General features: G+C 39.7%; 4 protein-coding genes across 11 annotated transcripts; 1 reads left to right on the top strand and 3 right to left on the bottom strand.

The window, feature by feature from the left end:
- Positions 1-16,239: 16,239 nt before the first annotated feature.
- Positions 16,240-21,180, bottom strand: MRPL30 (mitochondrial ribosomal protein L30). Of its 2 annotated transcripts, none has more exons than XM_069073000.1 (6): positions 21,041-21,180; positions 19,647-19,733; positions 18,782-18,862; positions 16,786-16,932; positions 16,539-16,612; positions 16,240-16,434 (listed from the first exon to the last, which is right to left on the bottom strand). In XM_069073000.1, the coding sequence occupies exons 2-6, from the start codon at positions 19,695-19,697 to the stop codon at positions 16,302-16,304; spliced, it is 486 nt and encodes a 161-aa protein (XP_068929101.1). In that variant the 5' UTR covers positions 19,698-19,733; positions 21,041-21,180; the 3' UTR covers positions 16,240-16,301. The 2 variants fall into 2 exon arrangements, with proteins under 2 accessions (XP_068929101.1, XP_068929102.1); XM_069073001.1 differs by lacking the exon at positions 21,041-21,180 and adding an exon at positions 20,614-20,831.
- Positions 21,181-21,273: 93 nt separating this feature from the next.
- MITD1 (microtubule interacting and trafficking domain containing 1) lies at positions 21,274-33,510 on the top strand. 4 transcript variants are annotated; one of them, XR_011165413.1, is made up of 8 exons: positions 21,274-21,434; positions 27,127-27,228; positions 30,417-30,553; positions 30,637-30,723; positions 31,594-31,709; positions 32,830-32,899; positions 32,994-33,054; positions 33,129-33,206. XR_011165413.1 is itself a non-coding variant. In XM_069072995.1 (7 exons), exons 1-7 carry the CDS (start codon positions 21,284-21,286, stop codon positions 33,222-33,224), a joined length of 750 nt encoding a protein of 249 aa, XP_068929096.1. In that variant the 5' UTR covers positions 21,274-21,283; the 3' UTR covers positions 33,225-33,510. The 4 variants fall into 4 exon arrangements, 3 of the variants coding, with proteins under 3 accessions (XP_068929096.1, XP_068929098.1, XP_068929097.1); XM_069072995.1 differs by lacking the exon at positions 32,830-32,899 and having other exon boundaries at positions 33,129-33,510; XM_069072997.1 differs by having other exon boundaries at positions 32,994-33,510.
- A 56-nt stretch (positions 33,511-33,566) lies between these two features.
- Positions 33,567-35,627, bottom strand: LIPT1 (lipoyltransferase 1). Its single transcript, XM_069072994.1, has 2 exons — positions 35,511-35,627; positions 33,567-34,760 (listed from the first exon to the last, which is right to left on the bottom strand). Exon 2 carries the CDS (start codon positions 34,754-34,756, stop codon positions 33,635-33,637), a length of 1,122 nt encoding a protein of 373 aa, XP_068929095.1. The 5' UTR covers positions 34,757-34,760; positions 35,511-35,627; the 3' UTR covers positions 33,567-33,634.
- Positions 35,628-40,644: 5,017 nt separating this feature from the next.
- On the bottom strand, positions 40,645-55,530 carry CUNH2orf15 (chromosome unknown C2orf15 homolog). Of its 4 annotated transcripts, XM_069072989.1 has the most exons (4): positions 55,284-55,530; positions 54,621-54,740; positions 49,301-49,336; positions 40,645-42,055 (listed from the first exon to the last, which is right to left on the bottom strand). In XM_069072989.1, exon 4 carries the CDS (start codon positions 42,031-42,033, stop codon positions 41,755-41,757), a length of 279 nt encoding a protein of 92 aa, XP_068929090.1. In that variant the 5' UTR covers positions 42,034-42,055; positions 49,301-49,336; positions 54,621-54,740; positions 55,284-55,530; the 3' UTR covers positions 40,645-41,754. The 4 variants fall into 4 exon arrangements, with proteins under 4 accessions (XP_068929090.1, XP_068929091.1, XP_068929094.1 ...); XM_069072990.1 differs by lacking the exon at positions 49,301-49,336; XM_069072993.1 differs by lacking the exons at positions 49,301-49,336; positions 54,621-54,740.
- Positions 55,531-71,152: the final 15,622 nt, after the last annotated feature.

Here is a 71,152-nt window from a genome sequence, read left to right as displayed (position 1 = left end):
ACTGACAGGCTGAAGATAGGAAGTGTGGCTTCTGGCCCAGTGGTTTTGTGGAACCCTGAGGAGATAAATGCTCTTCCCCTCTGCATCCACATTTACCACAGCAGCCACACTAGAGAGGCGTCTCCACAAAGCTCTGAGAATCCTGCTAAAGACACCAAGTCCTCATGGGTCAGGTGTTTTATTCTACAGGCAACAAGAAAGACAAACTAATGACAATCCAGAGAAGCGTTTCCCTGCTGTCTTAAAGGGGAACCAGTAAAGTCTATATAAATACTAAAGAATTTCATCTTTAAACTGAAATCGGCCTGCTCTTCATTTCTTTTGGAACTGCTCAACCATTTCTCAAATGATGGGCATCCCCTGAATTTCCAATTCTTTGCTATCACAAAAAGAGCTGCTATAAATATTTTTGTACATGTGGGTTCTTTTCCCATTTTTATGATCTCTTTGGGATACAGACCTAGAAGTGATCAAAGGATCTACACAGCTGTACTGCTGGATCAAAGAGTATGCACAGTTTTATAGTCCTTTGGACATAGCTCCAAATTGCTTTCCAGAATGGCTAGATCATATCACAACTCCACCAACAATGCATTAGTGTTTCAATTTTCCCACATCATCTCTGGCATTTATCATTTTCCTGTTTTATCATGTTAGCCAATCTGATAGATGTGATGTGGTACCTCAGAGTATTTTACTTTGCATTTCTCTAATCAATAGTGATTTAGAGTATTTTTTCATATGATTATAGATAGCTTTAATTTCTTCATCTGAAAGGTACCTGTTCATTTGATCATTTATCAATTGAAGAATGACTTAGATTCTTTTAAATTTGAATCAATTCTCTATATAGTTTAGAAATGAGGCCTTTATCAGAGACACTGGCTGTAAAAATTATTTCCCAGCTTCCCTTAAAATAGAGGACTTTCAAGCGTTCCTGATCAAAAAAACTAGAGCTGAACAGAAAAATCTGTTTTTCAAATACAAGACTCAAGAGAAACATAAAAAGGTTAATAGGAAAGAGAAGATATAAGGCATTAAGTAAAGTTAAATTGTTTATATTCCTACATGGGAAGTTGATACTTGTAACTCTAAAGAACTTGATCACAATTAGGGCAGAGTATACATAGACAGAAGGCACATGTGTGAATTGGCTATGATGAAATGATAGCCAAAAAGCCCCAAATCAAGAGGTGAGGAAGGAGGATGCAATGGAAAAAAGGGAAAGGAAAAGGTAGAATGAGGTAAATCATCTCCCATGAAAAGGCACAAAAGACCTAATACAGTGGAGGGGAAGATGGGGGGGGGCAGGGTGGCAGACAAAACTTGAACCTTACTCTCATTGGAACTGACTCAAAGTGTGTATAAATAACATACACATTCAGCTGGGTATAGAAATCTATCTTACCCTATAGAGAAGTTGGCAGGGAGGGGAAAATAAAAGCAGGGGGTGGGGATGAGGATGGGACTGATAGAAGAGAAGACAGATTGGGGGAGATGGTGGTCAGAAGCAAAACATTTGTAAGGAGGTGCAGGATGAAAAGAGAGAGGGAGAGGGGGAGGGGGAGAGGGAGGGAGGGAGGGAGAGAGAGAGAGAGAGAGAGAGAGAGAGAGAGAGAGAGAGAGAGAGAGAGAGAGAGAGAGAGAGAGAGAGAGAGAGAGAGAAAGAGAGAGAGAAATAGGATGGAGGGAAGCACACAGTTAGTAATCATAACTGTTAATGTGAATGGGATGAATTTACCCATAAAACAGAAACAAATAGTGGAGTGGATTAAAAACCAGAATCCATTGTTTACAAGAAACGCATTTGAAGCAGAGAGACACACACAGAGTTTAGAATCTATTATGTTTCAGCTGGAGTTAAATAAGTAGGGGTATTAATCATGATCTCAGACAAAGCAAAAATAGATTTAATTAAAAGAGATAAGGAAGGAAACTACATCTTTCTAAAAGGTACTAAAGACAGTGAAAGAATATCACTACTAAACATATGTGCACCAAATGGTATAGCATTCAATTTTTTTTTTTGCTTTTTTTGGAAGGGGGGAAGGCCCATGGTCACATGGCTAGTTTTTTGTGTATGTGTGTGTGTTAAGTGTCTGAGGCCAGATTTTAACTCAGGTCCTCCTGACTCCAGAGCCGGTACTCTATTCACTTTGCCACCTAGTCACCCCCTAGCATTCACATTTTTAAAGAAATTAAATTAGTTACAGGAGGAAACCATGCCAGTGGGGAGCCTCAATTTCCCCCTCAAACTGGATAAATCTCCACAAAATAAGCAAGAAAGATGTTAAGGAATTGAATAGAATTTTAGATATGATAGAAAGTTATAGACCTCTGGAGAAAATTGTATGGGAATAGAAGAAAATATACTTTTTTCTCAGCAGTAAATAGCACCTATACAAAAATTGCCATTAAGGCATAAAAACCTTATAATCAAATGCAGAAAAATATAAATATTAAGTGCATCCTTTTCAGAACATAATGTAACAAAAGTTACATTTTAAAAAGGGCATTGGAAGCATAGATTAAAAATTAATTGAAACTAAATAATCTAATCATAAAGAATGAATGGGTCAAAAACAAATCATAGAAACAATCAATAATTTCAGAAAAGAAAATGACAACAATGAGACTATATACCAAAATTTATGCAATACAGTCAAAGCAGTGCTTATGGGAAAATTTATATCTCTAAATACTTACACCAGCGAAATAAAGTGCAGATCAATTAATTGGGCATGCAACTAAAAAAATTAGAAAAAGAACAAATTTAAAATCCCCAATTAAGTACCAAATTGGAAATTCTGAAAACCAAAGGAGAGGTTTCTAAAATTGAAAGTAAGAAAACCATTAAACTAATAAATAAAAATAGTAGCTTATTTATGAAAAAACCCAATACAATAGATAAATCATTGGTTAATTTGATTTGTTTTAAAAGGAGAAAACAAGTACCAGTATAAAAAATGAAAAGGGTGAATTCACCACAAATTAAGAAGAAACTAAAGCAATTATTAGATACAATTTTGCCCGATTATATGAAAATTAATCTGACAATCAGAGAAATGGATGAATATTTACAAAAGTATAAATTGCCCAGATGAACAGAAGAGGAAATGGAATACTTAAATAACCTCATTTTAGAAAAAGAAATTGAACAAGCCAACAGTGAACTAAGGAAAAATCCCCAGGGTCAGATGGATTCACAAATGAATTCTACCAAACGTTTAAAGAACAATTAATTCCAATGTAATATAAACTATTTGGAAAAATAGGCAAAGAAGGAGTCCTACCAGTTTTTTTTTTTTATGACACAGATATGGTGCTGATGCCAAAACCAGAAAGAACAAAAGCAGAGAAAGAAAACCATAGACCAATTTCCTTAATGAATATTGATACAAAATTTTAAATAAATTACTAGCAAGAAGATTCCAGCAATATATCAAAAGGATCATATACTATGACCATGTGGGATGTATACTAATAATTCAGGGCTGGTTCAATATTAGGAAAACTATCACATAATTGGCCTTACCAAAAACAAAACCAACAGAAATCATATGATCATTTCAATAGATGCAGAAAATATAACATCTATTCTTATTAAAAAAAAAAACACTAGTGAGTATAAGGATAAATGGAGCTTTCCTTAAAATGATAAGCAACTTCTATCTAAAATCATCAGCAAGCATTATCTGTAATGGGGATAAGCTAGAAGCCTTCTAGAAGCAAGGATGCCCATTATCACCATTTTTAATCAATATTGTACTAAACATGTACTATAGAAATAAGAGATGAAAAAGAAATTAAAGGAATAGGCCACAAAGAGACAAAATATCACTCTTTGCAAATAATATAGGAATCAACTAAAAAACTACTTGAAATAATCAACAATTTTGGCATAGTTACAGGATATAAAAGAAACCCACATAAATCATTAGCATTTCAATATATTACAAAAAAAGTCCAGCAGCAAGAAATAGAAAGAGAAATTCTATTTAAAATAGTGGTAGACAATATAAAATACTGGGTAGTACATCTGCCAAGACAAACCCAGAAACTATATGAACACAATTACAAAGCACTTTTTACACAAATCAAATCAGATCTGAACAATTTGAAAAATATTAATTGCTCATAGGTAGGCTAAGCCAATATAATAAAAATGACAATTCTACCTAAACTAATCTAATTATTCAATTCCATACCAATTATATTACCAAAAAATTTATTGAGCTAGAAAAAATAATTATGAAATTCATCTGGAATGATAAAAGGTCAAGAATATCAAAGGAATGAATGTAAAAAAAAATGTGAATGAAGGTGGTTGAGCCATACCAGATCTCAAACTGTATTATAAAGCTGTAATCATCAAAACAATCTTGTACTGGCTTAGACATAGAGTGGTAGATCAATAAAATATATTAGGTACATAATACACAGTAGTAAATTACCATAGTAATCTAGTGTTTGATAAATCCAAAGATCCCAGCCTCTAGGATAAGAACTCACTATTGGATAAAAAAACTTTTGGGAAAACTAGAAAATAGCCTGGCAGAAACTGGGTATAGATCAATATCACACATCATATACCAAGATAAGGTCAAAATGGATACATAATTTAGACATAAGGAATAATACCATGGGCAAATTAGGGGAACATGGAATAGTTTATCTGCCTGATTTTTGGATAAGGGAAGAATTTATTACCAAACAAGAGGTAGAGAACATTATGAAACGTAAAATGGATAATTTTGATTTTATTACATCAAAATTTGTTTTGCACAAACAAAACCAATGCAAACAAGATTAAAAGGAAAGCAGAAAGCTGGGAATTTTTTTTTTTACAGCAAGTGTCTTTGATAAAGGCCTAATTTCTCAAATATATAGATAATTGAGTCTTACAAGAATACAAATAATTAAAAAAAGAAAAAATTTAAAAAATTAAAAAAAAAAAAACAATACAAATAATTCCCCAATTGACAAATGGCCAAAGGATATGAACAGTTTTCAGATGAAGAAATTAAAACCACCTATAGTAATAAGAAAAAATGTTCCAACTTACTACTGATTAGGGAAATTCAAATTAAAACAACTTTGAGGTACTATCTCACACCTATCAGATTGGTTAATAGAACAGAAAAGGAAAATGATAAATCTTGGAGAGGATGTGGGAAAATTGGGACACTAATGCATTGTTGGTGGAGTTGTGACCAATCCAATCATATTGGAGAGAAATTTGGGACTATAAAACTGTGCATACTGGCTAGGTGGCGCAATGAGTAAAGTGCCAGCCCTGGAGTCAGGAGGACCTGGGTTTGGATCTGGCCTCAGACACTTAACACACACACACAAAAAAAACCTAGCCGTGTAACCTTGGGCAAGTTACTTAACCCCAATTGCCCTCCAAAAGGCAAAAAAAAAAACCCAAAATAAACAAAACTGTGCATACCCTTTGACCCAACAATAATACTACTAGGTCTGTATCTCAAAGATACTTTTAAAGAAGGCAGGGAGGGGAGGGCCTATTTTACCACACCTCTTTGGTCAGATTGGCTAAGATGACAAAACAGGAAAATGATAAATGTTAGAGAGCATGAGGAAAAGTCGTAACACTAATGCATTGTTGGTGGATTGTGAACTGATCCGACCATTCTGGAGAGCAATCTGGAACTATGCCCAAAGAGTTATAAAAAAGTGCACACCCTTTGACCCAGCAATACCACTTCTAGGGCTGTATCCTAAAGAGATCACAGAAATGGGAAAAGGACCCATATGTACAAAAATATTTATAGTAGCTCTTTTTGTGGTGGCAAAGAATTGGAAATCAAGGGGATGCCCATCCATTGCGGAATGGCTAAACAAGTTGTGGTATATGAATGTAATGGAATACTATTGTGCAATAAGAAATGAGGAGCAGAGGGACTTCATAATAACCTGGAGAGACTCATATAAACTGATGCTGAGTAAGGAGAGCAGAACCAGGAGAACATTGTACACAATTACAGACACATCATATGTGCGATGACTAACACTGATACAATGGGCTCCTCTCAGCAATGCAAGGTTAGAAGACAACTCCCAAAGACTCCTGATGGAAAGGGATGTCCACATCCAGAGAAAGAACTATAGAGTCTGAACGCGGATTAAAGCAACTGCTTGCTCTCTCTCTTTTGTGTTTCATTTTGTTTTGTCCCTTCTTTCCTCACTGTTCACTCCATTGGTTACAATCCTTCTTTACAACTTGACTGTTTAATATGAAGGCATTTGTAGAAACCATATTTGATTGCATGCTGCCATTGGAGGGGGGAGAGGGAGGGAGAGAGAGAAAATTTGAAACCCTAGGGATTGTGGAACTGAATGTTGTAAACTAAAAGTAAATAAATAAAGTTTTTATAAAAGAAATGAGGAGCAGGATGAAAAGACTTACATGAACTGATGCAAAGTGAAGTGAGCAGAACTAGGAGAATATTGTACACAGTAACAGCAATATTATATGAGATCAACTGTGAGTGATCTAGCCATTTTCATCAATACAGGGATCCAAGACAATTCCAAAGGACTCATGATGAAGCATGCTATCCACCTCCAGAGACAGAACTAATGGAGTATGAATGCAGATGGAAGCATGCTATTTTTCACTTTATTTTTGGTCTGCATTTTCTTTAACAACATGACTAATAAGGAAATGTGTTTTGCATGATTGCACATGCATCATCCATGTAAAATTGCTTGCCTTCTCAAGTTGGGGAGAGAGGAGGGAGGGAGAGAGAGAATCTGGAACTCAAAATTAAAAAAAAAGAATGTTAAAAAAAGTTTACATGCAAATGGAAAAAATGAAATATTATTAGAAAACAAAAAATTCTAAATTGTTTTCAATGACCTGAATTTTCCAGCCTCTTTTTCTCATCACTGAATTATCTGTAGCCCACCTCTACTTCATCGAGAACTGACCATTTGCTTTATTGACTTGCTTTACAGCTGTGGTTCAAGTTGCTAAGTTTTGTCTCTATCCCTTGGTTATCCCCTTTCTGTATATCACAACAACAAACCCCAAGTGGATACAAGACTTAAATACTAAATATCACATTATGGAAAAATTAGTGGGGGCCAGGGGAACTTTAACTGAACTTATGAAGAACATAGTCAACATTGGATTACTGGAGAGTAAAGGACACTAAGAATAAACCTCTGGGGCCTAATTTAGGTTTAACTTTGTCAAAGTTACAAAATCCTAAAAATCAATACTCCAAAGCTTTGCTTTTTGTGACTACTGAGGACACATAATTCAGCTTTACTGAATAGTTGAGTATTTATTACAATAGTTGGCATTGTAATAAAAAAATTTATAACTACTAGTAAGAGATAACGATAAGTTGGATTATAGGAAATGTAAGCCTGATTGAAACAAAGGTATTCTTTACAATAACTTTAAGCTTTAATGCACGCAGTCTTTCCCTCTACTAGTAGAGGTTTCAAGAAAGAGGCCTGGAAGGATTTGTGAGGGATGGCATGGAGAAGGGCTACTGGGATGACGTACATGTGTAGCATGACACAGAAGGAATTAGAAATGATTAGCTTTGTTTCTTTTGTGGGGAAATTCTGGTCTAAGTTTAGGGCTTTGGTGGGGATGTTGTGGGCTATGGCCAGGTGAGGTTGGAAGTCACTAGACTAGGGTAAGGGTAGGAAGCCAGTAATAACGGACACATTCTTTTATTGGTTTTGGATGGAGTTTGATTTCCTTAGTGTAGGAAAACCCCAGTAAGGAATTTCCCTTTGTTGTAGACTTAGAAAGTTTCCTGGGGCACTTTTTGTGGATAATATAGTTTTACTTGAGAGTCCTAGAGAGACACTAAAAAAATTCATTGTAACAATGAATGACTTCAGCAAATATGCAGGATACAAAATAAACCCACAGAAATCACCAGCATTTCTATCTATTACCAACAAAATCCAGCAGGAAAGAAATAGAGGGAGTACAGACACTTGACACAATTACTAGCCATGTGACTTTGGGCAAGTCACTTAACCCCAACTGCCCTCCAAAAAAGAAAAAAAAAACAAAGCAAAAAACTGCAGACAGTATAAAATACTTGAATTGATTCAATGCAAGTATCTGACAAGACACAAAGGAACTATATGGTCAGAATTGCCAAATATTTCCCACATATAAACAAAAGATCTAAATAACTAGAGAAATATGCTCATGGGAAAGCCTCACCTATATAATAAAAATGACAATACTAAGTTAATTTACTTATTCGGTGCCATACCAATCAAACTACCAAAGAATTTATAGAGCTAGAAGTAACAACAACATTCATCTGGAGGAACAAAAGGTCAAGAATATTAAGAAAGGGGCGGCCAGGTGGTGCAGTGAGTAAGAACGCCGGCCCCGGAGTCAGGAGGACCTGGGATTGGTTCCAGCCTCAGACACTTAACATCCACACAAAAAATACCTGGCCATGTAACCTTGGGTAAGTTACTTAACCCCAATTGCTTAAAAAAAAAAAAAAAGAAGAATATTAAGAGAATCAAATGAAAAAAATGTGAAAGAAGGGGACCTTGCTAGGACTAGATCTCAAACTATACTAGAAAGTTATAATCATCAAAATGATTTGGTGCTGGATAAGAAATTGAGTGGTTAATCAGTGGAACACATCAGGTATACAATATACAGAATCAAATGAACATAGTAACCTACTGTTTGATAAACCCAAAGACCCCAGCTATTGAGTCAAGAACTCCCTATTTGACAAAAACTATTGAGAAAACTGGAAAATAGTCTGGCAGAAACTAGGTATAGACTAACATCTCACACTGTAAAAGATAAACTCAAATTGGGTACATGATTCAGATATAAAAGGTCATATCATAAGCAAATAAGTGGGAGCATAGAAGAAATTACCTGACAGATCTAAGGATAAGGGAAGAGTTTATGCCCAAATAACAGAGAGACTTATGGGAGGTCAGATGGATAATTTTGATTACACAAATTTGAAAAGATTTTACGTAAATAAAACCAATGCAGCTAAAATTAGGAGAAAAACAAAACTGGGGGTAAATCTTTGCAGCAGTTTTCTCTGATAAAGGTCTCATTTCCAAAATATATAGGAAGCTCAGCCATAATTATATGAATAAGAGCCATTCCTCAGTTGACAAAGGGACAAAGGATATGAACAGGCAGATTTTAGAGGAAGACATCTAAATTATCAATAGTCATATGAAAAAATACTCTAAATCACTAAGAATTAGAGAAATGCAAATTAAAACAACTCTGAGGTTCCACCTCGTACCTATAAGAAATGACAAATGTTAGAGGGGATGCGGGAAAAATAGGTACACTAATGAATTGTTAGTAGAGTTATGAATTGGTGCAACCTTTTTAGAAAGTAATTTGGAGCTATTCCCAAAGGGCTATAAAACTGTGCATACCCTTTGACTCAGAAATACCACTACAAGGACAAATGAAAAGGACCCATACGTATAAGCATATTCATAGCAGCTCTTTTTTATGTTGGCAAAGAGTGAGAAACAGAGGAGATGCTCATTAATTGAGAATGACTGAACAAGTTATAGAATATGAATAAGATACTATTTGGCTGTAACAAATGATGAAGGGGAGGACTTTAGAAAAAATCTGGGAAGATTTACACAAACCGATGCAAAGTGAAGTACACAGAAATAGCAATGCTATAATGACCAGCTATGAAAGATCTAGTAACTCGGATCAACACAATGACCCACCATAATTCCAAAAGATTCATGATGAAAAATGTTATCTACCCCCAAATGGAGAACAGAGTACAAATAGAAGCTTATTTTTTTCTTCTACAACAGAGCTGATGCAGAAGTTTGTTTGCATGACTTCATATTTGTAATGGGTTTTGTATTTTTTGTCTTCTCAAAGAGTAGGGAATGAGTAAGGGAGGGACTGAATTTGGAACTGAAAATAAAGTTAAAATTAATTAACAATAAAATTATGAGGTTAAGAGACTTGCCTGGGATTACATGGCCAGTATGTGTCAAGAGACTAGACTGTGAACCCAGATCTCTGATTAACACTTGCTACTTTTATAAATATACATTATTTTTAATGCCAGAAAATCCTACTCTGAGGTATTCATTTTGTGATATGAAGTTGCACGTTTTGTAATAAAGGTTTCATGTAAAATTCAGGGTTTTCAATCTTGCCTTGGGAACACAAATACCTTTATCTATCTCTAATCTCTAAAGGTAGGCCTCAAGAAGAATGGTGCTTTAAAAATCAGAATTTTGTCATGATTATGACCTTGTGGTGCTTCTGAGACAATAGCTCCTTTTAGGAGACAGAGCAAAGCCTGCCCTAGGCAAGTCTTGCCAGAATTCTTCAAATTCTATCCTTGGCATCCCCTCATTGAAGCCCTCTCCTCAACCCCCATAGAATCTTAGCACCCCTTCTATTTCTTCTCACTCCTCTCAGCCTGACTGTGTCTTTCTCTGAAAATCCCACTTTAAGTGACAAATCTTATAAAATAGCATTAAAGCAGGGGTTCTTAATCTGGATTTCACTGACCTCCTCTGCCCCCAAGGAGCCTGTGGATAAATTTTTGGGACTGAAAATGTCTCCTTTGATTAAAGAGGCTTGCTTCCTAGGAGAATAGAAATGTCTAAGATCTTGATGAAACTTCCATACCTGTTATGGCACAAACAAGACAACATCCTGCTTAGCAGTTAGCTGTTGGAACTATATTTTATGCAGTTGGTCTCTTTTCAGAGCAATGGACCTCAAAGTGTCAATGAATGTAATTGCATATTTATACAGTTACAAGTGTAAGAGAGGTAAGAAGCAGTTCAGTATAGGTTGTACATGTGTGGCTAATGCAAAACAATACCATAGTAGATACATTGTAAAAGACTGACTTTATTTCCCTCCCTCCTATCTCACCTCCCACTTGTTCTATTTTCTACTTTGATCCCAACCCTTTTCAAAAGTGGGTGCTTCCAACTTCCCTCCCCCCACCCAGCCTGTCCTCCCTTCTAACATCCGCCCTTTATCCCCTTCCCCCCTACTCTCCTGGAGGGTGAGATACCCTATATAGTGTGTATTTCATTTCCTCCTCAAGCCAAATTCAATGGGAATAAGGTTGACCCATTCCCTTTTGCCTTCCTATTCTTCCCCTCCATTGTAACCATTTTCCCTTGCCTCTTTTATATGAGATAGTTTACCCCATTCTGTCTCTCCCCATCTCCTCTCATTATATTCCTCTCTCACCTCTTAATTTCACCTTTTAAGTATCATCCCTTCCTATTAAATTGGTCCTGTGCCCTCCATCTATGTATACCTGTAAACATATATACACACATTCACATATGTATTCATATGCCCATATACCCTCATATATAGACATATGTATTTCTATTCCCTTCAACTACTGAGAAAAGTTTCATAAGTTACAATTATTGTTTTTCCATGTAGGAATGTAAATAGTTCAACTTTGTTAAGTTCCTTATGATTTCTTTTCCCTGTTTACCTTCTCATGTTTCTCTTGCTTCTTGTATCTGAATGTCAAATTTTCTATTCAACTCTGGTTTTTCCAGCAAGAATGCTTGAAAGTCCTCTATTCCACTGAAGGACCATATTTTCCCCTGAAGCATGATACTCAGTTTTGCTGGGTAGGAGATTCTGGGTTTTAATCCCAGCTCCTTTGACCTCCAGAATATCATATTCCAAGCCCTTTGATCCCTCAGTATAGAAGCTGCCAGATCCTGGGTTATCCTGATTGTTTTTCCACAATATTCAAATTGTTTCTTCCTGGCTGCTTGTAATATTCTCTCCTTAATCTGGGAATTCTGGAACCTGGCTATAACATTCCTAGGAGTTTTCTTTTTGGGATCTTTTTCAGGAGGTGATCGGTGGATTCTTTCAACCTCTAGTTTGCCCTCTGGTTCTAAAACATCAGGGCAGTTTTCTTTGAGAACTTCCTGGAGGATGATTTCTAGGTTTTTACTTTGATCATGGCTTTCAGGTAGTCCAAATAATTTTTAAATGATCTCTCCTGGATCTATTTTCCAGGCCGGTGGTTTTTCCCATGAGATATTTCACATTGCCTTCTTTCATTTGTTTGGATCTATTTAACAGCATCTTGATTTCTCATAAAGTCATTAGCTTCCATTTGCTCCAATATAATTCTGAAGCAATGATTCTCCTCAGTGAGCTTTTGAGATTCTTTTTCCATCTGGCAAATTTGGCTTTTTAAGGCATTCTTCTCCTCATTGCCTTTTTGAGCCTCTTTTGCCATTTGAGTTAGTCTATTTTTAAGGTGTTATTTTCCTCAGTCACACTGTTGACTCTCACTTCGTAATTTTCTTGCATCGTTCTCATTTCTCTTCCCAATTTTTCCTCCACTTCTCTTATCTATTTCTTAAAGTCCCTCTATGGCCTATAACCAGCTTTTCCTTTGAAACCATGTTTTATAACCATGTTTTCCTCTGAAGCTTTTGGTACGGGAGTTCTGACTTTACAGTCTTCCTCCTGTTTCATGCTTTGCTCCTTTTTGTCCCCAAAATAGGAGTCTAATGTTGGAATCTTCTGTCTGCTTTGTTTCCTTTGCCTGGTCATGTCACTGCTCAGTCACTTGACCCCTGGGCTTTTTGCCAGAGTAGGACTCTGCCACCAGATAGGGGAGCTTTTGTCCCAAACGCTGGGGTTTTCTCAGCTGCCAGAGTGTGCCCTCTCTGAGGTCTCCACACACTCTGGCAAGCTGGACACACACCCCAGGACCTCCACCCTAGACTGCAATCCAGATCCAAGAAGGTTAAAGCAAGAGCGATTATCCCTCGGACTGGTGCTTGTTCCCCCTACACTCTGCAGGCCAGGGGCTGAAGCTGCCACGTGGGTGCTGGCTGGCTGTGCCGGAGGCTCAGCGGCTTCTCACCCTGGGGGCAAAAGCCAGGCACTCCCACTTACTGGGTCCCAAAGTCCAGACTGCACTGACCTCTAACTTTGTCCTTAGCCTCTATGTGTTGATAAATCTGGAAACGGCTACAGCTGCTGCTTATCTGGAGTCCCTCCAGTTGGCAGCTGGTCAGGCCCGCCCAGGGGCTAAAGCCTTGGTGTGGGGCTGGGCTCGGCTCGGCTCTCAGAGCACTGCACTGGCTGATTCCTGCCAGCCTGCCAGGTGTTGTCCTCAGCAGGAGGTTAGCTTCTCTGTGGGTTCTGCAGCTCCAAAGTTTGTTTAGAGTCCCTTTTTTACATGGATTGGGGAAGGCGGAAGCCAGAGCCGCAGGGAGGTCATGTTTCTACTGAACACTCATATTTTCAAATGAGAAGAGTCCTTCCCAGTTTGACTATATTGTGAGATTGCTTTTGCAAACATCTTAAAAAACTTCCAAATACTCAACAAAAAAATTAAGACATACCCTATTAAGAAATACCCTGTAACATAAGGATAGGTATGATGGGGTGCTTAGGGGCCTGTGCTTGAATGCCAGTTCCGAAATCCTATCTCTCCCTAGTCTCAAGTCTCAGGCACTCTCTCTTGAGCTCAAGGGCAGCAGCCCTAGCAAAATACTCCCCTCTCTTCCTGCTACAGTAGCCAGCTGTACCTATAGGATTTACTCGTTTGAACCAGCTGTGTACTGGGTCATAGAGATATTTATTACTCACTGACTTATCACATGCATCCTAGACTTAGCCATATGTATGAATATTCCCTCAAGTTTATCTTGTCTAACAAGACATTGATGAGGACAGCCTGGGTATTTCTTAGTCAACTCTCACCATTAGTTGATTTAGTGACTTCTTCAATTGTGTGTCTAGGGAATTTAAGATGAATAGTACAAGTCACAGAAGACCTCTATTCTTCTGGAGGGAAGAAAAACTTTAATATACACATCAAGCATATCATAGAATTCAATGAAATTGAGACAAAACTATTGTTCAATAATGAAATTAATATTTTTGTGTCTTTGTGAACTTTTTTTGTTGGGAAGAATACTAGATCTGTGCATGAGATTAAATAGATTAGCAGGGATGCAACTTTAACCTAAGAAGCAAATTTATAACCTAGGCCTGATTATAAAGGTGTTTCTGAAATTAAGGAAGAAACTGCCACTTCTAAAAGCTCAGCTTACATTTAATCCCTTTCTCTTAACTAAAACACTCTCCAGATTAATAACCTGTCATTGTTATAAATATTCTGGAAAAAAATGCCGAGGAATTCCCCAATGGAATTGGTGTGATCAGTTGTTTTGCAAAAGCTTTCTGGGGGAAGACGAACCAACCAACCTACTTTAACCTAGATTTTAATTGTACTGCATGGGCAGGGATATAGTGGGAATTAGTTTGCATTTGGGAAGACCCCTTCTATAACCAGCATACCGAAGGTTGAAAAGACATTAAGATGGAAAATGGTATCCCTGCCCTCCCATACCACGGAAAGATAAACAATTATGATAGGAAGGAGGTGGCATAGTTCAGCAAAATGGGGAGGGGAAAGCACTGTTTTGGAGTCAGAAGGCCTGCATTCAAATCCCAACTCTGCCACTTCCTTACTACCTCAATGCCTTTGGACAATTTGCTTAACCTCCCGCAGTCTGTTTCCTTTATGGAAAATAAGGTGGAACTAAATATTTTGGCCATTGATCCTAGGTCTTAGCATATATGTTACATAATTAAAAATCTAAGCTTGAAATTTTCAATGATTTCAATCATTAATGGAGTATTTGATAATGGCCTCTAAAAATATGGTTACATTTGCTTTCAAATTGGCTATCAATTATTGCTTTGTTTTTATTGCAGGTAGCATTTATGCCTATAACATAGAGCCTAACATCTTCCAGATGATGACAAGCACAACAAAGAGCGACTATGCCAATGATGTTGCTTGAGTCAAGTTTTTTAAAAAGACATAGCACTGAATAGGACCTAAAAAAGGGGGTTGCCAGAATTAGCAAGCTAATTATTAACAGAAAGCTTTCCTGGGGGCAGCCAGGTGGCTCAGCGAGTAAGAGCACCAGCCCCAGAGTCAGGATGATCTGGGATCAAATCTGGGCTCAGATACTCAGCACCACACTCAGAAATAACTGGCCATGTAACCTTGAGCAAGTTACTTAACCCCGATTGCTTAAAAAAAAAAAAGCTTTCCTAGTGCTATCAAATTTATCTCTTCTAATTCTTCATTTTGGGAAGAAACCAAGAAAAATATAAATTAGGGTAAAAGTTCCATAATTAATGAAGGAAGCATTCAGATAGTCAAATAAAGTTTTCTTGCACCACATCTTTTTTTCTGGGGGTAGGGAGGGAGAGGAGGCAGAGTTAAGTGACTTGCCCAGGGTCACACACCCTGTAAGCATCTGAGGCTGGATTTGAATTCAGGCCCTCCTGACTCCAGGGCTTGTGTTCTATCCACTCCATCTTTAAGGGAACATATTATGGAATTATAAAGAGTAAAATGTACAAGTTACTACTACATAAAGTTTTTCCTGTTTATCTAGTTTAAATAGCTACTTTTGAAACTGGCTGTTTTAAACATGTTTACCTTAGAATACATATACTATAGCTTTTACATACCTATGTTATTGGTAGGTTTGTAGAGTCAATTCCCCATTAGCTGGCACTAGACCAAATCCTGGGCAGATGACCCGGCTATGGGTTCCAGGAGAAAAACAGGAGAAAATGCAGGAGAAAACACCTGTACCTGCTAGAGTTCAGGGAACATTCTTAAAAGTAGCAAGACTCCTCTACTCTTAAATGGGATTTGGAGGGCAAAGGCTTTAAGTAAGTAAAAGTCTGGCAGCTGCTGCTATTAATGGTTGGCTATAAAGAGAAAAGATGATGGGAAAGCCTAGTTTAAAAAGATCTATATGGGGGTGGCCAGGTGGCACAGTGAGTAAGAGCACCAGCTCTAGTGGCGGGATGACTTGTGGATCGAATCCGGGCTCAGACACTTAGCACCACACCCAGAAATAACTGGCCGTGTAACCTTGAGCAAGTTACTTAACCCTGATTGCTTTAAAAAAAAAAAAAAATAAAAAAAAGAAAAGGAAAAAAAATAAAAAGATCCATGTTTAGCTAATCAAGAATTGACTTCCAACAGCTTCTCTGAAGGTTTCAATTGTGTTCTCTGATTTACTACAGGAGGATTTTTGAAAGTAGAGTTACATATCATCTATCCATTCAATATTGGAAGAGGAGATTACTCTTAGTAATTCAAGACATTCAAATATCTAAGGAGAGCTTAGTCAGTGAAGACGATGGGGGTTGAAAACACATTTTAATGAAAACACATGAAGAATATTTAAAGAAAGTGAGAAAGCAATTAGGCCTTATCTGCCTTCTGTCCCAGTGGTTTTAGATGCCAACGTATTACTAATTCACCCGTGGTCTTGAGGCAAGTTTCTGACATCTCTTCTTCTGTTGGAAGTCCTTGTGGTAATTTTAATGGCTGGATTCTACAACATTAAAAGATGTGTTTAAAATGTTATAAAAAGTTATTTCTAAAAATGAACAAAATTTTACGGAAAAAATTAATTATTCTTAAGATACCACAACAAACCTTATCAGATGCTTAACAACTTTCAATTTTGCATTCACTGAAGGGATATTCTTATGCACTTGTGGAGTATTTGCCTATGAAGAACAGACAATTTTACTACCCCCTAATAGCACTATAAGATTCATGTTACTTAAAAGCTACACAATATATTCATGAGATTAAAAATAAATGTAACAAAAAATCTGCAACATAAATCTAGAAACAGGCTAAGCTCAAAACAAGTGTAAACAGCAAAGAAAGTGTTTACTTTCTCCAGTCCAAGGAGTTTTATGATTTCCTTTTCCCAGTATGGTCTTCTGTGCACACTTTTAATTCTGGTGACAATGTGTAATTTATGAGGGTGTTGAGGGTCCCCACCATATTTTTGATGAGCTGCAGGTGTAGGCTGAAACACCTATAAGAATAGAATAAATAAATTAGTTATTTTCAAACATTCCAGAAGTCTTTTGTATTCAGCTATTCCCCTCACCTCTCTAAAATAAACATTTTACCACCACATATATAAACTAGTTTCAAACTTTCCAGCTCAAATTTTTAATGTGAAAATTAAAAAAAATTAGCTGTTTTCAGTTTTTTCTTTCCTAAGTCATAGGGACAACAGTGGTTTTGATACACAGTAACCTGAAGTTACAAACAATCCTGAAAAATAGTTATCAACAACTGTGATAATTTGCCCAGATGTAAGTGGCTTGGGAATTTTATTTTCTATGGAAACATCACAGATGTAAGACGACTGTAATGACTACCACCCAAGGAGAAGTGACTAGACTACACCAGAGTGCAGAATGAGGAGAAATGGTGATGACTTTTCTTAAACCTCCAAGTTTGTTTCCATTTGCCAACCAGCTGTTTAATATTGATTTACCTATAATACACTAGTATGTTCAATAGGCTCTTTCTTGAAGTAAAAGTATTCTCAGTTTCACTGATGACTAGCTGTGGAACCATCACTTATCTTTTCTAAGCTTATTTCCTAATTAGCCAAATTGCTATGCTGATAGTCACAGTACCTCCATCAAAGGGTTGCTATGAAACCATCAACAGGAGCCATTCTTACTATTACCATCATTGCTCCTAGGATGGTGCAGCTGAAGAGGAAAGCTAGGGGACTGCTTAAGGGGTCAGAGCCGAAATTTATTTTTAGAACTTATCAAAAACAGACACTGAAAAAGGGAGAGAGGGATAGCATTTGGGATCTGAAAGGGTTGATAGTACCATTAACAAAAATGGAGAAATTTCAGGATGGGTTTGGGGAGCTGTTTTAGACAAGTGTGAGATGACTATGGGATATACAAGTGGAGATGTCCAATAGGCTGCTGATGATGCAAGACTGAGTATAAGATGGGGTGGCTAGGTGGCACAGTGAGCAAAGCACCAGCCCAGGAGTCAGGAGGACCCGAGTTTGGTTTCGGCCTTAGACACTTAACACCCACACAAAAAAAAACTAGCCTTGTGACCTTGGGCAAGTTACTTAACCTCAATTGCCCTCCAAAAAAGCAAAAAAAAAAGACTGAGTATAAGAGAGAAAATGCAATTGGAAAATATAGATTTGAAATTCATCTGCCTAAAAATAACTAAGTCCATAGGAGCTGAGGAAATCACCAAGACAGTATAAAGAGAGAAAATGGATAAAGACCAAATGTTATTATTGCAGTTTCCTATCCTCTTGCCATAAACCATTGGCTTGGTCAAGGAATAACTTGTGCATTATTAACACCAAAATTCCAAGCATTACTTCATCTCTGCCTTTACAATAGTCATTACTCATATCATTCACCACAATGTCACCTGTCTCACTAGCAATTTCATATAATCTTTGATATTAAAAACAAACTGATAGGGGCGGCCAGGTGGCTCAGCGAGTAAGAGCACTGGCCCCAGAGTCAGGATGACCTGGGATTGAATCTGGGCTCAGATACTTAGCACCACACTCAGAAATAACTGGCCCCATAACGGTGAGCAAGTTACTTAACCCCAATTGCTTTAAAAACACAAACAAACAAACTGATAATCTTTTTTTTTCCTTTTGGAGGGCAATTGGGGTTAAGTAACTTGCCCAAGGTCACAGGCTAGATTTTTTGTGTGGGTGTTAAGTGTTTGAGGCAGGAACCAAACTCGGGTCCTCCTGACTCCAGGGCCAGCGCTTTACTTACTGTGCCACCTAGCTGCCCCCCATACAAATTGATAATCTTTAAAGTAAAAGAAGGTAAAAATCTGACCAAACTCTTTAAAAAATCTCTTACTTCATCTGGAATCCTTGACCTGGTAAATTTATGACGAATCCATTCAGTTGAGGTGAGAGATTCCAGACTTTTTGTCACATTCTGGAAAAGTTAAGAGAGTGTTAGTTTTTTGATATTTTGGTTAGTGCAGAAATCTACCAGTCACTGTTGATCACTAAAAGCTTCATCCCAATCTCCTCTTACACATGATTATATAACCCATTCTACCACAAGCAGAAAACTGCAGTTCACCTTTAATCCCTTTTCCAGAATTGCTCCACAGAAAACTGTTTAAAACGTTCAGTTGGTTAATTTTCCTCTGGAGTTTCTGCCCAATCCCATTTCCTTAAATAAGCCATTAAGTTTTGTGCTGTCACCACTGCCAGTCCCCAATGGTCACACAGTCTATGAATAGCTTATCCATGTCCACTGTAATGCCCTTTTCTTGACTAGGAATGTGTGTCAATCCAGTGTTTGCACACACAAACTTCACGTCCTACACCGCCTCCTTATTTATACTGTCACTTTTCTCAGGTAAGTAAAAATAAATACAAGCAACAGGCAAGACCAAAAGAGCACACTGATTTAGCCTGAGGTCCAAGCCACATACTCCTCACATGGTAGAACTAAGAGTAATGTGTGGAATTTGCAGAGAAGTAGATTTAGGCTAACGAAAAACTCCCTAATAATCAGAGCTGTCCAATGGTTGCTTCCAAGTGCAGGCTGGAGACCACTTGGTGAGAAGTTTGTAGAGGGATTCCAGCTCAGGTGAGACTTGGACTTCCAAATCCGGAGATTCTGAGGAAGTGAGCTATATAAAACTGAAGAAGGAAGAAGATGAAAGGAGCTGAGGGAAACAATGAGAACTGCTTAAAAAAATACATACCTGTACTCTACTGTGAGGGCTCTGGGTCACTAAGCGCAAAATTCCTGCCATTGAGTACCACCACTGATGATTTCACTGCCCAAAAAACTGCAAGTAACATCAAGGGACAAATTACTATCCGAAACTGGTCGTATTCTCCTGTTTAACATTACGAAAAAGCATCACGGTATAGTTTTTATTATCCAAATAAGATTAAAAGCAAGAGCTGGACTACATTTTCTGTGCATTTTATACAGAGCCGAACACCCACTGCTAAGTATCAATACGGTAAAATTAATTTTGACAAAATGACTCCTAGCCCAAATCATTGGGTAAAATTGTAAAACTAACATTCAAAAACTGTTTGAAGGTGGAATTTTCTTATATACAGTTACTGTGTTTTGAAAAAAACATATTTGGGTATCTGCGGTCATCTCCTCCTTTGCACCCCCAGCGTCTGGCGCTCAGCAGCTGCTCATTGACTGACACAAGTCAGAAAATGTCAGTGTAATTGATACAGGATGAAAAGGAGGCCCCGCTCGGCCCGCCATGTAAATTACGGTGACATCACCAGGGGCGGGGCCTGCTGCAGGTGGGAGGGAGGAGCGGGAGGCGCCCTGTCATGACGTCAGGGCCTGACCTCTGACCCTGCAGAGAACTAGTAGCCGCAGCTAGGCCCGCGGCACATAAACCAAGACACAGCTTCCATAAGGGGGCATCCGCAGGAAGGAAGCCCTACTCGGGGCTTCCCGTCCCCGCTCAGCACACAAAAGGTGACAGAACAACCCGCTTCTGTGTCTTTCTGCGCATTCTAACAAACACTCCACCGCTGCGGCCCCTTGGCTAACCGGCCAGCACTGAAAGAGAACAGCTTCTCCCGGCATCACGGCGAGGTAACCGTCAACCCCTCGGTGACGTGGGTGAGAGCGCCAGGCCCGGGTAAGGGAGGCTCATCTCCCCTTGTTCAAATGGGGCCTCAGACACTTACTAGCTGTGTGACCCTCGGTAAGTCACTTAACCATGTTTGCCTCGGTTTCCCCATCTTAAAAACGACCCACTGAAGGAAACGGCAAGCCCCTCCAGTAACTCTGCAGTCTTTCGTCGGGAAGCGCTGGAGGTGACTGAAAATACCAAGCTTGAGGCCTCCCCGCTCCCGTCACCCCTCCAGAGGCCACCTTCTGGTCACGTGACCCGCTCCGGGCCATAGGAAAACGTCCAGATCACGCCATTGGCTGTTCCCTGACCAATAGGAAAGCAGAAAGGGGCGCAGTCGTCTCCCAGGCTTCCGGCCAAGATGGAAGTCAGCTCCCCAGTAGGCCCCAGCCTCCTCGCCCCCGGCCACAGGTCCGAGCCTGAGGACGAGTGAGAAGGGAGGGGTTTTGGGGGGAGGGCCTCTCCACCCGTCGCACACTCACCAGCTCCGCTCGGCCACAGTCGCCTCTGGTTTCTGCCTCCGAGTTATTTCTCCAGGAGGCTGAAAGAAATCATGGCCGAAGCGATCTCCAGGAAGCCTCCCGGGTCGGCGCACGCCCCCCCAGAGCCGAGTATCGCGATAGCTGCACCGCCCCGGGAGCCACGTGACCGCTTCCCGGAAGCGGCGCGCGCATGCGTGCTCCTCCCGGGGCGGGGCATCAGTGGATGGGCTGCCTGCTGCGGGGATGGCTGCGCCGGGGCTGGCCCAGCAGTCGGACGGTGCGGCGGCGAGCACGCTCCTGAAGCGGGCGGTGGAGCTGGACGCCAGCTCTCGGTACCAGGAGGCTCTGGTGTGTTATCAGGAGGGCATCGATATGCTGCTGCAGGTGCTTAAAGGTGAGTGGGGGGGGAGGGGTGCTCGGACCGCGCGGCGGGGGGGCGGCAGGCACAGTGGGGGGGCAGCGGGGGGCGGGGGCGGACAGCAGGCGCGGCTCATACATTGTTATGGGGTTTAGGAAGTCTTCACTTAGGAAGCCCCGGTGGTGGATGCTTCCCGCGCAGCATCCCGCAGCGCCCCGCCCGGAGCCTGCTTCCTGCTGCACCTCACCCCGCGGGGCTCTGCTTGCCCACGCACCAGACTCCGCACTTAGCTCCCAGGACCGACCCGCTCTCCTTGGCTCCTCCCTGCGCAGGAGGGAGGGCGGTCCCGGAGGACCTCGCCCCCGAGCTTCCCACCCTTCCAGGCTCCCTGGGGACCAGCCCCCTCCCACCCGGGATCCCGGCCGGCCTACCCCCTGTGTCGGACTCCTGCTCCCCCCGCCGGTCTGGTCTGGCGCCCAGGAGGGGGGCACCGCCAGGGCGCCCTTCCTTGGCTTGTCTCCTGGCTGGGCTCCCGGGGAAGTGGAGCTCAGAATGGGCCCCCAGGAGTGCCGGGGCTAGCGGCCCGCGGCCTCCCCGGATTCGACACCAAGGCTCTTGGGCAGGCGGGCAGATCCCAGGCACGGTCCGTCTCCTTCTGAGGGGCCGCCGCTGCCGCCTTGGCTCGCCCCCGTCCCTGCGCCTTCGGGGCCTTCTCTTCTCTCCCGCGCCCTCGTTCTCCGGCTGACTCTCGCAGACTTCTTAGCATCAGACGGTGCCGTCTTCTCCAGAGCAGGAGCTGGGGCTGGTGGGCGCGTGGGAGTGACCAGCCTCACGGAGCCCCAAGGAGGGGCACACACCGCTGATGTCAGCCGCCGCCAGGAAGGCCGGACCCCGCCTCACCCCCTCCTGTGCATTCTTTGTGACCTCCTGGTTGGGGTTCAGACACCCAGTGTTAGTTCTGTGCTGGCTGGAGGAAGTCACTGCCAACAAAGCTGGCCCACGGGATCACCCAGGCGGCTGCTTTCAGAGTAGAGCCTCGAAGTCATCATTGTGTGCAGTGGCATTACTCTCAAGCACAGACAGCCCATCGTCACCCCAAGTGCTGGAACCTGGCCGGAAGTTTTGGAGGAATTCCGGGGCGCAGTTGGAAGTGGGGAGGTGCAGACAGCGGAGATGCGCCCCGCCCGTACTGTGCAGCAGTGAGGGCCTTGAAGGCACACTGGTTTTCAGCATGTGTGTATGGGGGCCTTGGCCGCCGGCGTGATTCAACAGAGAAGGGGGTTGAGGACATTGTGCTGCCGCCAATTGAGGTGCATTTTTTAAAAACCTATTTCAGTAACTTATTCTCCCCTGAGTTGGTGGGAGAAAAAAAGAAAAGAACCACAAAGTCCTTGTAAGAAGTATGTGTAGCCTAGCAGAAGGCATCGCCACACTGGCCAAGTCCTAAAACATAGGCTTTATTCTGCATTGAGGGGTAACATGCTTCATCATCAGTCCTTTGGAACAGTCACTGGCCATTGCATTGTTAAAAATCTGAAGTTTTTTCAAGTTGTCTTTATATGGTATTATTGTATAAATTTCTTTCCTAGTTGTGCTTTTGTGTACGTACTGACCGTTCTCTCCTTTCAAAATTCCGTCCTTGTGACCCTAGCACAGTGCCAGGCACATAGGCCATTAACAAATACTGAATGTTTGCTTAGACGAAGTGGTGTAGGGGCAATGACAAAAGACATTGTAATTACTAATGTGTTAACAAGTACAAAAGGCAAAACTTGATGCATTGTAAATCCCTGAGACAATGTGTCTACTCTGTTTGATAATCAGCTAAATATCTGACTGTAGATGTGCCAGGCTAGGTGCTTTAGGGGTACAGAAGTGTAAGATTTGGTCTTTGCTCCAAATGAATTTATGATCTAGGGAGCTGGGGAGACAAAACTAACTCACATTAATAACAATGTAACCATCTCAATATATAACAACCACACAAAAGACATTTGCGTTACACTTTAATGTGACATTATGCAGCTTGCATCAGAAACAGAATATGAACCAAGGTCTTCTTGGCAGGCTCACAAATAATAATGTATCTCCCTCACTTTACAATAACAATAAATGGTATTTAAAGTTTGCAAAGCATTTTAATGTATTTCAGCTTGATCCTCATAGCAAGGTGGGACTGATGTCTCCTCCCTCCTCATTTTACAGATGAGTAAACTCCTTTCCACAGTCTGTATTCTAGTTTATTTAGGTAATTCTGCCTCTCAAACAAACACAAATTAGCTTCCAGGTGTCTTGCCTTCAGCCAGTTTCCTATTCCCGAAGCACCTTCCCTTCTCATCTTTGCTGGTATAATTCCTATTTATCCTTTAAACCTCAAGTGCTTCTTGGAAGGAAACCTTTTTTTGATCTCCCTTCTGGTTCCTAACTCCCATCCATCCCCAATCCCAGCCAGTAGTGGCCATTCCCCTCACATCTCATGCAGGATTTTATTTTGTGACTCTACTCTTTAACTTACCTCTGGGACAGTTATGCTGCCCTTTGGCAGACTGCTAGGTGACACCTTTGGGTGACAGTTGTCACTAGGGGAAGTTTGCTTCCCCATTTAAGCGCCATAGGACAAAACACTTTGTTCCATTCTAGTTACAGTTCTGACCTAGTATATTTCTGGCTGGAACCATGGACTTGACTCTAAGGCACTGTGGGAATATGGAAAGAATACTGGGTTTAGAGTTGGAGGACCATTTCAAATGGTACTTGTGTGACCTTGGGCAGTGGTAGTTTTCTTATCTGAAAAATGAAGGAGTTGGCCTAAAGTCCCTTCTGGATCTAAATTCATAATCCTATGACTCTTCGCTAGTGCGTCAGGGTGGTGTTTGGACAACAGTCTTTCTCCAAGATTGCATGCTGGCTGCCCCTCCTGCACACCATGATAAGGCCTCACACCTGGGCTTTTGTGAAGGTTTGAATGTGCTTACAGAATGCATACTTTAGCCATTTGTGTTATGTCTAAGAGCAGGTGAAGAAGTTACCATAAAATGATGAGGTATTGGGTTAGGGGTGAACGAGACCCCCAAACACCAACACTCCGGATCCTGCTGAATGGATTCGACTCAAGGCTTCTCTCAGTCAAAGAAAAGTAAAGTTTATTAAGCTTGTATTGGACACAGTAAGTCTGTGCTAGAAAATTCTATGGCTCTCTCACACCACATGGAGCAAGATGGGGTCTTATATACAGAAAGGTTGTGGGAGGAATCTAAGGGTGGTCTAGAGGAGGAGTTAATTAGGTCGGGGAAACAGTTGATTTGGGTATAGATATTTTTATAGGCTCAAGGGTGGGAAGTAGATGGACAATGGAGGGCCAAACTAGTAACAAAGGTTTGGGCAGAGCCACAATGAAAGGCTTATGGCCTCATGCAAATGCCTCATCAAATGGGACAATTCTATCTGAGTTCAAAAGGGTTCCCCTCATCACAGGGCATGTGTCTTATCCAAACTTTGTACTTTCCCCAGGGCTTAACATGTGACATAGTAGGTACTTAATACATAGTTACTAAGTGAATTCAAGGTAAGCCTGGACAAGAATCACTATAAAAAGTGACTCCTGGAACATGAACAGGCAATCTCTAGAAGAAAAGCAGGTTATCAATAGTCATATGGAAATGTTTCAAATTGTTTATAATAGCAGAGAGAAAAACTAAAACAGTTTTAAGGTTCCACCTCACACCCATCATCAGATTGGAGAAGATGATAAAAAAGGAAAATAATAGTTGGAAGTGTTGTGAGAGGATTGTCACACTGACGCACTGTTGTGGGATCTGTGAATTGGTGCATTTTGGAAAGCAATGTGGAGCTGTACCCAAAATGTCACACTCTGTATACTAGACATATATCACAAAGATTTAAGACTCATATGTCCAAAACTATTGATAGCAGCACTTTTTATTATAGTGTTAAACATTTGACGATTGAGGTGAAATGAAAGACAAGGTTCCAAGCATGATCAATGTATTACCAAGAGGTGAGGCTCACTAGTCTTCTTATAGTGTTGGGAAGCACGACAACAAAGAATAGAATTGGGTAGGTGGGGAAAACAAATCGTTGAGGTTACAGGTTAGACTGCATCATGAAAATGGGGGCGATATAAATGGTTACATCAAAGAAAGCAAACTAGCATTTTGGGTCTAGTAACCACCCCTCTCTGGGATTAAGGAATGCTTGATTGAATTATGGGATTCATCTGCATTCTAAGGACATTGTTAGTGGAGAGGGGATAGCAGACTCACTGGCTCCTGGGAGGGTTTGTTAGGGAGATAAGACCCTCCTTAATTGTACAAGGATTGGCAAGGACTGACAGTATATACCTTTTGGAAATATACCAGATCAGGTTTTAGGCCTTTAAAGATAACAAACACTTCCCAGGAGCTGAAGGTATGGTAGATAAGTTTTCCCTATCAATTCTAACTTTAACTCAAGGGAGAGAGTTAAATTCCTGAGCTCTATTCAAGGACATAGAAAGGGGACTTTAGGCAGATGTAGACTCAGTTATAAAAAAAAAAATCAATACAAGCATGGAATCAATAGAGTAGAAATTTGAGGTAATATTAATTTGATCACAGTAGCAAAGAATGAGAAACTAAGAGATCTCATGAGTTGGATAAGCAAATTATGATACGTGGATTAATGGAGTATTTTAAGTAAAAAAAGGGACAGAAACATGAGAAGACTGATGAATTGTTACAGAGTAAAGTGAGCAGAACCAGAACAATGCTTGGTACAATTACATTGTTGTACAAAAGTCCCGTGCAATTCATTTTCTCCCTATTGTGGAAATCCCAACTCCCTTGGATCGGTGACTCCACCCTACATATGTGTATTGTCAGTACACGCGCGCGCGTGCACATACACACACACAGCAGTGAATACACAGTGAGCTGTAGCCCTGACAATGGAGGGGTAGCAGCAACAATGAGACAAGTTTGTTTCATAGCAGGGCTTCATGACTGAGAACATGAATTTTCCAGGTGATTGTCTGAGCTCAGGAACAGCCTGGTGCTGGTGTGAAACAATCCGGGCATTTTGCTGCAGCTGATTTCATCCGGGGAGTGACCTCAAAGAACTGTTGTTATGCCAGGCTCAGGGCACAGCTTGCTTCCTGGGCCTTAGCTCTAGAAAACAGTGTCTTCTAATAGTAAAAAGAGAGGAGATGGGCACGGCACAGGGGATCCTGACACCCTGTATCGCCACTACTCTGATTTTGGCCCTTACACCTCTTTCGTCTTGTCGTGTGAGCTCTTTCTAAATTTGTATATAAATAAAATGACAAGGCTGCCCACTTCATTGTCCTGCTCAGAAATCTTCAGGGGCTCCCTGTTGTCTAAAGGATAATAAAGTACAAGCTCCTAAGCCTGGCATTTATGGCCCTCCAGAGTTTGGCCCCAAACCACTTTCTAGCTTTATTTCATATTACTTTCTTCATTCACTCTTTGTAATCCAGATAACTTGACATAATATCCCTCATAAATGTAGTGCACTCTTTTCTTATCCCAAGACAAAACTGTCTTTAATATATTTACCCCAGAAATTAAAGCATATGAACAAAGGTGAACAATTTTGATAAAAAGAAAGTTCTTAGGAAAAATTTAGAATTAGAAATAATGCTTGTGATAAATGAAATACTCTGAAAATTGGAAAATACATAATTTTAAATTCTATAATTTTTAAATTATAGGCACCAAAGACAATGCAAAGAGATGTCACTTAAGACAAAAAATTTCTGACTACATGGACAGAGCAGAAGACATAAAGAAGTTCTTGGAGCAAGAAAAAGAAGGTAAGAAATATACTTTTAAAAACCAGTTATTAAAAGTAAACAGCGGGGGTGGCTAGGTGGCTCAGTGAGTAAAGCGCTGCCTGCCGGTTCGGTTCCGGCCTCAGATACCACCCACACAAAAAAAACTAGCCGTGTAACCTTGTTACTTAACCCCAATTGCCCTCCAAAAGGCAAAAAAAAAAAAAGTAAACAGGGTAGTTTACATGTTGAACCAAGCTGTGAATGACTGGACCTTCATTTATCTTGAAAGATTTTATTATGGGACCTCATAAGATGTTGTTTTGCAATCCTCTCTCCAAAGCAGTGTTTTACATACGCATCAGTGTTGTGTTTTGGTATATTGTCCTTTATTAAATTACTAGTACAACTAGAATACCTCAATAAACTCTTTTGACAGCCTTGTAGAGATTTCCTGATCCTTTAGGTTTGGTGACTGACCTAAATATTGTTTCTTTTCTCCTTCCTTTAGTAAAGCACTTCAAATCATTAAATGTTACTTAGCAAGCCTTTTCTAGCCCTTCCTCTGCACCACTGAATCTTCCTAATATGTGATTAGGGTTACATCATTCCACTGTTCAAAAATCTCAGTATTTTTTCCGTTGCCTACATGAAGACTAACCTATCCAGCTGTAGCTCAGATTATTTTCCTGACGTACTCGGAATAATCCACACTTCTCTCCCTCCCTACTGCTATGCTTTTTGCTCATGGTGGACTTTCCCCACCTTTTCTGCTGAAACTCAACCCTCAGTCCCAGAGCTTTCACCAACCAGCTGTCCCACTTATCTTTCTCAGCCTTCTCAGCTATGCCAGTTTAGGCTGAGGGAAGCAGTCCCCTGTAGAATAGAGGGGAACAGAGATGTAGTGGTTACAGCTGTAGCTAAGAAGGCATTTTCCCACTGAAAATTTGTTATGGAGATTACTAGTACTTAATCTATTTGTTAATTATTGAGAATAGTTAATAGCTAATAATTAAATGATTTAGCTAATATTATGTACTAAATAAATCTTTTGAGAGTCTGTACTAACCTAGGAATCTGTCATTTATAATCTTATTTCTGTGGAAAAATATACTCCGAAGTATACTCTACACACACTCCAAAAACCCTTTTTTAATAAACTGGAGACTAACTATACATCATGGTGTTTTTTAAAAAAAAAAAGCCTTAAAGGCTTCTGGATCATTGAATAAACATTTATTAAGTGCCTACTGTATCTCAGGCACTGTTCTAAGTGTTAGGGATCTCAAGACAAAAATGAAACAGACTGAAATGAATAAGGGATAATTAAATCAAGTTCATAGGATCAGTGAAGAGACGTTACTGTGACTTCTGAGGCTGTCTTTCTGGGTTTCTCTGACTAAAATCAGCTTTTTACAGGGCTTAAAGCAGACTTGAAAGGCACCATAAAATATTGCATTAAATATATTATACTCCATCCTTGTCTAAAATTGCCAAAGGACTTAACATCCAAAGAGAACAGCCAGGATATAACAGGAGTTATGGTTCTGCTAAGCCAACAAAAGATGACAGCAAAAAATGATCAGACTCAGCTGGAGAGAACACCCTCACATTAATCTGGGGTATGCGAATCTTGTGGACAGTGTACGGGTGTTAGTTCATATGGAAGAGTGTTCCTTCCGTGTTTTCACCATTACAAGGCGGTTGTGGTCTTCCTAACCCTTTGCCTTGACCTTTCTAGGCTATCCCTGGTATTATTGTGCTATTTCCTTCCTTTTCATGGTCAGAATTCTTATTTAAATTTTTTTAATTTAAATTAATAAATTACAATTTATTTAAAGCCAATGCCGCTACTTCCTTACCATCCACTTTCTCCTCACCCTTTGCTGTCTGGCTTTTGCCCCTCCTACTCCATTGAGACCGAACTGTCCAAGTCAGAAATTGCCTCCTAATTGCCAAATTCAATAGCTTTTTTTTTGGTCTTCATTCTCCCTGCTCTTTCTCCAGTATTTGACACTGATTAATCGCCTCCTTATGGATACTTTGCCTTTCCCTGGCTTTTGAAATACAGCCCTCGTTGAGTTCTTCTCTAACCATTCTTCCATAGCTTTTTTTCTTCGTAAGGTAAGTATCTTGCAAGGTTCTGTCATTGGTCTGTTTTTTCTTTTCCCTGTCATTTGCACCTTATCTCTGTAGATAACTCTGAAATCTATAGATTCTGCTCTGATACTTGTCTCAGCCTTCAGTCTTGCATTACTAACGGCCTGTAGTGTACTTTTATTTGGCTGTTACCACTGGTACCTCAAACTCAGTGTCTTAAGAAAAACCTAGTCTTTGTCTTAATGTCACCATTTTTGTCAGTGTTACAAAGTGATTCTTGTTAATTCTACCTTCAGCACCATCTCTCCTCCTTACTGACACAACCATTCTATATTGGCCCCTGCCCAATTACAACAGCTTTTCCCATTTCAAACTGCCCTTTTACCTCTGCACGATGCCTACCTTGTTCATAAGTCTACCCGTCATCCTTCTACCCAGAAGCCTTCCTTGGTCTCCTGTTGCCTCCCAAGTCAAATCCAATTCTTCAGCCTTGCCTGGTACCACTGTAGGTTTTCTGGCATTATACTGTTATTCTCCACAGATGCAATACTCCAGGGAAACTCTATAACTGGGTAAGCGATTACATCTCTTGAATATATTGCGCCTTCCTGCCTCTGGGCACTGTTCACAAGGCCTCTTATCCCTGAAATTCACACTGGCAGATCCTCCCCTTACTAATTATAAAGTCTAATTCAGATGTCAGTTCCTCACGGAACCTTTCATACCCATATCCCCTAACATCACATACCACCGACTACATTTCTCTTAAGTGCTTATGTATTGTCTTGTATAAAATAGTTGTTGCACCAGATTAATTATCATCATATTGACCTTAGGTTGATTAATCTTTTGGCCACAATAGCTCTTCAAGAACATATGCTAAAACATTAAGAGGTAGTGATCATTGTTGATGGTAGGAGTACTCATACCAGTGAAATCACTCATCCTTCAGACAACCGAAGCAGAAATGTCTGTCTGTCTGTCTTTCTCCCTGCTAGATTATAAACTTTTTGAGGGTTGGAATTCTGTTTTTATCTAAATTCTATATTTTCCCGCCAACAAACACGCAACAAAGTATTTTATATGCACAAGGAACTTAAATGTTTGTTGAATTTAATGTGTTTTGTCAGAAGGAAAATACCACAAGCAAATTAAAATAGAAGAGAATGCAACAGGCTTTAGTTATGAGTCACTTTTTCAACAATACCTTAATGCAGCTGTTACTGAAGTATGGATAGAAGATCCCTATATTAGAAACACTCACCAGGCAAGTGAAATATAACTTAAATACAAAAATGTTAATATTTAAGTTTTGCTGGTTAGCTAAATTTTATTATTGGTATCTTTTAGCTGTACAACTTTCTTCGATTCTGTGAGATGCTTGTTAAGCAAACGTCTAAAGTGAAAACTATTCATCTTCTTACTTCTATGGATGAAGTAAGTACTCGAATGTATTAATATTCTTTCTTCCTTCCTTCACTAGTTATAAAATGCAGCACAATCAAAGGAACACATATCAAATATCATGTGTACAATGGAATAAATGCATAAAGCTGTAAAGTTGTCTTAGAAACAGTCTAGTCCAGCCCCCTGACTTTACACATGAAGAAACAGTCCCAGAGAGGGTAAAGGCCTTACCCAAGGTCCTCAGTGGCAGATATAAATCTAGAATCTTAGTCACATGATTTTTAATCCAGTGTTCTTTTAAACACCACCATATTCCATTATGCTGTTTTTTTTTTTTTTTAGGAATGAGTTTATATAACAGGAATGATTGACATAAAGCAATTTTCAGGTAGTTCTGTTTCTGATGACTTTTATATCAGTTTCATAAGGTGGAATAATAGCTTACGTTTATTTAAGGTTTACAACTTCTAACAAGTCTGGGAATTAGTTGCTATTATTATGCCCATTTTTTGATGAAGAAATTGAGATGTAGAGAAGTGAGTTGCCTAGGATCACATGGCTAGTAGGTGTCTAATTTGGATATTAGAAATCTGCCTAACTGCAAGTTCTGCTCTGTCCACTTCCATTTGATTGACTATAGTGTTACTAAATTGTAAACGGGACTGAGTTCGTGTTTACACTGGAAAGGGAAATTATTTAAAATGCTACATTATTGTTCCTTAATACATCATATTTCCTCTTTTTAAAAAGTAAGCATTGAACTAATAAAACTGCTTTTCAGTCATCTGTAATATACATACAAAAGTCAGTCAGAATTAAAGAGAAACATATATATATGCGTGTATATATACATACACATACATGTGTACACACATGTGTATATATATTTGCTGTTCACAGGGCAGTGGGAAGGTTCAGCAGACCAGTGGCTTGGAAGAAATAAAAGAATCACTAAGTGAACATGGAATAGAGCTGCAAATAGAATTCTCTTCTTCAATACATGATCGAGAAATTAGGTTGGTGTTGTAGTTTTCATTTTTAAGCCATATGTCATTTTGATAGGAAAACTTAAGACACTCCTTTCTCTTTTCACTAATTTTTCCATAATTTTATAGTCAATTTTTGTGTTTAATGATTACAACTTTGGATATGACTAAATTTTATTGTTCTCTTGATTTCTTAAAAAAATTTGGTACCATTTCGTGACATGTCTAAATTTTTAGTTTCTTAATGGAACAAGATATAGTCCAGTATATTCTTTCAAGGGACTGTTTTCTCCATTCGCCAAATCATTATAAACAGTGATATGATTATTGTGATACTTTCATACTTCAGCTTCCTATGTGACAGGAAAATAGTTCTGACTTAGATACCTGTTTATAAGAAAATTCATTAATAACTATTGATGGGTTAAATCAGCTTCGATTGTTAGTTTTTAAAATCAAGTGGCCTGGGCCATCTTGTAACAGCAGTATTTTTAAAAATACTATTTTTGGGTTCCTAATCCTTTTTTTTTCCCCTTTAAAACAAATATCTGCTTACCAAGCAAACTATTGTCCCAATAACCAGAGCTTAACAATAGAACCTAGAAAAGCAATAGAACATAGAAATGTTATTAACTCGCCTTGGAATGATTAATAGTTAGCTGACTGGACTGTCTCACCCATTTCCCAGCTTAAACACATTCCCACACGAATCTTATACCATGAAGTTTTTTTGAAGCAACCATAACTTTTTTTTTCCTGGTAATAAGTTGTAAGATAACTTCTTACTTGTACAGAAGGGGATTGGTCTCATTAATAGACTCCAGATGTATTGGACTACTTTCAAGGGGGCCATAGTACAGTATACTAAGATGGTAGAAGAACGGTGGATGAGATGTTAGAGATTTGGTAGCTCGGGGACAAAATGGGGTTCACATCTCACCCACAGATCATAATCACAAAACATACAAAAAAGTATGGTTGATATTATAAGTTGTCAAAACAAGGAAGTTGTGTCCTCAGTGAATCCAATGAAAAATTCAGTTTAGTTTGGCAAAATAGTGTTATGTGGACAATGGTAGAATTCAGTGGGTCAGTCAGCTAAACTGTTATAATATTTGCCAGCTCATCCAATCGCCTAATTTTTTTGCAGCTTGTCCCTTTATATAGACACAGCCCAAGATTAAACCTGGTGTTGATTCTACTCTCATACACCTGATCAAGTAAGAGACTTCCCTTGGCTAGAGGAAATTGCGCTGGCATTTAGCCTGTCATTTAACTTTTTTGTTTATATAATTACATTTCTAATTTCAATAGGTTCAACAATGGATGGATGATTAAGATTGGAAGGGGACTTGATTATTTTAAGAAACCACAGGTAGGACATAGCCTTATCTTATTAATGAATGACACCATTTTATGTCATTAATAACAATTTCTCTTTCTTCCTAGGGGCGTTTTGCACTTGGATATTGTGATTTTGACCTGAGACCGTGTCATGAAACAACAGTGGACATTTTTCACACTAAGCACACAAAGAAAATATAATGGTTATCTCTGACCTCGTATTTTAAATGAATATTGAATTTTAAATATTTTTTTACACAATGATCATTCCTGTAAATGAAAATGTGATAGTAAATCTAATTTCATATTTCTGTTGATTTGGATACTGTTTTAATTAATACATAGTTTAATATGACTGACATTGTTTCTTCTCTGGCCACATCATTGGTTTGAAAATATTAGTTAGACTAACTCTAATTTGCCTTAAGGGGTATAGTCTAAAGTAAACAAAGCAGAGAGCACCAAATTAAAATTTGCACTTTCCTAATTCCGACTCATCTCATTCTGTTCCAAAAGAGAAATTTTAAGATTCATGCAAAAGAATATATATTATTAAATTTTATTTTACTGTTCCAGAGCTGTCATTATAAAGAATAATCATCATTTTTGAATTACATTATTTTCTTAACTTTTTCACAAAGAAGATGCCATTTGCTGTATAGTTCATGGTCTTTTGGATATGTTCTAAGCAATGCATTTATTAATACTGTGGCTTCACTCTGGCAAAACTTATTGCCAATAAATCTCGTGCTTAGTTCCTCAAGCATTTCCGGTGGTAACCAGTGATCAGATGCATCAATTTTGCAGTCTTCAATTCTCCCATTTTTTACATCTACATGTATTTTCATTTCAGAATATGACTGTTCACGTAACAGATCAAGAGAAGTATTGACACTAAACTTGGGTGTTTTGCCATAGATCCAGTCCCAGGTTTGCAGTTCTTCTGCTATTTTATTTATTCCAGGAAACACGGTCTCATCGGTTGGATTTATTAAGATAATGTTGCCGTCGGTTTGGTGATAAGCAGCATACTCTGCTGCGATAGATTCCATCAATACCTCACAGGTTAGTGTGTCTTCATTTTCCAGAAGGTTTTTCACCGAGGCAGGTACACTGGGGGTAGCGTTGCTCCTAATGCCCTGGTAAGGACTCTGAAGCACCGAAGATAAAGAAGCCCAGTCCGTGTGGCACAGTAAGGTGCAGTGGTGATAAGCAGCGGTGCGCCCGATCTTCGAGGCTGTCCCGGAGACTTTAAACTGCCCTCCCAGTAGGAGGTCCAGTCTGTCCGTGGCCCGCACGTCTAGCTCTGGCAGCACGGCCTTCAGCGCTCGGATGACCAGCTGCAGATTCTCCATCCTGTTATACTGTGTCTTAGTTGTGAAGAAGGTCAGGTTGATGTTGCCCGTGTCATGGTACACGGCTCCCCCTCCGCTCTTCCTCCGGGCCAGTTTTATGCCCCTCTCTCTCATTAGATTTATGTTGCATTCCTGCCAGGGATTCTGGTGTCTGCCAATCACGACTGAGGGGGAATTTCTCCAAAGGAAGAGAATAGGCTTTCCTTCTAAATTCATGTGGTCGTGAATCCAGTCTTCCACGGCCAGATTTTGGTAAACGTTGTTAGAGGTCGACTGTAAAATGAGGCCACCTTTTGCTGTGTTTTTTAAGCCAGCTGCTGGGCTCTTGAGGATATAAAGTAACTGGAAGCAATTCTTCATAGAGAATGGGATCAGCATGTTTCTAAAAATGGAGGAAATAGGGTGGTCGTTAAATCCTATATAGATACCTTAACTTTTTGGAGGGCCTTCGGGGTTAAGTGACTTGCCCAAGGTCACACGGCTAGTAAGTTAAGTGGCTGAGGCCAGATCTGAGCTCGGGTTCACGGCACCCCGCAGCCACCCCTATACAGATACTTCTTAAAACGCAAACTGTAACGGGTTCGAACGGTTTTTATACAAGTCTCTCTTGTTCTTTGTGTGACACAAGTTATTTGTTCATGACCAAGAATTTAGGTGGCTGTTTTTTTAAGACATTACAAGGAGGGGCGGCTGGGTGGGAAGGGAGCCCTGCAGTCAGCAGGCCCCACCGTGTGACCTTGGGCCAGTCACCAGGGCAGGGAACGTGGGCTCAGGTTGTGGCGCTCGTGCCCCGCTGAAGGCCTTCGCTGACCGCAGGCCGCGCGCTCGGCGCTACAATGTTGCACGCGTCACTCCGCCCGCCCCCCCACCCCCCCGCGGAGCCCGGGGGGAGGGAGGGCACCAGGGGCTGGGAGGCAAGCGCCTGCTTCCCGCCCGGGACGCGTGCTGCCTGTGGCCACCAGGCGCGGCTCGGGTCGGAGGGTTGGTCCTGCCTCCTTCCCTCGTGCAGCCCCCGGGGCCCGGGGCGGGGGGCGGGGATGGACGGGCCTCGGCCGGGGCCCGAGCTCCGAAGGCCCGGCGCCACCAAAGGGGACTAGACCCCGTCCCGAGTCTCCTTCCGGTTGTGACTCACCGGTTACTTCCGGCGGCGGGTCCGGGCTACGGCGTGGGCACTGTGGGCGAGATGGTGCGGACCGCAGACGACTTCTCCCGGCTGCGCAGGCGCGGCCCCGCCCTCCCTGCCTCCGGGAGTGCGCAGGCCCCGCCCTCCCTGCCTCCTGAGATGCGCAGGCCCCGCCCTCCCTGCCTCCTGGGATGCGCAGGCCCCGCCCTTCCTGCCTCCTGGGATGCGCAGGCCCCGCCCTCCCTGCCTCCTGAGATGCGCAGGCCCCGCCCTCCCTGCCTCCTGGGATGCGCAGGCCCCGCCCTTCCTGCCTCCTGGGATGCGCAGGCCCCGCCCTCCCTGCTGCCCGACCCCTGGCACCGAAGGCCTGCGGGAGCGGCCTCTTCCGAAGTAGGGGCTGAACCTGGCCCCGCCAGCCTCTGGCTCCTCCTGGGGCCGCCCAAAGGGAGGGGCCGGGCTTGGGGTCACTGGGGCCTGGCCTCTGGGAACGTGCAGAAACGACTTTGATAACTTTCCGTAGAAGTCTTCCCTCCGCAGTTCTATGGGTTTATTTAACGCGATCCCGGGGGTCCACTGGCCTTGGCCGCCTACCAGAGGGGCTCTCTCTGACCCAAACTTGGCTCAGAACCCCTGGTGGGCTGGAACGAAGGGCAGGCTTGGGGCGGATGCATTAAAGGTCCCGTGCCATGGGGTGAGGCGAGCACCTGCGGCCGGTTACGAGTCTGTGACCGTCAGCGCGTCGTGTCTCAAAGGGTCCCTTCTAGCAGTGACGACGGGCAGGTGGCTCAAGGCGCTAGGGTTCGGTCTTGCCCGCCCCAGCCGGTCACTACACTTTCAGGGGGTCTCGCTTTTCTAGGAAAGATAATAATGACAATTATAGAGCAAAACTCTTCTGAACCCTCCACTCAATGCTCTGCCCGCTTCTGGATGGGGCAGACGTCAGCCCAGAGGACCCAGCTAGCATGCACAGGGAGGAGGATGCGCCACAAAGAACACACGGATGCCATTGAACCTGGACTGGGCTCTGGACTAACCAACACAGCCCTCTCAGTGACCTCCCAGGCGGCTTCTTCTCGTTCCCATTTCGTCCAGTCCCGCATCTCCTGTCATGTACATCTATCTCCTGGATGGCTCCGGTGGAGAAAACCATACCCAAGGTGCTTTACTGGGTCCTTTCCCTGAAACTGTAAATTTTTCCACTGTTCTAAAACTGTCTTCTCCTTTGTCCCTTAAATTACCAATTGCCAGCCTCGAAGTCAAAGCATCATGAGGGAGGGACAATAGGGAGCAAGAGACACCATCCCCAAACCTTCCTGTCAGACCTGGATGGAGTTGGCCTGGGACCCTGAGCCTGAAAGCTCCAGGAATAGTAGCATTCCTGAAATTATAGGCCTTGGTTTCAGCCCAGGTCTCAAACCACCAGCCAGGGAATCGGTCCTTGAGAGATGTGCTGGTACACCAACTTTTTGTTGTTCAGTAGTTTTTCAGTCATGACTGACTCTGTGCTCCATTTGAGGTTTTCTTGGCAAATAATAGTTTTGCCAAAAAAGGTTTGCCATTTTCCTTCTCCAGCTCATTTTTTTTTTTTTTTGGAGGGGGAAAGGTAGGGTAATTGGGGTTAAGTGGCTTGCCCAAGGTCAGACCATTAGTTTTTGTGTTAAGTGTCTGAGGTAAGATTTGAACTCAGGTCTTCCTGACTCCAGGCCTGGTACTCTATTCACTGCACATAACTGTCCCCTCTCCAGCTCATTTTACAGATGAGGATCTGAGGCAAACAGGGTTAACTGACTTGCCCAAGGTCACACATCTAGTAAAGTGCCTGAGGCCAGATTTTAATTCTAAGAGATATGTCTTCCTGATCGCATGCCCCGGGCTCTATCCACATTACCACCTAGCTGTTCCAAGCTCTGAAGACCAGGAAATTGATGTTCTCATCACCACAGTGCTTGGCACTGCCAATTGGTTCAGTAACAGAAGTGGATATGGTTTTATTAGTGGAAAATTACATTAAAGAAAATGCATACCAATTGCTTGGCCACTGTACCCTGAAGACCATGGGGCATTCCCATCTAATTTGCAGCTAAACCCTCCTTTGTGTTGGTTCCCCCAATTAGAATGTGAGCTCCTAGAAGGTGGAGACTAGCTTGTTTTCCTATTTGTATACCTATCATTTAGCAGTGCTCTTAATGCTTCTTAATTCAATAACTTCTTCCCCTTTATAGCCAAGTTCTTAATCTTTTTCCTGTCTCCACTCCCTCCACTTCATTCTTATTCAAATCTCTATAATATGATATGTATACCCAACAAGCAACTGAAATAGTTCTCTCCAAGGTCTAATGCCGTCCCTCATTAAACCCAATGGTGGGTTTTCTTTCTTTTTGGTTGGCCTTTTTTGAACTCTGTGCAGAATTCATTACTCTTCTGGATACCTGCTCTTCCCTTGGCTTATCTAACCACTTAATTTCCTTCTTCCCATCCTCTAAATGGAAGAGATCCTCAAGGTACCTTATTTTTTGCTCTTTCTACATACACTCAATCTCATCTAATCCCATGGTTTAAAAGATCACATCCATGCACTGACTCTCAGATCCAGTCTCCCCTCAGATACGTAACCTCCTATTTTCCAACTGTCTGCTAGGTATCTCCAGTTCAATGTGTCCCAAACTGGACTCTCTTTATGGAAGACCTAGACTTCTCCAGAACTTTTCTATTTCTGTCGATAGCTTAACACATAGCAGGTTCTTAATGTTGACTGACTGCATCATCTGTACAGCCACATAGGTTCAGAACCTTAAAATATTTTCTGACTCACATCTAATAAGTTGCTAAGCCCTGTCAATTCTTCCTTGGCAATATATCTTCAACCTATTCCTTTTTATAACTGCTGCAAATACCCTACACCTCAGGTCCTTTTACCTAGACTATTAGCCTCCTAATCAGTCTTCCTCTCTAATTCATCTTTATTACCAAGTATTACCTATCTTTACCAACCCAGGAATATTCCAAATGCACCTCTCCCTCCGATCTCAAAGCTCTTTTGCACAAAACCTCTAATGACTTTTAATTGCCTTAAACTCCTGAGCCCCAAATCAGAACCTGTTCTCTCATATTCTAGCCAATGTGCAACTACCCCCCCCATTCTAATCATGCCATCTCTTGCCTTTATATCTTTCCTTATGTCATCCCCCATGCCTGGAAATGACTCAACATGCTTGCCCACCCTAGTTCTCAATTCCCAGGTCCAATTTTGATTCTATTTCTAGGGATCCTTCACTAACTTCTTACCTCTCCCTTCCCCACCAACCAAAAAGGAATAATCTTTCCCTTTGAAAATATTTCAGAGCACTTTACTTGGATCTTTCCTTTGTAAGAAAAGTTTACTTTTTACAAAATAAACATGAGGTAAAGTATATGTATGATATACACACATAAATGCACACACACAATTATGTCTATATATCCATTCTTCCATATTATAAGCTTCAGAACAAGGTCTGTGTTCTATCTTTGTAAGTCTATTTTTAGCATAGTAATGCTAAGAATAGAGGAGTTTTATTCTATTTTATTCTAATACTAGGTTTTTTATTCAAATTAAATATTAAGTGCTTAATATGAAAGACATTGTAAAATATAAAGTGAAAAAGTTAGATGTAACATCAACACTCCTATCAAGTAGTTTACAACCTAACAGCTTGATTTAATGGAAAAAAGCACTGACCTAGAATCAGAACTGGTCTGAGCCTTGAGTGATGATCTTGGGCAAGTCACAAGAAGTCAATGTAGAATGGTAAACCTATTCAAGATATGCTGACACCCCGCCCATAACCCTGCCATGTAAACTTCAGTTTCTCTATGAATTTAATTAACTCTAGTTTCCTGTATGTGCTTACAACTTCCACTACATCCTATAAGCATCCCAACACATGCCCTGTGATAATTCAATTTCTAAACTGATTCAACTAATTCTGTAGTTTTTTCTTCTTTTTACATTTGCCTTTCTTCCCCACATTTCTCAGATAATAGGATGACACTTAAAATTACCCACTCTGCCCACTCCTTGCTCATTCAATATTTATAACCATAATCAAAGAATTCCTCTTTTCCATCCTTACCTTCACTCTTGTTAACATTAAAAGGATGTTAATTTTATTTCTGGAGTCAAACCTTTTGTTCTCTCCATCTTGCCTATGATCGTTCCAATGAAGGAAATCACACACTTTGTCATCTGGATGCCCCATCTCAAGTCCAATCCTGAGGACAACTGCACTTTCTCCAGGCCATCCCCACTGGGTCTAGCCCAATGGGGTAGTCTCGTGAGAAATCACATTCCAGTGTTTTCTGGTGATGTGAAAAATAAATCCTGTTACTCAAATCCTAATTCTCTGATGTGATGTTCTTCTTTCCAGCTGCTTATACAACAGGCTCACTTGCTTTCTCCTGTTTTCACTCCTTTGCTTATTTTTAAGTTTTTTTTAGTTCCTCGTTAGGTGGTGGTGTCTCCTCATACCAACCACACACTTCTCAATTGCTCTGAGTGCTACACTTGTGTGATTCTTTGCAGACTAGTATCCTACAATTTGCAGTCATACACTATTGGCAGAATAATGTTTGTAAGAAGTCTGGGATGATTAAGAGTATTGTGACACTCTATCCCACTCTCTTCCTTCAGTTCAGTTCTGGACTTCAGTCACTGTCTGTCTGTTCACTGTATGGCCTTGGACTGCTACTACCTTCTGAATCTTGGTTTCCTCATCTATTACCCGAGGATGCTGATCTTAGATTATCTCTAAGGGTACTTCCATAAATCCTGTGATTCTAGTAATCTCTCCCTTTCCTAAAATAAACAGTACTTTCAAAATTACATTTTGATGAACCCATGATAGGTTTTTGATATTTCTTGATAAAGTTAAACCATTTTCTTAGTTACAGTTTGCCACTGAAGTTTTGTTTAGAATTGTCCTTGAGAATTCACAAAGCATCTAACTGCTAACTTGTGTTATTTTTAGCATGATCATTTTAACACTCTCTGAGTTTAGTAACCAGCCTAATACCACTGATTATGCTTCATTTACCCACTTTCTTTATGGTTTAACTTTTCATGATTTATGAGCACTCATTTTTTTTTTTACCCCACAAGCAAATGATAATGACTTGTTTTTATTGTCCAGAGGCAGATTATTTAACTAAGTATTTGAAGCAGTTACCAATACATTATAATATATACAAAACATATGGAAAAATATCAATAAAGCATTTTCTATCTGAAACAAACTGTTCTAGTTTGACCTAATAATATTTGAGCCAATATTCCTATAGCTAAGCTATTGCACTGGGAAGAATAGCAACTGACTGGTATAGAAAATAAAATTTATTTTGTTTTACACTTGAAAGGGTTTCTTTTATCTAAGCACCACATACTGATGGTACAAAATGGTAGTAAGTACAAGGTAAAAATTTAACATATTAATACTTGTCAGTGTATCACTTAAAATAATTTTTAAAAACTGTTCAATTAAAAAAAAACTGTTCAATAAATTAAACATGGAAAAATCACCTTCAAGAGAAGATTTAATTAAAGGACTCCAAAGGTAACAAGTCATTTGTAGAAACTATCTAGTGCCATTTTGAGGATCGTGTAGACTTTTTTTACTGTCACCCTCAAGTATTGGAGAATGGTAAGGAAACGAACACAAAATTTCAATGTTCATGGGCTCAAATAGGAAATGGTACATGGGCAACATATATACTTGAAACTGTGTAAAACTCTGAAAACAGATTATACTTTTTAATCAATTAAGTATATCTGCCTTAGGTAGGTATTTTCTACTCAGAAATTCTAAACTAATTTTTGGTAACAAAGAAAAAACAGATCAATAATTAACCTTCTTATAAATTATTTAAAATTCTTGAAAATAACATTTTCATAATCAGGAGTCAAGAAAAAGAGAGATACTACCAGATGCTAAAATAGATGTTAAGATCAAACTAGTCTTATATATTTGAACACCATTACTGAAAAACCCCAGTACTTTACAAAGGCAGAATACAGGATTGGCTTTATCTGCTTTGACTAGTGTGGAAGGCTTTTTCTTCAAAGGAGCTTTTGGTCATCTTTATTTAAAAAAAAATTTCAGTACACTGTGTCAAAGTAGCAAATAAGTAGTAGTAAAAGTCTCCATTTTTTCAAGTTTACCCAATAAAATCAGTTTGACTCACAAACTAACCAAAGGGGTTTGTTAATGTAGAAACAGCCTCATTCCACATCTATCATTTCTAGTCCATCTCTTTCTTTAACATATGTCACAGGACTTAGTGCTTTTCCTGAATGAGATTCTGTGCCAGTCTCTTCATTGGCTGTAAAATTTTCTCCTTGAATTGTTTCTTCTAACCTTATTTTTCTGGTATTTTGAAATAACTGAGTCACTGGTCTTAACGTAGTTTTCTCAGTCCTTTGGATTAAATGATTCTCCACTTTTGAATCACCGTGTATAGCAGATACTTGAGTAGCAGATTTACTAAGAGAGAATCCCATTTTGGGACAGTATCTTCAAAGTCTGAAAAAAAATCGCCAAGAAAATTTCTATATAGTTGAAAGGCAATGCTCACAAAATTTTCAACTTGATCACTGAAAAACTCCTATTTGCAAGACAAGAAACCTATGAAAATGTCAAAAGCTAGTGCTAATTGCTTGCCATGTATGCTTAAGACATAATATAAAATTGGAAGGAATGTATTATCATTATTGTCATATAGAATTATAGAAAGAAATTACTCCTCCCCATTTATCCATATTTAAGAGGTTAAATTTTCCTTTTGGGGAGGTTCATAAGTTATTTTTAAAGTTTAACATTTTAACTTACTATTTATTTTAAATATGATTTTCTTTTTAAATTCCAAGTTCCAAATTCTCTGCCTCCCTTCCACCCCTCCCCACCCACTGAGAAGCAAGCAATATTTAATTATACCTGTGAAATCATGCAAAACATATTTCCATATTAGCCATTTTTTTTAAAAGCAAGAAAAATAAAGAATGATACTTCAGTTTACACCCAAAGTATATCGGTTTTCTCTCTGGAGGTAGACAGCACTTTTCATCATGAGCTCTTTGGAACTTAGATCACTCTATTGATCAGAGTTACAACCTTGCTATTACTGTGCACAATCACCTCTCTATTCTCCTTCCATGTTGCATAAACTCATATAATTCTTGTTTTCTGAAGCCACCCCCCCTCATCATTTCTTACAACACAGCAGTACTCCATCACAATCATATGCCATAACTTGTTCAGCCATTCCTCATTTGATGAGCATCCTCTAAATTTCCAATTCTTTGCCACAACAAAAGAGCTGCTATAAAGATTTTTGTACACACAGGTCCTTTTCCTTTGATCTCTTTGGGATACAGACCTAGTAGTGGTATTACTGGGTCAAAGGGTATGCAAAATTTTATAGCCCCTTGAGTATAGTTTCAAATTGTATTCCAGAATGGTTCCCCTCCAGCATTTGTAATTTCTGAGAGGTATGAGGTGATACCTGAGTTGTTTTAATTTGCATTTCTCTAACCAAAAGTGATAAACTGCCTGGTTATATCTTTTGACCATTTTATCACTTGGGGAACAGTTCTTATTTTTATACATTTAACTCAGTATCTATTTGAGAAATTAGGTACTTTCCAAAGAAACACTATACATTTTTAATATTATAACATTGATTATAATGCCTTTTAACAGAATATAGTTTCCTTATTATCTCTTTTAATTAGGTCAGTTTTTACTTCTGCTTTGTCTGAGATCACGATTGCTACTCCTACCTTTTTTAGGAACACTAAGGCATATTAGATTCTGCTCCAGCCCTTTACTTTAACTCTGGGTGTGTCCTTTCTGTTTCAAGTGTGTCTCTTGCAAGCAGTACATTGTTGGATTCAGGTTTCTAACCCGTTCAGCCGTCTGCTTCTGTTTCGTGAGCACACGCACGCCATTCACAGTTATGATCACGTATTTTCCTCTGTCCCATTTTCTTTTGGTTCTTCTTTTGATCCTGTCCGTCCTTAAAAGCTGTTTTGCTTCAGACCATCGCCTCCCTTAATCTGCCCTCACTTTCATCATCTCCCTTTTCCTCATCCCCTTCCCCCTCCCCTCCCTATTAGGTAAGCTACATTTCTATACACAGCTGACAAATATATTCTTCCCTCTTTGAACCAATTTGATTAGAGTGAGGTTCAAACACTCCCTGCCCCCCCACCCCCTCCTATTTTTCCCTCCATTGTTCCTTGAGCTCCTCTTGTATATGAGAAAAATTTCCCCATTGTACCTCTCCCTTACCCCTTCCCCTACTACACTCCTTTCTCACCCTTTCATTGTTTTGAAGATCATTTTAACATAACTGATCCACATATAAGTCCTCTTGTCTGTGTAAACTCCTTTTAACTGTTTTAACAATGAAAAAGCTCTGAGGAGTTACATGTATCATCTTCCCCTTTGGAATAGATAGTTTAACTTTATTGAGTCCCTTATGATTACTCTTTCACGTTTACCTTTTCATGCTTCTCTTGAGTCTTGTGTTTGAATGTCAAATTTTCTATTCAGTTCTGGTCTTTTAATTAGGAATGCTTGAAAGTCCTCTATTTTATTAAATATCCATTATTTTTTCCTCCAAATGGTTATACAGTTTTACTGAGTTGATTATTTTTGCTTGTAATCCTAGTTCCTTTGCCTTCCAGAATATCATATTCCAAGCCCTCTTCTGCTTTATCATGGAAGCTGCTAATCTTGTGAATTCGGTTATGCCATTACATCTGAATTGTTTCTTCCTGGCTGCTTGCAATATTTTTCCCTTGGTCTAGGAGCTCTGGAATTTGGCTATAATATTCCCAGGAATTTTCCTTTTGGATCTCTTTCAGGAGGTGATCAATGGATTCTTGCAATTTCTATTATACCCTTTGGATCTAAAATATCAGAGCAGCTTTCCTTGATAATTTCTTGAAATATGATGTCTAGGCTTTTTCTTTGATGATGACTTTCAGGTAGTTCAATAATTCTTAAATTATCTCACCTTGATCTATATTCCAGGTTAGTTTTTTTTTCCAGTGAGGTTTCTCACATATTCTATTTATAAAAATTCTTTTGACTTTGTTCTATTGTTTCTTGATGTGTCATGGAGTCATTAGCTTCCATTTGCCCAATTCTGCTTTTTAAAGAGTAACTTTCTTCAGTGAATTTTTTAACCTCTTTTTCAATTTGGTGAATTCTGCATTTTAAGGAGTTCTTTATATTTCACTGAATTTTATCATTAGGCAATTCTATTTTTTAAGATGTTATTTTCTTCAGTAAGGTTTTGTACCTCTTTTACCAAACTTAATTCTCTTTTCATAATTTTCTTGCACCATTCTATACATTTTCCCAATTTTCCCTCTATCACTCATTTCTTTAATGCTTCCAGGAATTCTTGTTGGGTTTGGGTTTAATTAGCATTTTTTTGAGGGCTGTTTTCACATTGTTGTCTTCTTCTGAGTTTATGTCTTGGTCCTCCCTGCCACAAAAGTGGCTTTTTATGGTCATACTATTTTTGTTGTTGTTTGCTCATTTTTTTCCAGCTAACTTCTTGACTTTGAACCAAAACGGTTTTGCTCACCTTAGGGTGGGGAGGCACTGTCCCTAGCTTTAGGCTTTTTGGTGCTGATGTTTGTAGAGCTAGTTCTGGGGGGTCTGCAAGTTTTTAGTGCTTCCAAGGTGGTGTGATCCTGGGAGAGGTATGGTCACTACTCTCTTGGTCTGTACTCTGGTCTTTACCCAGGAAAGGCCCCTAGCCTCCTGCAGCCACAAGCATTAGCCCTGTTCTTTGCTTTGGAACTGTGACCAGGAAGGACCCCTACTCCCTTGTAACCAAACCCCAGCTCTCCTCTCTGCATTGGAACTGTAACTAAGAACTATATATGGGCAACAGAGATGCCAGTCAGTGCCAGCTGTACCTAGTAACAGCAAAGGCTTCCCTGTAATCTCTTTCTTAACAATTGTTTGTTCCCCTTATGATCATCTCTGGGCTGAGAGCTCCTGAAGGTGCTGCAGTCACTGTTGCTGCCATAGTGTGTGCAGGCTCTGGACAGGCTTTCACCCTCATGTCACAAATCTCTCCTGCTGATCTCTTAAGTTTTATTATGCTGGAAAAATGTCTTACCCTGTCTTTGGCCCTGCAACTCCAAAATTTGATTTGAGAATTATTTTAAAGTTGTTTAGAGGGGAATATTGGGAGAGTTCAGCTGGGGAGCTTCCCCTAATCTACCATCTTGACTCCTGGTTCTTAAATTCTTCAAATTCTTCTGGAAAACTTTTTAATGCATATGAACCACCAAGTGTTAATCTCAAGTCACTTTTCAAAAAGTATCAAGGTAGCACACAGACTTTATAATTCTGAATGCCATTAATTCTTGTTAGCAGGGGAAGCAGCTACTCCTGGGACTACAAATCCACAGCCTAGAAATTTAAAAAGCCCCTATCTGGACCTCCAGTGATGAGGATGGCAGAGTGAACCCTGGCTGCTCCAATCCCTCCCTCTGACCCTGAAAACCTAGTAATTATTGCCCCAGGGCAAAACTTTAAACAGTAAAGGCTTGGGACCCCTAGAGGAAGGGCGTGGCTAAGACTCTGCCTCAAAATGGGTAAAAAGCAGACTGCAAAGACAAAGACTCTGGAGTCCTACTATAGTGAGAGGGAGAAACCAATTTCAGAGGGAGACCGTGTGGACTCCACACCCACAGCTGAAGCCTCAACAGGGAACTGGTCTCAGGCACAGAAAGCTTTCTTTGATGAGCTCAAAAAGAACTTTGAAAACCAAATTAGAGAGATAGAAAACAAAATGAATAATTCTTTCAAAAGCAAAATTGCAAAATTATAAAAACAGTACAATGAAGAAAACAGCTCCTTAAAAAGAAAAATGTGAGATATGGAGCTCCAAAAACTGAGGAAAATAAAAAAAACTAAAATCAACCAAACTGAAGCAAATAACTTTATGAGGAACTAAGAATCAGTCAAACAAAACATCAAAAATGAAAAATTAGGAAAAGAGGCAACTTATCTCAATGGAAAAATAACTGACCTGGAAAACAGATCCAGGAGAGATAATCTGAGAATCATAGGCCTACCAGAAAATCATGATGAAAAAATGAGCCCGGACAACATCTTCCAAGAGCTCATCAAGGAAAACTGTGCTGAAATACTATAACCAGAGGGTAAAATAGAGATGGAGAGAATCCACTGGTCACCTTCTAGAAGAGATCCCAAAATGAAAAGTCCTCGAAATGTTGTGGCCAAACTCCAGAACTACCAGGTAAAGGAGAAAATACAAGCGGCCAGGAAGAAACAATTCAAATATCAAGGAACCACAGTGAGGATCACACAGGATCTGGCAGCGTGAAAGATTGGAGGCAGTGGAATACAATTTTTTTGCAAGGCAAAAGAGCTCAGGTTACAACAAAGGATCACCTATCCAGCAAAACTGAACATATTCTTCCAGGCAAGGAGATGGTCATTCAACGATATAACATATTTCCAGACCTCCTTATGAAAAAGCCAGAGCTCAATGGAAAATTCAACCTCCAATTATGAGATGCAAAAGAGACATAGAAAGGTAAACAAGGAAAACACACACACACACACACACACACACACACACCCTGTTATTTAATAAGAGCAAACTGTTTATAGACAAATAGAGGGTATGGGTATAAATTATACAAAATGAGGATAAAAAAACCTTACTAAGGGATACAAAGGGACTGCAATGGAAGAAGAGGAAAGAATGAAGCTGAAAAGGGTAAATTATGCCACACAAAGAGGCATAAAAACAATATAGGAGAGAGAAAGAAGGGAGGGAGTTGAGCTTTACATTAGCTTTTCCCTCATTGGTTCTGGTGCAAGGAGTAAACAACACAACCAGTTAAGTATAGGACTATAAAGAAGATACACAAAATGTATCAGAAGAAAATGAGGGGAGGGAGAGGAGTTTTGCATGAGATCTGTTCTTGTAAATCTTGGTTCAAAGAAGAAATAACATACTATATTAAGTATAAAAAGCTATCATATCCTACAGGCAGTAGGAGGGGGGAAGGGCTTAGAAAGGGGAGGTAGTTAGAAGGGAGGGAAGAAGTAAGGGGGAAGGGGAGAAAAAGAGAGAGGGGGCTGATAAGGGAATACTGAGGGAGGTGGTGGTCAAAAGGAACACTCTTTTTAATAGGGAAAGGGAGAAGGGGAGAAAAATAAAAGTATAAACCGGGGAGGGAATAGGATGGAGGGAAAGAGACAGATAGTAATCATAACTGTGAATGTGAATGGGATGAACTCTCCCATAAAATGGAGATAGACAGCAGAATGGATTAAAAACCATAATCCTACAATAAGTTGTTTACAAGAAACACATCTGAAACAGGAGGACACACACAGGGTAAAGGTAAAAGGCTGGAGTAAAATATATCATGCTCCAGCTAAAGTAAAAAAAGCAGGGGTAGCAATCCTTATCTCAGATGAAGGAAAAGCAAAAATTGATCTAATTAAAAGAGATAAGGAAGGAAACTATATCTTGCTAAAAGGCACCATCGAAAATGAAGCAATATCACTACTTAACACATATGTACCAAGTGTTATAGCATCCAAATTCCTAGAGGAGAAGGTAAGGGAATTAGAGGAAGATATACATAGCAAAATTATACTAGTGGGGGACCTTAATCTCTCCCTCTCTGAACTTGATCAATCCAACCTCAAAATAAACAAGAAAGAAGTTAAGGAGGTGAATAGAATTTTAGAGAGAGTAGGTATGATAGATCTCTGGAGAAAACTGAATGGGGATATAAAGGAATACACCTTCTCAGAGGTACATGGCACATACACAAAAATCGACCATGTATTAGGACATAAAAACCTCACAATTCAGTGCAGAAAGGCAGAAATATTAAATGCATCATTCTCAGATCATGATGCAATAAAAATCATATGCAATAAAGGACCATGGAAAGATGGGCTAAAAACTAATTAGAAACTAAATAATTTAATCCTAAAAAATGAGTGGGTCAAACAAGAAATTATAGAAACATTCAGTAACTTCATTCAAAAGAATGATAATAATGAGACAACATACCAAAATTTGTGGGATGCAGCAAAGGCAGTTCTTAGGGGAAGTTTTATATCCCTGAGTGCATACATGAATAAATTAGAGAAAAGGGATGTCAATGAATTGGGCATGCAAGTGAAAAGGCTAGAAAAAGAACAAATTGAAAATCCTCAATTAAATACTAAATTAGAAATAATGAAAACCAAAGAAGAGATTAATAAAAATTGAAATATTAGAAAACTATTCAATTAATAAATAAAACTAAGAGCTGGTTTTATGAAAAAAACAATAAAATTGATAGACCCTTAGCCAATATGATAAAAAAATAAAGAAAACCAAATTATGAGTATCAAAACTAAAAAGGGTGAACCTACCTCCAATGAAGAGGAAATTAAAACAAAAATTAGGAATTATTTTGCCAAATTGTATGCACATAAATTTGATAATCTTAGGGAAATGGATGGATATTTACAAAAATATGAATTGCCCAGATTAACTGAAGAGGAAGTAAATTATTTAAATAATCCCATCTCAGAAAAAGAAATCGAACAAGCCATCAGTGAACTCCCTAGGAAAAAATCTCCAGGGCCAGATGGATTTACTAGTGAATTCTATCAAACATTTAAAGAACATTGAATTAATTAATTTGACCCCAATAATCTACAAACTATTTGGGAAAATTAGTGAAGGAGGAGTCTTACCAAATTCTTTTTATGACACAAACATGGTACTGATACCTAAATCAGGAAGAGATAAAACAGAAAAAGAAAATTATAGACCAATTTCCCTCATGAATATAGCCGCAAAATTTTAAAATAAAATATTAGCAAAAAGACTACAGCAACTTATTACAAGAATAATACACTTTGATCAGGTAGGTTTTATTCCAGGAAAGCAAGGATGTTTTAATATTGGGAAAACCATCAGCATAATTGATCATATCAACAATAAAACTAGCAGAAACCACATGATTATCTCAATACATGCAGAAAAGGCTTCTGACAAAGTACAACATTCATTCCTATTAAAAACACTAGAAAGTATAGGAATAAATGGAGCCTTCCTTAAAATAATAAATAGCAGCTATTTAGAGCCATCAGAAAGTATTATATGTATTGGGGATAAGCTACAAGCATTTCCAATAAGATCAGGGGTGAAACAAGGGTGCCCACTATCACCCCTCTTATTCAATCTGGTACTAGGAATGTTAGCACTAGCAATTAGAGAAGAAAAAGAAATCAAAGGAATCAAATTAGGCAAAGAAAAGACCAAGTTAGAAGTCTTTGCAGATGATATGATGATATACTTAGAGAATCCTAGGAAATCAAGTAAAAAAATACTTGAGACAATAAATTTGGCAATGTTGCAGGATATAAAATCCTGCAAAAAAAAAAAGCCCACACAAATCCTCAGCATTCCCATATGTCTCTAATGAAATACAATAGCAAGAGATAGAAAGAAAAATCCCATTTAAAGTTACTGTAGACATTATAAAATATTTGGAAATCTACCTGCCAAAACAAACCCAGGACCTATATGAACACAACTACAAAACACTTTTAACACAAATAAAGTCAGATCTAACTAATTGGAAAAACATCAACTGCTCATGGCTGGGTCGAGCTAATATAAAAAACATGACAATTCATTTGGAAGAACAAAAGGTCCACAATATCAAGGGAATTAATGGAAAGAAATTCTAGGGAAGGTGGCCTAGGTATACTAGATTTCAATCTGTATTATAAAGCAGCAGTCATCAAAACTACTTGGTACTGGCTGAGGAATAGAGCAGTAAATCAATGGAACAGACTGGGCACAGGAGACTCAGCAGTCAATGACTATAATAATCTACACTTTGAAAAACCCAAAGACCCCAGTTTTTGGAAGAAGAACTCACTGCTTGACAAAAACTGCTGGGAAAACTGGAATATAGTATGGCGGAAACTGGGCATCAACCATTATCTAACACCATATACCAAAATTAAGTCTAAATGGGTGTATGATCTAGGTATAAAGGATGATACTCTAAGCAATCTGAAAAAGCAAGGAATAGTTTACCTGTCAGATTTATGGAGAGAGATTTATTTATTCATGACCTAACTAGAATTAGATTGCATTATAAGATGCAAAATGGATATTTGAAATTGAAATTGAAAAGCTTCTGTACAAAGCCAATGTAACCAAGATTAAGAGGGAAGTGGAAAATTGTGAAAGAATTTTTACATCCAATGTCTCTGATAAAGGCCTCATCTCTAAAACATACAGGGAACTGAGTCAAATCTATAAGAATACAAGTCATTCCCCAATTGATAAATGGTCAAAGGACATGAATAGGCAGTTCTCAGAGCAAGAAATTAAAGATATCTATAAGCATATGAAAAAATGCTCAAAATCACTACTGGTTAGAGAAATGCAAATCAAAACAACTCTGAGGTACCACATCTTACCAGTCAGATTGGATAAGATGACAAAACAGGAAAATGATAAATGCTGGAGAGGATGTGGAAAAATTGGAACACTAATGCATTGCTGGTGGAGTTGTGAACTGATTCAACCATTCTGGAGAGCAATCTGGAACCATGCCCAAAAGGCTATAAATAACTTCATATTCTTTGACCCAGCAATACCACTTCTAGGACTCTATCACAAAGAGATCATAGAAGCAGAAGCTATATGTACAAAAAAAATTTTTTTTGCCTTTTGGAGGGCAATTGGGGTTAAGTAATATGCCCAAGGTTACACGGCTAGTATTTTTGTGTGGGTGTTAAGTGTCTCAGGCCGTAACCGAACTCGGATCCTCCTGACTCCAGGGCCGGCACTTTACTCACTGCGCCACCTAGCCGCCCTTACAAAAATATTTATAGCAGCTTTTTGTGGTGGCAAAGAATTGGAAATTAAGGGGATGCCCATCAACTGGGGAATGGCTGAACAAGTTGTGGTATATGAATGCAATAGAATACTATTGTGCCATAAGAAAGGAGGAGGAGATGGACTTCATATCTACCTGGAGAGGCTTATATGAACTGATGCTGAGTGAGAAGAGCAGAACCAGGAGAAATTTGTACACAATTACAGAGACAACATATGTGTGATGACCAACTTTGATAGACTGGACTCTTCTCAGCAATGCAGGGCTATAAGTCAACCCCAAAAGACCCATGATGGAGAGAGATGTCTACGTTCAGAGAAAGAACTAGAAAGAACAGAGTTTGAATGCAGATTGAAGCAAATTATCTGCTCTCTTTTTCTTGTTTGGTTTTGTTTCCTCTTTCCCACTGTTCATTCCATCTGATACAATCCTTTGTAACCTGACTAATGTCTAATGTGAAAGTATCTGCCAATTGTATATACTTGATTGTATGCTGCCATGGTTGGGGGGGGGGGAAGGAGGGGAAGAAAATCTGAAACCCAAAGAACTGTGGAATTGAATCTTGTAAACTAAAAGTAAATGAACAAATTAATAAAGACCAAAAAATTAAAAAAAGAAAAAAAAGATAAACCACTATCAATTTCTTATCAGCTAGCTTAATTAATAAATTGAAAATTGCTCAGAAACTCTCTTGGGCTTTTCATTCATCTCAGTTTCTTTGAAACCATCTTTCAACAAAATAGTATTCCATTACATTTATATACAGTAATTTGTTCAACCATTTCTCAACTGATGGGTACTTTCTTAGTTTACAATTCTTTGCAAGGACAAAAAGACCTGCTAAAAAGGGGCCCTTTTCCTCTTTCTTTGATCTCTTTGAAGTATAAGCATATTATTGAAATATAGCCTAGATTAGTATCCCCATTAGTCAGTCGATAAGCATTTATTGAGCACTTACTAAGGGCCAAGCACTGGTGCTACAAAAAGGCAAAAAACAGACTGCCCTTGAGGAACTCATGGGGGAGACAAGAAACAATTATGTACAAACAAGCTATTTAGAGGATAAATAGGAAATAATAGAAAGAGGAAGGCAAGAGAATTGAGAGTTTAGGAAATACTTCAAGTAGACAATGAGATTTTCATGTAAGAGATGAAGGAAGCCAGGGCAGCCAAAAGGCTTCCACTGGGTCAAGAAGTATGCATAGCTTAGTAACTATTGGCCCGAAATTCTAAAATGCTGGATCAATTCACAGCCCCACAAACATCAAGGAGCTTATTTTGACATGCTGAAGGGAACTTAGGAAAATAACTCTGAAGTTCTACTTTATACCCACTTGAATTTATATTCCTCTACTTATTAATGATTTGGAACATTTTCTTTTACATGGTTATACGTAGTTTAGATTTCTTCCATGAAGAACTGCCTTTTCATATAGCCTTAGACTATTTGTTAAATGAGAAATGGTTCTTATTTTCATAAACCTGAATCAATTTCTTGTATATTTTGAAATAAGACCATCAGTGAAACTTGCTGCAAAGATATTTTCCCCCTTTTAATCTGGGCTACACTGGATGTATGCTGAAACTTTTAAATTTCATAATAATAAAAACTGTCCATTTTATTTACTGTGATCTTCTATATCTCATTATGTCTACGTATAGATTTGAAAGGTAATTTTTGCCTTGATCCTCTCTCTAACCTATGATGTAAACGTATACTTGTTATACTTACATTTGGAAGCCATCTTGGTATGGAGTATTGTTCGAAGTTAAATTCTGCTGGAATGCTTTCCAGTTTCCCCAGCAGTTTTTGTCAAATTGTGAGTTCTTATTCTAGTGTTTATGATATTTAAATTTATCAAACGCTTGTTGGCTCCTCTATGTTGGGTACCTAATTTGTTGCACTGAGTGACCTATTATCTTTTAACCAGTACCAAACTGTTTGACCGATTGCTGCTTTGTTAGTATAATTTGAAAACTGGTGTTGGCTCCCATCCCTCCTACTTTTTTCATTATTTTTCTTCATAGTCTTAATTTGTTTTTCCTTCAGATTAATTTTTATTACTTCTTCTAGTTCTTCTAAGTAATCCTTTGGTAAATCAACAAAGCATAAAGTAATATTTTCATTTTTATTGCACTGACATAATCTACCAATGAACAGTATTTCTCTATTTGTTTAGGTCTATATTACTATACAGAATATGTTAAAGTTGTATGCATATAGTTCCTGGCAGGTCGATTCTCAAATGTTTTAAATAATCTGTAGTTATTTTAAATGGAATTTCTCTTCCTGATGAGATTTGTTAGCAACATAAAGAAATGTTGACGATTTAGGTGGATTTATTTTTTACTCTACAACTTTGCTTGAAATTATTTCAACTATTTTTTTAGTTGACTACAGGACTCTCAAAGTACACCAACTTATCCTCATAAAAGTGATAATTTTGCTTTTGTTTATTCACTTAATTTTTTCATCTCGTCCTGCTACTATAGTTAGTATTTTTAGTACTATATCCAACAGCAGTGGTTAAAATGTACCCATGACTACAGTGATGTAAATGACAATACTACCGTAAGCTATCCACACCACTGAATCTTAATGAACAACCTCTCTAGAGAATTAATAACAAAGTATCCTTCACCCCCTTAGTGGAGAGATGAGAGGACTCAAGTCGTGGAGTGTAATATACACTATAGCTCATTCTGTTGGCTGTGTAGGCTGCTTTTGTTGACATGTTTTTCGTTATTACAAAGAAGGGTTCAATGCATACAAAGCTAAGGGGAAATGACAAGTATAAAAAAAAACTGTCACAGTAATAGGGGAAGAGCCCTGATCTTTTGGACGGAGGGTTCTCTCAAAGGAGTCAGATTCATCTCAATTGGTAAGTCCCAGTCTAGAAGATCAGGAGTACTCCCATGATGACCGGGGTCACCTAAAATAAAGCTTGAGGAAGATCAAACTGCTGCATATACATGAACGTATCTTATACGTGTATTCACAAAACTACAGAGAAACCTAAAAAGTTAAAATTGTGCAGTTGAGAACACGGGACGCATCTATATAATAATAATAAGCTTTGAAGAAACATCCTACAGAAGAGACGTTCGTATCTACAGGAGTAAAACATAATGCCATAAAAGTTACTACCCACCTTTCTAAAACACGAATTACTAATCCCTTCGAGATGTGACCTGACTTTTTAACGAGAGGTTGGAGCTGTTTCACCAACACTGGAATATACACTCCGGGGGAAATTTAGACGCCATCCCAGCTGTATTTAAAGAGAGAGGGAGAGGAGCCACAATGGTTCAGAGATCGCTTCTGTTACTTGGGGGGGGGGGGGGGTTAGACATGAACGCATTTATTTCTCCAGAGCGTTCTTCTTTTAAATGGAAGGCAAAGAGACCGACTCTATCTTCTTTCTCCCACCTTAATTTCTCTCTTCAAGACAATCAATTAGTCTAGGGACTCGTCTCCACAGCGCCTAAGCAGCCGCCGCAGGGGGCTTACTTCCTAGATACTAAAACGTGGAGAGCAGGTGTCCGTTTTTCTCTGACGTTACATAGCAAGAGGTCAGACCATTTCTCCTCCTCCCCGCCCTTAGACAAACAAACAAGAAAAGGTGTTTTGAACGAGAGGGGACGGCATTTCCCGATGCCCTTCTACGGGGAAGGGGCTGCACGCAGGGCTCCACACCCCGGGGGTTCGGGCCGGGCCAGCCCCCCCGCCCGGGCGTCCACGATCGGGCCGCGTCGGAGCTGGGCCGAGCTGTGGGGCGGGGGCCGCGGCTGCCCGGCGCTCCCCGGGCGCTCACCTCGGTCTAGACCCTCGGCTCTCCGGCATCCCGCAGAGGCCACAGGTGGACGCCTGCCGCGCCCGGGCTCCGGCCGAAAAGTGCAGCGCACGCTCCCAGAATAACGGACCGAACCTGCTCTCTAGACTGGAGTCCAGTGGATTTAGAAAGGACAAGTGCGCCGGGTCGCGGGAGAAATAAAGAACCAAGCCAAAGTCGCCCCGGGGGCCCTAGGCCGAGCAGGGTGGAGTGGGGGTTCCAAGGGGGGTGGGGTGGGGTGGGGCGGGGGAGAAGAGTGGGAACGGGTCAGGGCGCGCATGCGCGCTCTGCTCAGGTGAGCAGCAGTAGCGCAGGCTGAGGAAGGCTGGTGAGACGGGGGAGGGCGCGTGTCTGGTTACTAGGAGACCAGACGCTGGTGTCGGGGAAGAGGGAGGGAGGCAGAATGGGGGGGCCGGAGCGAGGCGGAATCGCGGGCACGCGCCGGGGGTGCGAGCTCGTTGGAAGGGCGGGTGAGCAGGAAGACGTAGACGTCGCGAGGTGTGAGTGCGGGGCCGGCAGCGTGCCCCCTAGGAAGTAGGTGTAGGGGCGCTAGGGGCCGAGGCCTGAGGAGTGCACGCGGACCGCGGGAGGGAGGCGGAGCGAGGCGGAGCAGGAGGAGGAGGAGGAGGAGGAGCCCCCCGCAGGTACGCAGGCATGTGGGCGGGGCCCGGCGGTTAGCACCGCCTCCCACGGCTCCCCTGGGGAGTCCCGTGTTGGGAGGGCGAGGACGAGGAGGAAGGGGCAGGGCCTGGTCGCCGCCGGGGTCTGCCCCCCAGGATGGGGTGGGGGGGGGGGGAGGGGGGGGGGGGGGGGGGGGAGGCTCCGGGGCCAAGCCCAGTTCCTATGGCGACCGCTTCCCTTCTTCCCGCGTCTCTGGGCCGGGCTGTTGGGAAGGCTGCTCCGGGAGGGGCGCGTCTGGGAGAGGTGAGAGCCCCGGGGGGCGCGGGCATTCAGGCCCCTTCGTCCCTTCCCAGGCCCCCTTCCTCGCAGGGCCTCGCCGGACCTTCCCGGGGAGACGCGAGAAGCAAAGAGAGGATGAGCGGGAGTTGAAATTGGATGAAGTTTCTGGGGATCTTTTGGGGAGAAAACCATCCCCTTTGGGACTGCTCGGTGAGCTGGGACCCCGGCAGCTTCCACGAAGAGCCCTTATTCATGTCACGGAAGGGCCGGCGGACTGGTGAAAAGGCCTGTGCCTTGTGTTTTAGCTGAAGAGTAGATAGAAATGTGTCCTGTGCTTCTTAAATCGGAACGGCAGACTCCTTATGTCCGTATTTTAGTCAGTACTTCTTTTTAGGCAGGAACGTGGCTGCGCTTTCCTTTTAAGGTCCTACACGTGCAGTAAAATGTGGTTCATTGGGAGATCAGAGCTCTGGGGAAAGAAGATCAGATTTAGGCAATACTTTGTAATAAAGTAAAGTTAGCTGGACAGGGAACGTCAGCTGATAACAGTATTGGGATCGTCTTTAATAATAGTATTTTATGTGTATGTGAATGTTGTGTCATCCCAGTTTTACATGAGAAGAAACTAAATCCCAGAGAATTCAGTGACTTGTTCTGGAGGACAGCCTGTAACTGGCACAGCGGAAGCCGGGGTGCACTATGCTTCCACACCGTGATGGAGTCTGTCTTGGTATTCTGATTCGTAGAGCAAGATACAAATGTGAGGTTACACTGTGGATGTATAGCTTTTATTGGTATTTCTTGGTCTAGACTTGGGACATCATTAGTGGAGGCAGCTCTGGATTTGGAAATTCCCTTCAAGGATTTCAGTGCATCTTTGTTGCCAGCCACTATCAGTGACTTCAAAGTTTCAGAGAGGTTACATAAGCGTCTTATTTGTCCTTGGGAACACCAGGGATATTCCTCAAGAGCGGGTCTTGAGTCTGGCCTGCCTTTCATAATCTAAATGTAATGATACAATATATTTCCAAAAGTTTATTTTATGATTTGCATTTCTGAATTGGCAATTCAACATAAGAACTTGGTTTGTAATGGAATTTCAATTTTTTTTCAGGCATTTGTGTGACTTTACAGATTGTTTTTCTGTGTTGAATCTTTTTCTATTTGTTTTCTTGTGGGGAATTGCTTGTTGTAGACTTCTTGTTTGTGGAAGGATATCTTGACTTACTGTTAAATATTAATATTTCCTATTAACAAAAACTAGGCATATAGGTTGAATCCCATTATAATAAATTGCAAGGATCTGTCAGATTTTTATCGTATTGCCTATTACTTGAAATATGTGAACCATTAGTTAGTGTTTGGAAATCTGCAGGTTTTCACTTAAAAGGCCTTTGCTGTAACCAAATTTTTCGTGTGTTATGACCAGTACTATAATCTAGTCAATTGTTTACAAAGGTTAGGTACCACCTTATCTATGACTTTTCTGTTCCTGTGTGAAGGGATCTCCTTTAGTAGATTGTAAATTCCTGGAGGGGAGGAACTATGTCCTTTTATCTCTCCAGTATGTGCTTTGTAAATAGATGCTTAATGAATATCTGTTTTATTTACTTGAATTGTGTGAAGAAAATACTCAAGTATAACAATAGCTAGTCAGTCAACCATGGATTGAACTACTTTTAGGGAAGGATGGAGAGAATCAGGGCACAGCTACCCGTGTTTCCCCGATAATAAGACCTATCCCGAAAATAAGCCCTCCCCTTACTGTGTAAGATTCCTCTAAAATAAGCCCTCCCCCGAAAATAAGCCCTATTGAGATTGCTACTGTAGTGAAGGTGATCCCCTGCGCTACACGCTACATTATGGTACCCTCTGTATGCACCGTCCCCCTTCCCCAGTGATTTGCTTGCTGGCACCATTGAGAGCAGTGCCACGGAGGAGAGCTGAGGCAGGACAACATAAGCCCTCCCCTGAAAATAAGCCCTCTGGTGTTTTTCTTTCCAAAAAAATTAATAAGACAGTGTCTTATTATCAGGGAAACACGGTAGATAGCTGGATAGTGAGTAGAATCCCGAGGGTATCCAGAGCAGTATCTCCTCCGTCCTGTAGGCACAGGAATAGGAACCTTCTTCCACACCTATTCCTCAGACTGCATGTTGTTCTTTGGGGATTTCTTGGCTCAGGATTTACTGTTTATTTTAACTTGATTAAACCTCAATGACAACGTTGTGAAGGAGGATGGGACATGCAAAATAAAATCTGCTTTAAATCTTGGGGAGGAAAAGCAATCTGTATTCTGGTTTGGTTTTTTAAAAATATTAATTTAACTGATAGTTATTCTCTTTATACATCTTTAGTTTTCAATGTTCACTAACACAAGATTTTGAGTTCCAAATTTTCTCTCCATCTCTCCCTTTCCCCCCACCCCTGGGCAGTGTGAATTCCCATTACCCCTTCTCCCAATCTGCCTTCCCCTCTGTCTCCCCCACCCCCTTCTTTTATCCCTTTCCCCTTCTATTTTCCTGTAGGGCAAGATAAATTTCTATACCCCATTGCCTGTGCATCTTATTTCCCAGTTGCATGTAAAAACAATTTTTAACATTTGTTTTTAAAACTTTGAGTTCCAAATTTTCTCCCTTCCTCCTTCCCCATTCATCCTCATCGAGAAGGCAAGCAGTTTGATATAGGTTATATATTTGTAGTCATGTAAAATCCTTCCATAATAGTCGTGTTGTGAAAGACTAACTATGTTTCTCTCGATCCTATCCCCCCCCCCCCGTTTATTCTGTTCTCTCCTTGGACCCTGTTCTTCCTGTTTCTGATCACACCCTCCCTTCTGTTCCCCCCACACACACACCTCCTATTTCCTGTAGGGTAAGATAGATTTCTCCTTCCAGTACATTCTTCTCTCTCACCCTTTAATTTTATTTTTTAGATATCGTCCCTTTATACTCACTTCATCCTGTGTCCTCAGTCTATATATCTTCCCTTCAACTGCCCTAATAATGACAAAGAGCCTCTGAGTTACAAATATCTTTCCATGTAGGAATGTAAACAGTTCAACTTGAAAAAGTTCCTTATGATTTCTCTTTCCTGTTTACTTTTTCATGCATCTCTCAAGTCTTCTGTTTAAAAGTCAGTTTTTCTATTTAGCTCTTGTTTTTTTCTCAAGAAAGCATTAAATTGGGGACGGCTAGATGGCGCAGTGAATAGATCACCTGCCCTGGAGTCAAGAGGGCCTGAGTTCAAATCCGGCCTCAGACACAACACAAAAAATAACTGTGTGACCTTGGGCAAGTCGCTTAACCCCAATTGCCTTCCAAAAAGCAAATAAAAAGAAGAGAATGCATTAAATTCCTCTACATTATTGAGTATTCATTTCCTCCCCTCATTGATTACAATCAGTTTTGCTGAGTAGGTTATTCTTGGTTGAAATCTTAGCTCCTTTGACCTCTAGAATATTATATTACAAGCCCTCCAGTCCCTTAATCTAGAAGCTGCTAAATCTTGTGTTATCCTGATTGTGTTTCCACAATACTTGAATTGTTTCTTTCTAGATGCTTGCAATATTTTCCCCTTGTCCTAAGTTCTGGAATTTGGCTATACTTCCTTGAAGTTTTCATTTTGGGATCTCTTTTAGGAGAAGCTTGGTGGATTCTTTCAGTTACTGTTTTACTTTGCTGGTTCTAGAATATCAGGACAGTTTTCCTTGATAATTTCTTGAAAAATGTTGTTTAGATTCTTTTTTTGATCATGGTTTTCAGGTAGTTCAATAATTTTTGAATTCTCTCTCCTAGATCTATTTTCCAGGTCAATTAATTTTCCAATGAGATGTTTCACATTGTCTTCTTTTTAAAATTCTTTTGGCTTTGTTTTATTGTTTTTTTGATTTCTGATAAAATCATTAGTTTTCATTTTCTCCATTCTAATTTTTAAGAAATTATTATTTTTTAGTGAGCTTTTGGACCTCCTTTCCCATTTGGCCAATTCTTCTTTTCATGGCATTCTTCTTCTCATTGCTTTTCGGACCTCTTTTGCCATTTGGTCTAGTCTGTTTGTTATTTTGGTTTATTTGTTATTTTCTTCAGTATTTTTTGGGGGTCTGCTTTAGCAAGCTGTTGACTTATTTTTCATTACTTTCTTCCATCACTCTCATTTCTCTTCCCAATTTTTCCTCTACTTCTCTTACTTGATTTTCAAAATCCTTTTTGAGCTCTTCCATGACCTGAGACCAATTTGTATTTTTCTTGGAGGCTTTGGATGTCAGAGCTTTGATTTTGTTGTCTTATTCTGAGTGTATGTTTTGATTTTCCTTGTTACCAAAGTAAGATTCTATAGTCTGAATTTTTCCCCCCACTGTTTATTCATTTTATTAGCCAATTATTTGACTTTTTTACTCTTTGTTAAGGAAGGGCTCTGCTTGCACTGTGGAGGGCTCAGTGTCCCTCACTTCAGGGATTTTGTGCAGCTATTTTTCATAGATAATTCTAGGGATCTGTAAGTTTTCAGTTCTTCCAAGGTGGTGTGGTCTAAGGAGAGGTGTTTACTCCTCTCCTGGCCTGGGCTTTGGTCTGTGAATGACCACAAACACTCTTTTCTGTCCTGGAACTATGAGGAGGATTCCCTCTCCACTGCTGTCACAAGCTCTGCTATGCCAGTGCTCTTCCTCACCCTGGATATGCAACCTAGATCACAGTACAGGCAGAGCTGTACTTTCTTATTGCCAGCAAAGAGATCCCTGTAACTTCCTTTTGATCATTTTTTTCAGTCCCCTTCTAGTCTGTGGGCTGAGGGCTCTCAAAACAGCTTCTGCTGCCTCAGCTGCCATTGCTGCTGACACCACTACCACAGCCACAGCTCCGGGGCTGTGCTTGCGCTGAGTTTGGACTGTGCTTCTCCTGCACACACATCCAACAGACCTTTCATACTGACCTTCTAAGCTGTCTTTGGCGTTTGTGGGTTGAGAAGTCTGGAAACCACCACAGCTGCTTAAGATTCAGTCCCAAGGCCTGCTACAGGTTCTCTGGGGCCCAGTCTGTGCTGACATGGCATGCCAGTATTGATCTATGCTCCTGTCCCAGCCCAGGGCAACAGACCTTTGCTGTCGACCTTCTAGGTTGTCTTGGGCTGGACATTTGTCTCACTCTGTCTTTTTGTGAGTTCTGCTGCTCTAGAATTTGTTTAGAGTAATTTTTACAGAGCTCAAGTGAGTCCCTTTCTTTATCCTGCCATCTTGGCTCTGCCCCATACCCTAAACTTTAGATAAAATTTATGAGAAACAAATGATTGGTGTATTAATTCTGTTTGGAGAGAGGGGTTGGCTTCTGACAAATTTATCTAATCAAATTACTGATTTGAATTAACAACTTTCACTCACATTTTACAGTAATTGTGGAACAAAAAAATGAAATTCCACATCTATTACTGGCATTTCTTAAATGCTTACCACATGCCAGGTGCTGTGCTGTAGTCAAACTTCTGAACTCCTAGATCAAAGAGAAAATACTTGCAGCTTTAAGAAAGAAATCATTCAAAAACCATGGAGCTACAGTCAGGATCACAAAATATTTATCTGCTTCCATGTTAAAGGAGCAGAGGGCTTGGAATATGAGAGTCTGGAAGGCAAAGGAACTAGAATTACAACCAAGAATAAACTACCCAGCAAAACTGAGTAAAATTCTTTGAGGGAAAAACTTGGATATTTCATGAAATAAAGGACTTTCAGACATTCCTGATGGAAAGACCAGAGCTGAATAAAAGTTTGACTTTCAAATTCAAGCCTCAAGAGAAGCGTAAAAAGGTAAACGTGAAAGAGAAATCATAAGGGCTCACTAAGGTTCAACTGTTTATGTTTCTATGCGGGAAAGTGATATGCCTATCTCCTGAGAACTTTATCATTATTAGGGAAGTTAAAAGTATTCTCTATAGAAGGGGAGAGAGTAAATGATGTTGGGATGTCATAAAAAATGGCTAGGTGAGAAAGAAGAATGCTGCAGGAGAAGGGGGGAAGGAGAGGAATAATGGGAAAAATTCTCTCACATAAATGAAGCTCAAGCAAGGAAGAGTGTTTATAGTGGAGGGGAAAATGCTGAGGGCGGGGAGGGGAGCAGGCAACACTTGAATCTCACATCTAAATTGGTCCGAAGAGGGAAAAATGTACCTGCATACTCAATTAGTAATAGAAATCTATCTTGCCCAACTAGAAAGGAGGAGGGAAAGGAAAGAAGAGAAAGGGAGGTGGTAACAAAAGGGAGGGCGGATAAAAGAAGGCAGTGGTCAGAAGTCAAACAGACTTTAGCAGAGGGACAGCATAAAAAGAAAGAGGATAAACAGAAGAAAATAGAATGAAAAGAACTGTATAGTTCGTAATCATAACTGTGAATGGGATCAACGCACCAATAAAATGGAAGCAGATAGCAGAGTAGATCAAAACCCAGAATTCTACAATACGCTGTTTATAAGAAACATTAAACCAGATACACACACAGTTAAAATGTGGGGTTAGCGTAGAATCTTTTGTTTCAGCTGAAGTAAGAAAGGCAGGGGTAGAAATCATGATCTCAAAGCAAAACAAAGGGAAAATCAGGGAAACTATATGTTGCCAAAAGGAACCGTAAACAGTGAAAACGTGCACCAAAAGGCATAGCATCCAAATTCTTAAAGGCAAAGTTAAATGAATTACAGGAGGAAATGGACAGTATAACTATTCTATTGGGGGTCCTCAACTTTCACATCTCAGAGCTATATAGACCTAACTATAAAAGAAGTCTAGGAGATGAATAGAATCATAAAGAAGTGAAATATAATAAACTTCTAGAGAAAACTGAATGGGAATATAAAGAAGTATACCTTTCCTCAGCTATATATAGCACCTCCACAAAAATTGACCATGTATCAGAGCATAAACAAATCTCACAGCCAAATGCAGAAAAGCAGAGATATTAAATGTGCCCTTTTCAGACCATAACACAATGAAAATTATATTTAATAAAGGACTATGGCAGCATTGATTAAAAAGCTAATTGGAAACTAAATAATCTAACCCTAAAGAATGGGTCAAAGAACAAATCATAAACAATCAATAATTTCATTATAGAAAATGGCACCACTGAGACAATTTCACAATTTGTGATCACAACTGAAGTAGTATTTTGCGGAGAATTTATAGCTGTAAATGTGTATGTCAATAAAAGAAAGAGCAGGTCAATGAATGGGGCAAGCAATTTAAAAAAATTAGAAAAACAAATGAAAAATCACCAATTAAACACCAACATAGAAATACTGAAAATCAAAGGAGAGATGAATAAAATTGAAAGTTAAAGAAAAAAGTTGAACTAAAAAGTGAAACCAGGAGCTAGTTTTATGAAGAAAAAAAACCTAACCCAATTAAATAGATAAACCATTGGTTAATTTGGTTAAAAAAAAGAAAGAAAACTAAATTACCGATATCAAAAATAAAAGGGTGAATGCATCACCAATTTATTAGGATTTATTTTGCCCAATTGAATGCAAATAAAACTAAGTGAAGTAGATGAATATTTGCAAAAATATAAACTACCCAGGTTAACAGAAGACGAAATAGAAGTACTTAGATAACCATATCTTAGAAAAAGGAATTAACAAGCCATCAGTGAGTTCTCTGAGAAAAAATCCTCAGGTCCAGGTGGATCCACAAGTGAATTCTACCAAATATTTAAGGAGCAATCCCAATGTTATATAAATTATTTGAAAAAATAGATAAAGGAGTCTTATAAAATTACTTTTATGATAAAAATATGATTTTGATAACCTAATCCAGGGAGAACAAAAACAAAGAATGAAAACTGCAGTCTAATTTCCCTAAAGAATATTGATGGAAATTTTTGAATAAAATACTATTAAGGAGATTACAGCAATATAATATAAATATCAGACACTCTGACCAGGTGGGATTTATATCAGGAATGCAAGGAAAACTATCAGTATAATTGACCATATCAATAACAAAAGCCATAAGATTATATCAATAGATGCAGAAAAAGCCTTTGACTAAATACAACACCCATTCCTTTTAAAAACCCTACAAAGTATAGGAATCAGTGGAGCCTTTCTTAAAATGATAAGGAGTATCTACAACCAAGAGCAAGTGATATTCGTAGTAGGGATAATCCAGAAACCTTCCCAGTAAGATCAGGGGTGAAACAAGAGTGCCTATCATCACTAATATTGCACTAGAAATGTTAGCTATAATAATAAGAGAAGAAAAAGAAATTGAAGGAATTGGAATAGGCAATGAGGAAACAAAACTATCACACTTTGTAGATGATACAATGGTGTACTTAGAGAACCATAAAGAATCTATTTAAAAACTAGTTGAAGTAATTAACAACTTCAGCAAAGTTGTAACATATAAAATGCATCTACATAAATTTCTATATACTACCAACAAAATCTAGCAGGAAGATATAGAGAAATTCCATTCAAAATAACTAGGTATTATGAGAATCTACCTGCCGAGACAAACACAGAGATTATATGAGCACAATTACAAAACACTTCATATAAAGACAGATCTAAACAATTGGAGAAATATTATTGCTCAGGGGTAGGCCAAGCTAACATAATTAAAATGATAATTTTGCTTAATTTACTTATTCAGTGTCATGTCAATTAAACTACCAAAGAATTATTTTATAGAGCTAGAAAAACCAGTAAAAATTCATCTGGAGTAACAACAGGTCAAGAATATCACAGGAAGGGGCGGCTAGGTGGCTCAGTGAATAGAGCACCAGCCCTGGAGTCGGGAGGACCTGAGTTCAAATCCGGCATCAGACATTTAACACAAAAACTAGCCTTGTGACCTTGGGCAAGTCACTTAACCCCAACTGCCCTCCAAAAAAAAAAAGAATATCATGGGAATCAGTGAAAAAAAAATGTTAAGGTATGGCTAAGAATAGAGTAGTGAATCAGTGGGTACACAATACCAAATAGCAAATGATCACAGTAATCTAGTATTTGATAAAGCTGAAGATCCAAGCTTTTGGAGTAAGACTTGACAATACTAAGACAAGACTTTGACAAAAATTACTGGGAAAACTGGAAAGCAGTTTGGCATAAGCTATGCTTAGACTGACATCTCATGCTGAATGTCAAAATGGATAAGTGATTTAGAGGAAAGATGATATCATAAGTAAATTAGGGGAGCATTGAAAAGTGTACCTTTTCTATGGGTCAAAGAATAATTTGTGACCAGACAAGAGATAGAAGGGATTACGGGAAGCAAAATAGATAATTTGGATTACATGAAACAAAAAACCTTTTGCACAAACAAAATTTATGCAGTGAAAATTAGAAGGAAACCAAGAAATGGGGGGAAAATTCTGTAGGAAGTTTCTTTGAGAAAAAGCCTAATTCTCAAATATATGGGGAACTGAAGTAAATTTGTAAAAATAGGAGCTAGTCCCCAGCTGATAAATGGTCAAAGGATATGAACAGATGAATTTCAGAAGGAATCAAAACTATCAATAGTCACATGAAAAAATGCTCTAAATCATTATTGCTTAGAGAAATGCAAATTAAGAGAACTTTGAGATAACTGTCAGATTGACTAATGTGACAGAAAAGGAAAATGACAAATGCCAGAGGTGATGTGGAAAAACTAGTACATTAATGCACTGTTGGTCGAGTTGTGAATTACTCCAACCATCTTGGAGAACAATCTGGAACTATGCCCCAAGTGGTATCAAACTGTGTACCCTTTGACCTACCAATACTACTACCAATTTTATATCCCAAAGAGATCAAAGAAAAGGTTAAAGGACACAATTGTACAGAAATTTTTATAGGGTCTTTTAGCTGGTGACAAAGGACTGGAAATTGAGGGGATGCCCATCAGTTGGGGAATGTCTGAACATGTTGTGGCATATAATTGTGATAATATAATATTGTGTTATAAGAATTGATGAGGAAGATAATTTCAGAAAAACCTGGGAAGACTTTATATGAACTCATGCAAAGTGAAGTGAGCAGAATCAGGAAATCATTGTATACAATAACATCAACATTTTAAGGATGATCAATGCTGTGAAAGACAGCTATTCTGATCAAGACCCATGAGGAAAAAAGAACCATCCACCTCCAGAGAGAGAACTGATGAGCTATGAATGCAGATCGAAGCATACTTCTTCATACTATTTTGATTTTTATTGTTTTATTTTGCACCATCACTAATACATGTTTTTCATGGCCTTACATGTATAATCAAAATCAAATTGCTTGCCTTCTCAGGGAGAATGGAGGGGAGGGAGGGAGAGAGAATTTGGAACTCAAAATTTTAAAAATGATTGTTTAAAAAATTACATGTAATTGGGAAATATCCAATGCAATAAATAAGAGTTAATCTAAAAAATAAAGGAGTTCTTGTCCTTGAACTTGGGAAATAAGTATGATATCTCTATAAAAGGTTCTACAGTCAGAAACACTCTTGACCTGTATAGGTTATTGATCTGACCTTCTACTTAAATTACTTATTTAAAAATTCTTGTTGACATCTCTCTTTGGAAGACTACTTCTTTTTTTTTTTTTTTTTGCCTTTTGGAGGGCAGTTGGGGTTAAGTAACTTGCCCAAGGTTACACGGCTAGTTTTTTTTGTGTGGCTGTTAAGTGTCTGAGACCGGAACCGAACTCAGGTCCTCCTGACTCCGGGGCCAGCACTTTACTCACTGTGCCACCTAGCTGCCCCTGGAAGACTTCTTTAAAATGCCCACATACAAACCACTTTTCTAGGCTTTTGAATACAGAGACTAAGAAGGACTTAGTCCTTGACCTTAAACATCTTATATTGGGTAGATCTCTACAGATAGATATAATACAAGGTATGGTACACTGGAGACAAAGAAGGCAAAGTGCTCTAGAAAAATTTGAGGAAGGAAAGAACTCTTTTAGGTGGGAGGATAATGAAAGAAAGGTTTCATAAAGAATGTGGCACCTGCGGTTTTATGACCTGTTAAGTAAATTTTCTTCTTGTTAGGAGGGGAGTACATTCTAGATTTACAAGAAGGTCAGAATTGTGTATACAGGGAGGGTGGGAAATAGCTGGGAATAGAATGGAGAAAGTAAGCAATCTTTTCCCTTTTGTGGGAATCAGATTTTCATAATACAATTTCAATGTTTTGTTTCAAGTGTACTCCCAGAGCATCAACCATATCAATATTTTCTAGAACTAAATACAAATGATTTTTCATTCCTTAGTTCCTCCCATCAGTGAAGACAGTGCTTCCTAATTTCATGTTTGCTTCATTCTTTTTTTTTTTTTTTGCTTTTTGGAGGGCACTTGGGGTTAAATGACTTGCCCAAGGTCACATGGCTAGTAAGTGTCAAGTGTCTGAGGCCAGATTTGAACTCAGGTCCTCCCGACTCCAGGGCCTGTGCCCTATTCACTGCGCCACCTAGCCGCCCCAGCTTCATTCTTTTTTAATATAAATTTTTTGTCTTTCATTTTTACGTCACCGACTTTCCCTCCATGTTCTCCCTTTTCATACCTCCTCCCAAAGAACTGTCATGTAGAATTACACATGAAAAAGTGAAACAAAACTAACAAATATATTGAAAATATACGATAAATGCATTGGTCCCTCCCTACCTCTGTTGAGAAGTTGGGAAGAGAAGAACAGAGACATGTCTTCTTATGGTGTAACCTTCTTTTTCATGCTTCTTAAGTAGGAGGAAAAAATACTGCCAAGTACTTAGTTTCGTGGATAGCCCAACCTCAAAATCATATTCAGCATCATATAGTTAAGCAGTATTTTATGTCATAATTGAAAATATGACCAGAAACCCAAATATTGTGGTAATTGGTAGAGATTTTGTTTTCTCATAATGGGTATCAAGTACTTGCACCATTACAGAGTTAGGCACCTGCCAGGTGGCACCAAGGATGATCTAAAGGGAATTTCTGGCAGTTACAGAGTGTTAGATGTGTCCTTCAGTCATTTTTCCACCACAGCTAGTATAGAGAAGGGAGAATAAAAGTATATGATTGCAGCAATACACCTGCGTCCTCTCTCACTACTGCTGCCTGGCCCTTACATTTCTCTAAGGAATTCCCCGACTCCAGGATAAACTTGTTGCCACTGCAGTCTAGGATCTTATGTGCATCATATTTCCAGCATGTTTTTCTTTTTCATTTACCAGAAAGCCCCCTTTGTCATTACACAGTTGGTCCAGAAATGCTAGGCTACTTGTAGTTCTTCAATTGACTTCACTGCTTCCCTCCAGGTTCCTATCTAGTTGTAAACATTGATTGGTTGATTGATGACTAACTCTCCCAGCCTCTGTTATAGAAGGATACTAAAAGATAAGATGCAGAGATAGGAGAAATAGTATTTTAAATTTCTGATGTGTGGTAAAAACTTAGAGGATTTTAGAAGAAAAGTGTTTACTCAGAGCTATGTCATTAGAGGAAGGTCTTATTGAGTATGGATCTTGAGATGGTCTTTAAAGGAAGGGTTTGGATCTTCCATCTGATGTGTATGCAGGTGACTGGGAAAATCACTTAAATTCCCTGGGCCTCACTTTTCTTTAAAACAAACGAATTGTAATAGGTAGGTTTTTAGGTCCCTTTTAGCTTTCAATTGTTTGAGTCTCTTAATGAAGAAAACATCCAAGGCAGCTGTGACCAGAACAAAAATGTGCATAGCATCATGTATGCTTTTGAAAACAGGCCATTTTTGGTATGGCATAGGGTTAAAGTAATAGGTTAGAAAGGTAAGTCAAGGCCAAATTGTGGAGGACCTTGAATGTTAAGCAAAATAATTCAAGCTGTATTTTTTAAAGAACCCCTAAAGATTCGTGTAGGAATGACATGCAAAGTCGAATTTCAGGAAGATTAATCTGAAGGCACTATGGATTGAGCGGGAGAGATTGAGATGAATTAGGTTACAGATAGTCCCTATGTTAGGAACTACTTGTGTTTTAAAAAAGTCACTTGTTGGATCAGTTGTTTGGAATTCAGGATGTATGTTTTCCTTCTTTAAAAATATAAAATCTTGGGGTGGCTAGGTGGTGCAGTGAATAGAGCACCGGCCCTGGAGTCAGGAGGACCTGAGTTCAAATGTGGCCTCAGACACTTAACACTTACTAGCTGTGTGACCTTGGACAAGTCACTTAACCCCAATTTCCCTGTCTTCCCCCCTTCAATATATATATATATATATATGTATATATACATATAATCTAAGCAACTACTAGTCTTCCCTCTCCCCCCAAAGTTTCCTAGCATGTCATTGTAATTACAACTGTTTTCAATAATTATTAGTAATAGCTTAACCTTTTTATGCCCTATTTCAAGTTGCTTGGTTGTTTTTCTTTACATATTTACTCAGATAATTTTTCTACCTTTATGGTTGACGATATCACTGACTCTGGAGTCAGAGGGACCGGAATCCCACCTTTGATGGTCACTACGTTTGTTACCTTGGACAAGGCAGTAAGGTTCCCTGGATCTCAGTTGCATCATCTGTAAAAGGAAAGGTTTGGTTTGTAGCCCCCTAAGAAATACTTTTGTAGGCTCTTCACTGATGTGCTGGCACCCCATAGCAGCACGACCCTTGGTTTTCAAAAGCTGCTGTAGCATAAGCTCTGCCAATTCCTTCCAACTTGGAGAGGCTTTGATTATGGGCCTGGTGATGGCTTGTATTTATTATTTTGTTAAATTATATTTTATTGTTTTCAATCAATCAAAATACTTTCTCTTCCCTATTGAAAACGAAAGTCCAGTTTTTTATCATCAAGTAAAGCAAATGTCCACGTCGATGACGTCACGCGCACACGCGGCCATTTTTGGTATGGCACAGTTACTCATCTGGCAATGGTTATTCATTCTGAGTCTTCCTACTCCTTTATCAGGAAATGGGCAGCAGGTTTCATAACATCAGTCCTCTGGAAATGGAGCTGGGGATGATGCTGATCAGAGTTCCTAAGTCAACGTTGTTTACAATATTGTTGTTATTATAGGAATTGTTCTGGTCACTCTGCCTCAGTCCATAGTCGCCTTCCATTGTTTTTCCGAAGCCATCCCCTTCATCATTTCTTACAACATGATAGCATCCTATCACATTTATATGCCATAACTTGTTTAGCTTTTCCCCAATTGATGACCTACTCCCCCAGATTCCAATTCTTTGCCACTTCAAAAGGAATTATAAATGGTGTTGTACAGTGTGACTAATCCGTCCCTTAATCTGTTCTCCCTTTAATTCCCCCTTCTCCCTTCTATTTCTCCATAAAGTGAAATATATTTCTATACCCAATTATATGTCATGAAAATGAAGTTCAAGTTTGTGTAGACTTATATTTATGCACCTAGATTATGTGAGATAATTTTACTTGACCTTCCTTTCCCTTCTTATCATAGTATATTCCTCTTCCTCCTTTTTTCTGTGTTTTTAGGAACATCAGGTCATAAAAGAATCATTTACAGGCCTCTGTTTAATTAGTCTCACTCTATGATCCCTGTTGATGCTAAAGTTTAAGGGGGACTTGTGTATCATCTCCCAATATTGAAATGTAAACTATTTATCCTTATTTAATTACTTACAACTGTTTGTTCATCCTTATTTAGTCCCTTGTAATTGTGTTTAACTTTTTATGTTTCTTTTAATTCCTTTCCTTGAATTTCAGAGTTTTTATGAAGACCCGGTCTTTTAATCAGGAATGCTCAGAAGTCTTCTATTTTTGTTAAAAATCCATTTCCCCCCCTCCCAGCTGCATAAGATTACATTCAGTTTTATTGGATAAGTTGTTCTTGGCTTATGGATTCTGGAGTATTGTATTCTAAACTCCCCATCCCGTTTAGTGGTGGCTGCTAAATCTTGTATGATCTTTATTGTGGCTCCTTAGCACTTGAATTCTTTCTTTCTGACCATGGTATTTTTTTCTTTGATGGAGAAACTCTGGATTTTGGTTGTGACATT

The sequence above is a fragment of the Petaurus breviceps genome, unplaced genomic scaffold (genome assembly GCF_028583685.1).
Source record: "Petaurus breviceps papuanus isolate PSGF00001 unplaced genomic scaffold, PetGlider_PUasm1.0 90849, whole genome shotgun sequence".
Lineage (NCBI taxonomy): Eukaryota > Metazoa > Chordata > Mammalia > Diprotodontia > Petauridae > Petaurus > Petaurus breviceps.
This window is presented reverse-complemented; position numbering and strand designations above follow the sequence as displayed.

Excerpts from the sequence above, each read along its gene's own strand:
- MRPL30 (XM_069073000.1), bottom strand. The coding sequence starts at position 19,697 with ATGGCAGGAATTTTGCGCTTAGTGACCCAGAGCCCTCACAGTAGAGTA. Across the intron at positions 18,863-19,646 it reads GCCCTCACAGTAGAGTACAG|AATGTGACAAAAAGTCTGGA; the intron begins GTATGTATTTTT and ends TAACTTTTCCAG. Across the intron at positions 16,613-16,785 it reads AACTCCTTGGACTGGAGAAA|GCAAATACTCCACAAGTGCA; the intron begins GTAAACACTTTC and ends TGTTCTTCATAG.
- MITD1 (XM_069072995.1), top strand. The coding sequence starts at position 21,284 with ATGGCTGCGCCGGGGCTGGCCCAGCAGTCGGACGGTGCGGCGGCGAGC. Across the intron at positions 21,435-27,126 it reads GCTGCTGCAGGTGCTTAAAG|GCACCAAAGACAATGCAAAG; the intron begins GTGAGTGGGGGG and ends TTTAAATTATAG. Across the intron at positions 30,554-30,636 it reads ATATTAGAAACACTCACCAG|CTGTACAACTTTCTTCGATT; the intron begins GCAAGTGAAATA and ends GGTATCTTTTAG.
- LIPT1 (XM_069072994.1), bottom strand. The coding sequence starts at position 34,756 with ATGCTGATCCCATTCTCTATGAAGAATTGCTTCCAGTTACTTTATATC.
- CUNH2orf15 (XM_069072989.1), bottom strand. The coding sequence starts at position 42,033 with ATGGGATTCTCTCTTAGTAAATCTGCTACTCAAGTATCTGCTATACAC.